At 42.7% G+C, this 58315-nt stretch overlaps 2 protein-coding genes across 2 annotated transcripts; one reads left to right on the top strand and one right to left on the bottom strand.

Moving 5' to 3' along the window:
* The first annotated feature begins 10195 nt into the window (after positions 1–10195).
* Positions 10196–11195, top strand: sft2d3 (SFT2 domain containing 3). The gene has a single exon (XM_064943088.1). It carries the CDS (start codon positions 10268–10270, stop codon positions 10940–10942), a length of 675 nt encoding a protein of 224 aa, XP_064799160.1. The 5' UTR covers positions 10196–10267; the 3' UTR covers positions 10943–11195.
* A 528-nt stretch (positions 11196–11723) lies between these two features.
* Positions 11724–52951, bottom strand: wdr33 (WD repeat domain 33). Its single transcript, XM_064943077.1, is given in 22 exon segments — positions 11724–13161; positions 13892–14092; positions 14737–14897; positions 16609–16912; positions 16915–16929; positions 21473–21533; positions 21858–22628; positions 23438–23548; positions 23692–23831; positions 24044–24130; positions 27410–27504; positions 30241–30351; positions 30667–30745; positions 31089–31243; positions 31649–31775; positions 38313–38410; positions 42411–42562; positions 42714–42809; positions 46323–46427; positions 46659–46727; positions 49594–49821; positions 52773–52951. Coding segments are annotated over 21 exon segments (3255 nt in total). The 5' UTR covers positions 49798–49821; positions 52773–52951; the 3' UTR covers positions 11724–13048.
* Between the last annotated feature and the right edge of the window lie 5364 nt (positions 52952–58315).

Genomic DNA, 58315 nt, shown 5'->3' with positions numbered 1-58315 from the left:
TTCACTCTTGACTTGTTGCACATTTTGTCATGTTTTCAGCCTGAATTTTAGAGACGAAGGTCAGTCAAAACGGAACATTTCAAGAACTTTGTAAGTTTCTTCAAGTGCAGTCACAAAAACCATCAAGCGCTGTGATGAAACTGGCTCTCATGAGGACCGCCACAGGAATGGAGTACCCTCAGTTACCTCTGCTGCAGAAGATACTGTCACGCCCTGACCTTAGAGATCCTTATTTATTCTCTATGTTTGGTTAGGTCAGGGTGTGACTCGGGTGGGAAAATCTGTTTCCTATTTCTTTGTTGTTTTTTTTGAGTGTGGTCCCCAATCAGAGGCAGCTGTCGATCGTTGTCTCTGATTGGGGATCATTTACAAGTTCTGATTTTCCGTTTGGGTTTTGTGGGGTGTTATTTTCTGTTTAGTGTCTGTGCTTTCGCTTTCGTTTTAGGATTTGTTATTTTTGTTTGAGTGTTTCCTGAAAATAAATATCATGAACAATTTCCACGCTGCGCTTTGGTCCACTCTTCCTTCCACCGACAACGAGCGTTACAGATACGTTCATTAGTTACCCACCTCAGAAATTGCAGCCTGAATAAACGCTTCACAGAGTTCAAGTAACAGACACGTCTCCATATCAACTGTTCAGAGGAGACTGTGTGAATCAGGCCTTCATAGTAGAATTGCTGCAAAGAAACCACTACTAAAGGACACCAATACGAAGAGACTTGCGTGAGCCAAGAAACACGAGCAACGGACATTAACCAGATGGAAATTTGTCCTTTGGTATGGATTTTTGCAAATGTTTTAAAAATAAAAACTGAAATATCACAGTCATCAACAAGTCAGAGCGAAATGGTAGAATGCAGATGAGGCAGACATCATTGAACGACACACCATTTCTCCATTATATTAATAATCTATTGTCAATGTATGGCCAGCTTCAGCCAAGGGAGGATTTTCACCCTTAGGATCTTCAGTGGTGGGATTTTCAAGGGATCTTCAGCTATGGGATCTTCAGTCGTAGGATCTTCAGTGGTGGGATTTTCAAGGGATCTTCAGCTATGGGATCTTCAGTGGTGGGATTTTCAAGGGATCTTCAGCTATGGGATCTTCAGTCGTAGGATCTTCAGTGGTGGGATTTTCAAGGGATCTTCAGCTATGGGATCTTCAGTCGTAGGATCTTCAGTGGTGGGATTTTCAAGGGATCTTCAGCTATGGGATCTTCAGTCGTAGGATCTTCAGTGGTGGGATTTTCAAGGGATCTTCAGCTATGGGATCTTCAGTCGTAGGATCTTCAGTGGTGGGATTTTCAGTTAAACACGTATCTACAGTTGAAGTTGGACGTTTACATACACCTTAGCCAAGTACATTTAAACTCAGTTTTTCACAATTCCTGACATGTAATCCCAGTAAACATTCCCTGTCTTAGGTCAGTTAGGATCACCACGTTATTTTAAGAATGTGAAATGTCAGAATAATAGTAGAGAGAATGATTTACTTCAGCTTTTATTTCTTGCATCACATTCCCAGTGGGTCAGAAGTTAGTTTAATTAGTATTTGGTAGCATTGTCTTTAAATGGTTTAACTTGGGTCAAACGTTCCGGGTAGTCTTCCACAAGCTATTTTGGCCCATTCCTCCTGACAGAGCTGGTGTAGCAGAGTCAAGTTTGTCAGCCTCCTTGCTCGCACACACTTTTTCAGTTCTGCCCACACATTTTCTATGGGATTGAGGCAAGGGTTTTGTGATGGCCACTCCAATACCTTTACTTTGTTGTCCTTAAGGGAGCAGTGTGTCATGTGTCATTTCCGGTCACAACTTGCAGACTTGTTAACGTGCTGCTGTGCGTTTTGTTGCTAATCTTACTTTACAACCTGACAACTTTACGGTGTTTACTTTTAATTCCCGTTTATATTTTCAGTTTTTCCCTCACTTTTTTATCATTTAACTTTTTCACTCCGGACGCTTTAGCTGGACATGGTTCGTCAGGACTTCCAACAGCCGAATCTAAGTAGTAACATTAACATGATGCCTTCTGATTGCAGTCGCTGTACGCATAATATACAGGAGAACAATCGCCTTATGGTAGCTTCAGATGCAATCGTTAGGCAAGAGTAATTTCAGTGTATGAAAGGATGAAACAGCGTCTGTGCCACCAGTAAGTACAGATAGTAGTATAAATTCTCTCGCACGGTCCCCGCAGCCGGACAACTTTCTCATGGCTTCTGGAGGGAAATACTGTGGGAATGCTCAACCGGTGTCTCTTGAGCCGGCAGAAACTTTCAACCAGTTTTCCCCATTAAGCAGCGAGTCGGAGTCAGAGGCCGAGCCTTCTCTGGTCTCTACTCCTCCCGTTACGGGGTCTGAGACGCCGAAGCTTCCCACCATTAGCTCTGACAAATTGAAAACCCTAGTCATTAGCGACTCCATTACCCGCAGTATTAGACTTAAAACTTAAATCATCCAGCGATCATACACTGTTACCAGGGGGCAGGGCTACCGATGTTAAGGCTAATCTGAAGATGGTGCTGGCTAAAGCTACACCTGGCGAGTGTAGAGAGTATAGAGATATTGATATCCACGTCGGCACCAACAATGTTTGAATGAAACAGTCAGAGATCACCAAGCGCAACATAGCTTCAGCGTGTAAATCAGCTAGAAAGATGTGTCGGCATCGAGTAATTGTCTCTGGCCTCCTCCCAGTTAGGGGGAGTGATGAGCTCTACAGCAGAGTCTCACAACTCAATCGCTGGTTGAAAACTGTTTTCTGTCCCTCCCAAAAGATAGAATTTGTAGGTAATTGGACCTCTTTCTGGGACTCACCCACAAACAGGACCAAGCCTAGCCTGTTGAGGAGTGACGGACTCCATCCTAGCTGGAGGGGTGTTCTCATCTTATCTACGAACATAGACAGGGCTCTAACTCCCCTAGCTCTACAATGAAATAGGGTGCAGGCCAGGCAGCAGGCTGTTAGCCAGCCTGCCAGTTTAGTGGAGTCTGCCACGAGCACAGTCAGAGTGTAGTCAGTTCAGCTATCCCCATTGAGACCGTGTCTGTGCCTCAACCTAGGTTGGGCAAAACTAAAATAGGGCTACTTCTGCAGTTATAGTCAATGAACTAGAAAATAAAGGAGAGCTGCACACTAATATCTAACGTTTCGACAGGCAAGCTGTCTTCATCAGGGTATAATCACAAACACTGCAGGGTGACTCGTTTATATAGTGTCAAAAGACACACAGGTGTCATAATCATGGCCAAGTGTGGCCTAATATCATTGGTTAATTCTCAAATATTAAAATGGCATAAAAAGAACCGCATACAAAAAATGGATAGTTTACGATCATAGATTAATTTAGGGGTGCGATTCTCAGACAACCTAAAGATTCCTTGATCCCGTTCCAAACTCCCTCTGCCTACCCAAGTACGTCAGAAGACAAAAATCAGTTAACCACCTAACTGAGGATCATAGATTAATTTTAGACTACACAAGCTTACAAGGGTCAGCAGAGTAGCCTCGTGGTGGAGCGTTGGACTAGTAACTGGAAGGTTGCCAGTTCAAATCCCCGAGCTGACAAGGTACAAATCTGTCGTTCTGCCCCTGAACAGGCAGTTAACCCACTGTTCCTAGGCCGTCATTGAAAATAATAATTTGTTCTTAACTGACTTGCCTAGTTAAATAAAGGTTAAAAAAATAATGAAAAACAAACAATTACAGTGTCAAAAGTCACAATAATCAAAAGAAAGGCTTCAGATCAGGGTCTTTAAATTAAAGATCTAGGCAGCCTCTCTTTTTAACAATAAATGATCAAGGTCACCCCCTCTCCTAGGGAGGGTGACATGTTCGATGCCAATATAACGCAGAGACAAAATCGAGTGGCCTGCCTCCAAGAAGTGGGCCGCAACTGGATAAGTAAAGTCTTTACACCTAATGGTGCTACGATGCTCTGAGAGACGTACTTTTAATTCACGCTTTGTTTTACCCACATCATTTTTACCACAAGGACAAGTTATAAGATAAATAACTGCCTTAGTGGAGCACGTAATAACACCTTTGATTGGGATCTGTTTCCCTGTTTGTGGGTGTTTGATGGATCTACATGTATAAATGCCATTGCATTGAGCACAGCCATTACACTTGTAATTTCCATCCAGTAGGGGTGCAAATAGACGTTGTTCAGGAATATCTTGTGGTGGTAAATCAGTGTGCCAATTGGTCTCTGAGATTTCTGCCCCGCAAGAATATGACCAAGGGAAGGTCCGAAAACACATTACTGAGATTATCATTGGATTTTAGAGTGTGCCAATGTTTGTGAACTATTCCCTTAATTTTTTCAGAGCAATTTGAATAGCGGGTAGTTAGAATGCAAGAATGCGTCTTTGTGCGAGACTGACCTTGAAAAAGGTCATGTCTCGTTTTGTTTTGGATTTTCTCAATGGCGATATTAATCTGATCATTTTTGTACCTCCTCTCCTTGAATTTTCTTTGAATCTCAGCCACATTTCTGTCAAAATCTGAATATTCTTTGCAAATTCTTTTGATTCGATAGAATTGGCTGTAGGGCAAACTATTTTTCAAGGGAAGTGGGTGACAACTGTCAGCCCTCAACAAACTGTTACAATCAGTAGGTTTCCTGTAAAGATCAGTGTATAGAAAATTATTTTCACACAAGATCAGAAGATCAATGAACTAATCACTGATCATATTCTTGATGTGATTGGCCTGACTGAAACATGGCTTAAGCCTGATGAATTTACTGTGTTAAATGAAGCCTCACCTTCTGGTTACACGAGTGACCATATCCCCCTGCGCATCCCGCAAAGGTGGAAGTGTTGCTAACATTTACGATAGCAAATTTCAAATTACAAATAAAACCCGACATTTTCGTCTTTGAGCTTCTAGTCATGAAATCTATGCAGCCTGCTCAATCATTTTTTATAGCTACTGTTTACAGGCCTCCTGGGCCATATACAGTGTTCCTCACCGAGTTCCCTGAATTCCTATCGGACCTTGTATTCATAGCAAATAATATTCAAATTTTTGGTGACTTTAATATTCACATGGAAAAGTCCACAGACCCACTCCAAATGGCTTTCGGAGCCATCATCGACTCAGTGGGTTTTGTCCAACATGTCTCTGGACCTACTCACAGTCATACTCTGGACCTAGTTTTGTCCCATGAAATAAATGTTGTGGATCTTAATGTTTTTCCTTGTAATCATGGACTATCGGACCAACATTTTATTACATTTGCAATCGCAACTCGTGTCAGTCTGTTATATCTGGAGTATTTATCCTGTCTTATCCTGTGTCCTGTGTGAATTTAAGTATGCTCTCGAATTCTCTCTTTCTTTCTTTCTTTCTTTCCCTCTCTCGGAGGACCTGAGCCCTAGGACCATGCCTCAGGACTACCTGGCATGATGACTCCTTGCTGTCCCCAGTCCACCTGGCCATGCTGCTGATCCAGTTTCAACTGTTCTGCCTGCGGCTATGGAACCCGGACCTGTTCACCGGACATGCTACCTGTCCCAGACCTGCTGTTTTCAACTGTCTAGAGAGAGCAGGAGTGGTGGAGATACACTCAATGATCGGCTATGAAAAGCCATCTGATATTTACTCCTAAGGTGCTGTTACACCCTCGACAAGTACTGTGATTATTATTATTTGACCATGTTGGTCATTTATGAACATTTTATGAACATAATCTCCACACAGTACAGCCAGAAGAGGACTGGCCACCCCTCATAGCCTGGTTCCTCTCTAGGTTTCTTCCTAGGCTTCAACACCTGCATTGTTTGCTATTTTGGGTTTTAGGCTGGGTTTCTGTACTGCACTTTGAGATATCAGCTGATCTAAGAAGGGCTATATGAATAAATTTGATTTGATTTGCTTAATGAGCCAAATCTCTTTTTCGTCCACTTTCATATTAAAAAATATCTACCTTCCTTGCAAATCATTCCTAACTATTTGCACATTCAGATCAACATTTTTTCCACGAAACTTCATCTAAGGATTACAAATGGCTTTGCTTATTTCACCCTTTACCATAACTAGATACTATTCTCAGTCTAAATTGACCAAATAATAAGGGATTGTAAAGTTACTGCCATCAGAGGTATTATGACGGTCAAAACTAGAGCTTTCAAATGTCCGATATTTTGGATTCAAGCAATAGGTTCTAGCAATAAATGTTTTATTCCCTTGCCTGTTTGCCTGTGAGCCAGTGCCACAGATGTTAGAAAATTGAGACAAGATATGTGTGTAGTAAGCCTGAGTAAGTTGATGTGTATGATATTGGATGTTATTAAGTAAGAGTGTGTACAATATCTGTATAAGAGTAAGACTATAATGTCTGATGTACAAATAAATAATAACTCCAATTTGCATGGTTAAGTGTCTATGTGTGTAACATGTAGTGCGTATAGTCTTAATATTCATGATGATAATTGTAATCCATATTGTATCACCATCATAGTTGCATCCTAATTACCTTTAACATAATTGAAAAACACATCCCAGCATTTCCACAGCAATTGACATTTCACATGATCATGAAAGAGACCTTGCATTACTATAGATACAGCTTCACTACAGTACAAATGTATCCCGTACAATATGTTATTATTTCTTTTTTTCGTAACCTGAAGTCCCTGTAGAATTTAGTACAGCCATGGTGTTATGGAGCGGTCTCATTTTGCAATGATCGGTCGGGGACCCTTGGTCTTGTCGCTCCGAGCTCCAAGTCTGTTTACTCAGTGGAAAGCCACCTTGTTTACAGTCTCTGGAGGAAGTTTCAAGGCGGATTGCATGAACTCTCTGATCGCGCCCTCTGGATTATTGGATGCATCCTCAGGAATCGCAGAAAATATTAGATTTTCACGCATGCTACGACTTTGTATGTCTATTAGCGACTCCTTCGTCAACCTGTTTTCCCTGAGTAGACAATCCATTATAGAATCGTGGATTTTTACCTTGGCTACGAGTGCCTTGTTCTCTTCTTGGAGCGTGAGAATTTCACTCGGGCTAAACTCCAAACTCCCCCTCAGCCCTGCTACCCCCTCACACAACTTTTCCAGTGTTGCATGGATTCCATGGATTAAACAGACACTTAAACTAACACGACATGTAAGTGTCGGGTTTACACAACGTGAAAGCATGATGTACACATAGATGTCATGTAGATGTTAAGGCGTTCATGGTGATATCTTTCATAATAAACTTACACAAACTGAAATGTCAGTGCCACGTTACACGACGTGAACTCTATGTCAACATGACATGAACGTGGCGTGCACGCGTCGGCAGTTTGACGCCTTAGAACAAAACTTCTCCATTGACAATCCATGTTAATTCATGACGGTATTTTACGTCGCTAGGAATATGTTAGGTGACTTAGTGAGAGGTATCAGTAGCTTCACTAGGTTGAATTCTGGCCTGAATCACTCCCAAAGTACGTGGTAAATTGCAGCATGTTGCTCCTGGCGCCCAGATGGCTCGCTTGTGGGTGTGCTGGCAGCATATAGGTTATTAAGTGGGTAAATAGTTTAATCCATTCTCTATTTCATGAATTTATTCACTGGTAAATATTATCTAAGCCAATCTGGTGACAAACAAACCTATTCAAGTAAGTAAATACTACAGTGCAGTCTAACTCAATTGAGTGGCTAACGTAGCTACCTAGCTATCTAGCCAACTTTACAAAATGTATAGCTAGCTAGCTAAGTGAATTAAATATCCCCAGCTACCTAACTTCATATTATCTAGCTATCTTGATGTATTTATCACTGTAAAAAAACAAACTCCAAATGCATTTGTAGGTAGCTAGCTAACAGCCATGGAGGAGGTGAAAAGATAGGAGCCCCAACTGTCAAAGGGACAGAGTAGGCTATTCTGGATAGGGCAGGTACTTTTCTGTAATATCAGTCCCTAGAAGTGAGGCCAGAGAAAATAGTAACACAATTCCCAATGCTGTCTAATTTAAGTATAATGTTTTCTGTTCTCAGATACCAAGAGCTGTGAAAGCCTGTCTGCACATGAAGAGGTCAAAAATGAAGAGTGATGGTTCTCAGTCCTGGTCCTGGGGACTCAAAGGGGTGCACATTTTTCTTTTTGCCTTAGCACTACAAATCAAATTGTATTTGTCACATGCGCCGAATCCAACAGTTGTAGATCTTACAGTGAAATGCTTAATTACAAGCCCTTAACCAACAATGCTTTAAGAAGTTTTAAGAAAGAAAATTGAAATGTGTTAGAACTTCTTCAGGATCGGTGGGTCCCCCACGGGACGGTTGAGCTAACGTAGGCTAATGCGATTAACATGAGGTTGTAAGTAACAAGAACATTTTCCAGGACATAGACATATCTGTAATGGACAGAAAGCTTAAATTCTTGTTAATCTAACTGCACTGTCCAATTTACAGTAGTTATTACAGTGAAATAATACCATGCTATTGTTTGAAAAGAGTGCAGTTATGAACTTGAAAAGTTATTAATAAACCAATTAGGCACATTTGGGCAGTCTTGAAACAAAATTTTGAACAGAAATGCAATGGTTCTTTGGATCAGTCTAAAATGTTGCGCATACACTGCTGCCAAATAGTGGCCAAAATCTAAATTGCAACTGGGCTGGAATAATATATTATGGCCTTTCGCTTGCATTTCAAAGATGATGGTACAATTTTTTATTTTTAAAATGTTGTTTTTTTCTTTTGTATTTTTTTTTTACCAGATCTAAGGTGTTATATTCTCCTACATTAATTTCACATTTCCACAAACTTCAAACTGTTTCCTTTCAAATGGTATCAAGAATATGCATATCCTTGCTTCAATGCCTGAGCTACTGGCAGTGAGATTTGGGTATTTCATTCGAGGGAAATTTAAAAAAAAAGGTGGATCCTTTTAAGTAAAAAATAGGATTTTTTTATTTTTAAAGTAACAAATAATTAAACAGCAGCAGTAAAACAACAAGCGAGGCTATATTCTGGGGGTACCAGTACAGAGTCAATATGTCAATATAGTCTCGCTATTGTTATTTTACTGCTGCTCTTCAATTATTTGTTACTATTATTTCTTATTCTTATCCATATTTTTTTTTAACTGCATTGTTGGTTAGGGGCTCATAAGTAAACATTTCACTGTAAGATGTACAACTGTTGTATTCGGCACATGTGACTAATACAATTTGATTTGATTTAAATGTGACCAATAAAAATTGATTTGAGAGAATTCCAAGAGTGTGCAATGCTGTCATCAAGGTGGCTACTTTCAAGAATCTCAAATACAAAAATATATATTTGATTTGTTTAACACTATATTGGTTACTAACTGATTCCATATGTGTTATTTCATAGTTTTGATATCTTCACTATTATTCAACAATGTATAAAATTGTGAAGATAAAGAAAAACCCTGGAATGAGTATGTGTGTCTAAACGTTGGTACTGTTTATGTTTAAGAAATTGCCATGGCGGTGCAATTTAGAAGTAGCACAAAAACCCGCAACTAGCGACCAATACATTTTCACCCCCGACATCGTTTTCAAAGTTGCCCAATTTCAGGAAAGCTGCAGACATGACAACCCTGAGTGTGGATTGAATTGGGACAATTGCATAATACATACCATACGGCAACTTGATTACGCAAAATGTGTGCACGCTGTGTCTCTCTGAGGGAAATGAATGGCGTTTTTGTATGTGTTTTGGATAAACACAGAGAATAAGTTATGTGGTAATAACATGCTTAGGATATCTTACACGTTTTGTTCTAAGACATCATATTCATCAGCTAACGTCACTTATTGTGAATTTTGACGTATGTATGTAATAATAAAATAAAACTAATCACAAAGCTTCATAATTCATTAAGGTCATGTTAACTGACTTATGTCAGAAAAAACGCATTGGATGTCCTAAGCCTGTGTTAACCTCAAACCTTATTTTCAGTGGGTATTGCAAAACCCTATTCTTTCCCAAAAGGGATGGCTGAACGAACCAGAGCGAACTCATTTCCGGGGTTTAGGACTACAACTATAGTGAAAAAAAGATATAGTGGTGTCTGAAGCATAATTCTAATTGTTTCGTAAATTCCTTCTTGTGTTTGAATATGAGAACAATACAAATTGACATTGATTAAAATGTAATATTTTTAATGAGTTATCCACAATGTAAACGTAAGGTCTCCTCGTCATACTAGCGTGACGTCATCATTTGTGCTGCAGGCAGAATACTCAGTCGCACATAAAGGAAATTTGTCAACATACAAGTCGACGAGAAGTTATGGCGGAATTAAATCGAAGTCTTCAAGAATATCTGGCCCAGTCTAAAGGTGGTGCCAAGACGATATCTCAGTCCAGCTCAAGTACGACCATAGATATCGAATCCACTTCGGTAGCTGGGAGCTGGTTCGGTAGCTGGTCGAGCCCGTTCTCTGGTTCCAGCAGTCGCGGCGGAGGTTCGACAGGCCAAGGGTTAGGCAGCGGCTATTCCTGGCCGTGGTCTACGGAGCCAGACCCATGTCTTCCGGGAATGAGTCGCTCGCAACGACTGGTCGCTTTCGGAGTGTGTATTGCGTTCTCAGCGTTGTGCTTTGGACTGTCCGCCCTGTACGCACCCTTGTTGCTGTTGTATGCGCGCAAATTTGCCCTTCTCTGGTCTCTCGGCTCTCTTTTCGCGATTCTGGGAGCAGCGATACTGCGGGGACCCAGCAAGCTTATAGCGAGGCCGACTCCCAGCGCGTTGGTGTATCTGTGCTCTATTGGAGGTACACTTTATGCAGCGCTCAGCCTTCACAGCACCATACTCACCGCCGTCGGAGCCATTGTCCAGGTTGCCGTAATCGTTGGGTACATCGTCTCTTTGCTGCCGGGCGGTAGCGCAGGAATTCGATTCATGGGAGGGATGGCAGTGTCTGCTATCAAAAGGACTGTCACGGGTAAAACGATGCCAATTTAACCACCACTTCAATTAACCCGAACGGACTTTTGCCCTCTTGTGAATAAGATTGAATGACTAGTTTAGAGTGCACTAGCAAAACAATGTCATAATGTGGCCCATGACAATGGTGTTAATTCCTTTTCTCTTGTAATTTACTTCTGATGGACCAACATGCCCAGTAATATATCAGAATAAGACTCAAATGGAACAGACCAGCAGAGAACTATGAAGCCTCATGTCTTTTTTTCAACTAATAAAATGTACAATCTTATCATGGAATGTATTTTCTATCCTGAACCAAGGGATAGAATATTGGCCTAGAGTGGATGAAATACTTTGTGCAGGACCAAGGGAATAGCACCAAAAGTACCAATTCTGCATGCCACGCAAGCTAAATCAAGCGTATTTCTAAAACCGTAGGCTATTTGATAGTCTGTATTCAGGTCTGGCTAGTTTCAAATGCATATTTCCTGTCTTTCCTTGAGGTTTTACTTATCCGAACTTCCTCCTTTAGGTAATCACTTATTGAGAGTATCCAAAAAGGCTATGTATGGTCTTAGGTTCTGATTCAATATAACCCTTCCTTTAGATTGGCAATATGCTTACGAGTCGTGATAATGGTGTCTCAATTAACGGTTAATGTGATGACGTGGGCTCTACGAGCCTGGTTCCATATATGTATGGTCATTGTCACTCCAAACCAGGGAGATGGCAAGACCGGTCTAGGACCAGGCTAAGGGTGTACAAGTACACTCTCCCCACCCCCCTTGTACAAAGAATGAAAGACCAGAAACGAGGGTGACATTTTGCACACATTTCTATTAGTCTCATACAAAAAAATGGACAAAAGCAATATGACAATCTCATGACAAACTGTACATTTAGAAAGAGAGGAAGGCTGCCTCGATATTCAGGGGAGCCCGGCGATGAGACAGTGATTCTTCTTCTCTCCATTATTGGACATTTAAAAATGAACTTAAATAAATGGAGCCGAGGACTTGGGGGGAATAACATATTCAACGCCCTGTTCTGTTTGTTAACTACCAGTGACAAACAGGACTTCTGAGCATCCCAAATAGCACCCTATTCCCTATATAGTGCATTACTTTTGACCATACCCCTATGGGCCATGTTAAAAAGTAGTGCTCCATATAGGGAATAGGGTGCCATTTGGGATGCACCCATATAGCCAAGGACCAAATCCTCTCCTGGAATAATGAATCTTGAAATGTGGGCATTTTCAGTGTGGCGCCACACCCTCTGAACATTTTCAGATATAAATGTAATGTACAAAGTGGACATGGTTCTCTATTCTTCCCAAAACAAACAAAAGTTGTCTGATCTGTACACTGTATTCCTATCTGCAAAGTTCAAGATCCTGGACTCTTTCTATTATGTGTGATTGGTACAGTACATGTAGAAAAGAGAAACTATGGGCAGTTCACATTATCACATGAAGTGTGTCCAGGGGTTTATTCAGGAGGGTGCAGCATTACAAAACATTCAGACAATTCTTTCTAATGCAGAATGAGGAATCCTACCAATACCTGTCTGCAATGTTCTAAACATTGCACCTCCTGAATAAACCCCAGGTTTCTTGCCTGTTATAATGCTTTGTTCAAACCACACTGACAAAAAACATTCTGTTATGTGGCCCATGTCTGAACTTGGAATAGAAACCTTGACCAATCAGTGATTGCTTCAGCTTGCAATATCCACCCTGCGACCAATCAGGATGAGTATGGCAAAGAACCATAGGGCGGAATCTGTCGTTTAAAGGATCCAAATGTAAAGATAGCAACTCGTCCATCTCGTAGTGAGAGACCTGAGGCTTTCGACACATACAGCAATAAAGGCCTTTTCCCACTCCACGAGGCCCCTATACACACAGTAAACAATCCATCCTCCAGCCTTACAATCAGGCCTGAAGAGGTGTAGTCTGAGCCCAGAGATGATCCACTGATCTGGGGGACAGGAGGTGGCGGTAGTGGTTGTGTATCTCTTTTTGGTCCCTGTCCTCTTTGCGGGGGGGTGAATAGGAGAGAAAAGGGGATGGGGAGGTAAGAGAATGGAGGTTTGGTGGGGAGCAGGTAGGTCGATTTGTAGCGAGTTGTTCCTTCAGTCCTACCGGCCACGCCCTCCTCCCCTGGGGGCCCCGCGGGGCGCCCCCCTCCAGCCCCCTCTGCCGCCGCGGGTCGAGGGGCCGTAGCCGCCTTCCTCTCTCTGGGGCGGTCGGCCTGGAGAGAGCAGAGGGAGAAGAGACTGGGGTTGGACTCCGTTCCATTTCAAAATAGGACATAAAACCACTTAACCCTAATACCAACAAAGAATGACATGCAAAGACAGATTATAGAAGTCTCAATACAAAGTATTCAGACGCCTTGACCTTTTCCACATTGTTACGTTAGTCTTATTCTAAAATAGATTTAAATAATACAAACAATCTACACCCAATACACCATAATGATAAAGCAAAAACAGGTTATACATTTTTGCAAAACTATATAAAAACAAGTTCTCATTTACAACTGCGACCTGGCCAAGATAAAGCAAAGCAGTTTGACAAACAACAACACAGAGTTACACATGGAATAAACAAACATACAGTCAATAACACAATAGAAAAGTCTATATACAGGGTGTGCAAATTAAGTAAGATTAGGGAGGTAAAGGCAATAAATAGGCCACAGTGGTGAAATAATTACAATTGAGCAATTAAACACTGAAGTGATAGATGTGCAGAAGATGAATGTGCATAACAAAATGTGGAAAATGTCAAGGGGTCTGAATACTTTCTGAATGCACTGTATACTATAAGAGAAATAAAGGCAAGGTGGGCGAGGCTAGTAGTTGAAAGTCTCCATGACATGACAAGTAATGGATACATGAATCACAGCCTTAGCATCAGTCATTGTCACACAAACACGCACACACAAATACCCTCCCTAACCCCTCTCCCCTGTATACCTGTTGTCCTGTCCTCTACCCCTGCTCCCGGGGAGTCTTGGTCTCCGGTGCCCGGGCCGTCGTGCCACGGGCGTTTGCGTGGGGGCAGCGAGGCCATGTCCATGCCCTGCAGGGAGGAGGAGCGCTCACGGCTGGCAGGGGACGGGCTGTCGTGCAGCGGGCCGTGCTCGGAGCGCTGGCCTTCTCTGTATGCCTCGTGACCTGGGAGCACACAGGCACACAATTACATGAACACAGTAATTTCCCAACAGGATCAAAATGGGGGAGATGTGGATAAAATGAACACTATTACTCACACTACGTGTGGCACTATTTATTTCATAACCTGGCGCTGAGCTGTCAAAATGAACCCCTAAAAAATGAATTCCTTAGTAGTGTCGCACTAAAAATCCTCTGGGGCTGCCATATACATTGATTAGTCCTTTCACTACCTTGAACGTATACATTACGTGGAGTGAGACTGGCTGCTAGCCATGATTTCTGTAAGGGTTAGCCTACTATGTGATTATTTCCTTATGGCTAGCGTTGGGAGCTGTTGGCCTGCCACGCAACCCTGCTTCGATAAGACAGCCCCTTTACCTTGATCTTGCCCGCCCTCCCAGGCCTCCTGACTTCTGCCTCCCTCATAGTGTGGGGGGAACTCATCAGGGGTGGGGAGCAAGCCCTGGCGTCCACCACCACCACCACCTCCTGAGGTAACAACCGAGGGATGAATGAAAGATAGGACCCATAGATTGATGGACAGATACAGACAGACGAGAAAGAGGTAGAGGGAGAACTAGATAAGGACAGAGACAGATAGATCATAAAAGAGGGACCGACAACACAAACTCAGCTGGTCTCACCTCCTCCTCTGGGTGGGCCCCCTCCTCGGGGGGGTCTCCCCCTCCCTCCGTTGTCCCAACCTCCGGCCATCTCATTTGAGGTGTCAAAGTTCTCTTCCTGCCCACCAAAGTCATCAGGGAACCCCCTCCCCCCAGGGCGACCCTGTCCAACCCCTCTGTACCTGCACAGAAAAGAGACGCCGTTTGAGTGGAGATACAGGAGGCCCGTTGAAACATCCAGCTCCACTGTCCATGCTTTACGCTTTCCTTCGAAAAAGGAGAGGTTCACACTTCAGGACACGAAGGCTATAAAACAAATCACATATGATCTCAGCAGTGTGATATGTGATACTGCAACTGCTCGTCAAAATACATGATTCAAAACAGAACCTCAGCTGCTGTCTTTTAGAGGAAACAGCCACTAAGATAACTTGGGCAAATAAAAAGCACTAGACAGCCGACAACGCACCTTTTAGATTCATTTCCCCAGACATTTGATTGCATTCAGGGTGAACCATGCACATGTCGGCTCAAGAGTAAATTACCTTTAAAAGTCTGTTATAATGCACTGCTCTACAATGCGACTTGGATTGAATCCTGGCCTTGGTATGCATAATGTCTGTGTTGTAGTTTTTACAGTGTATTTTGACAGTACGTAGTTAGTAGGAAAGTTGGTCTGCGGGTTAGTCGACGAGTTAGTAGGAAGGCTAGGTTGCCAGTTAGGACAGTTTATGAGTTAGTAGAAAAGCTGGTCGACGAGTTAGTAGGAAGGCTAGGTTGCCAGTTAGGACAGTTTGTGAGTTAGTAGAAAAGCTGGTCGGCGAGTTAGTAGGAAGGCTAGGTTGCCAGTTAGGACAGTTTGTGAGTTAGTAGAAAAGCTGGTCGGCGAGTTAGTAGGAAGGCTAGGTTGCCAGTTAGGACAGTTTGTGAGTTAGTAGAAAAGCTGGTCGGCGAGTTAGTAGGAAGGCTAGGTTGCCAGTTAGGACAGTTTGTGAGTTAGTAGAAAAGCTGGTCGGCGAGTTAGTAGGAAGGCTAGATTGCCAGTTAGGACAGTTTGTGAGTTAGTAGAAAAGCTGGTCGACGAGTTAGTAGGAAGGCTAGGTTGCCAGTTAGGACAGTTTGTGAGTTAGTAGAAAAGCTGGTCGGCGAGTTAGTAGGAAGGCTAGGTTGCCAGTTAGGACAGTTTGTGAGTTAGTAGAAAAGCTGGTCGATGAGTAAGTAGGAAGGCTAGGTTGCCAGTTAGGACAGTTTGTGAGTTAGTAGAAAAGCTGGTTGGCGAGTTAGTAGGAAAGCTAGGTTGCCAGTTAGGACAGTTTGTGAGTTAGTAGAAAAGCTGGTCGGCGAGTTAGTGGGAAGGCTAGGTTGCCAGTTAGGACAGTTTGTGAGTTAGTAGAAAAGCTGGTCGATGAGTAAGTAGGAAACCTCGGTGGTGAGTTGGTAGGTAAATTAGTCAGTGAGTTAGTAGGTGAGTTAGTAGGAAAGTTAGACCCACGTGTCGTCTGAGTCCTGGCCATGCCTTGGTGGAGGCAGTCTGTCTCTCTGCCTCTGGTCAAACTCCTCTCCTGGACTCCCATAACCACCAAACCTGACATGCACACACGCACATAAGCCCATAGTTTGAGCAACCCATAGATCCACTAATATAGTAAGTTAAGGGTCAGAGCAAAGGTAGAGGGGGTTCCCTGATGACGAAGGTTTGGGTTAAGATGAGAATGATGAAAAAGTAGGTGAGAGGTGAGATTTAAGGTGTAGAGGTACAGGTAAACACTATGAGAGCTTAGGTGGGATAAGTATAAAGATGTAGGTTAGAGAGCCGGTAGAGGTGGCGGCACGGACGTAAGTAAAGACAGACGCGAGGTTAAAGGTCACAACCGAAAAGCAAGGTAAGCTCACCTGTCGTCCCTGCGGCCTCGGAACTCTCCCCCATCACGGGGGAATCTTTCCTCAGAAGAGCCCCAGTTTCCCCCATTCCCCCCCCCTCCCCCTTGCCCCCCTCCTCTGTGGCCTCCCTGGTATTCCTGGCTGGACCCTCTCCTCCAGCTCTCCTCTCCCCGTCCGTGGAAGTCCTGGCCACCTTCATTGAAGTCGTTGGATCGGCGCCCCTGCTGAGAGTCTCCCCAGTAAGAACCAGAGCCCTGGTCAGGGCCCCCAGGGCCGCCCTGCCCCTGGCCCCCAGGTGGAGGACCCATGTGGTGGTTGGGGGCCCTCGGGTATCTCCTTGGGAGAATCGGAGACATCAAAATAGAGGGCACATACTGAAATATAAGTCAGACAAAACATATGGCTCTTTCAATGGAGAAAAGCCATTGAGAATGCTTTTTAGGACTAGGCTTAATCTGTGTCTGGGAAACCGTCCCCAAGTGTTTATGCCAGTAAGTACCAACTGTATTTTTTACTACCGTGTATGTATTTGAAAAGTAATCTTCCTTGGTCACTTCAGTAATGTTTACATACCGTTTTACCCACTTTACATGTGCATACTGTATTCTAGTCTTGCCTCTATAACTACTGCTGTACACACCTTTACTATTCATGTACTGTCTTTACGCACCATTATATGTAAACTCAGCAAAAAAAGAAACGTCCTCTCACTGTTATTTTCAGCAAACTTAACATGTGTAAATATGTGTATGAACATAACAAGATTCAACAACTGAGACATAAACTGAAATAGTTCCACAGACATGTGACTAACAGAAATGGAATAATGTGTCCCTGAACAAAGGGGGGGTCAAAATCAAAAGTAACAGTCAGTATCTGGTGTGACCACCAGCTACATTAAGTACTGCCGTGCATCTCCTCCTCATGAACTGCACCAGATTAGACAGTTCTGGCTGTGAGATGTTACCCCAATAGGCAACGATGAGTTTGTGCCCATAGGCAACGATGAGTTTGTGCCCATAGGCAACGGTGAGTATGTGCCCATAGGCAACGGTGAGTTTATGCCTATAGGCAACGGTGAGTTTATGCCTATAGGCAACGGTGAGTTTATGCCCATAGGCGACGTTGTTGCCGGTGATGTCTGGTGAGGACCTGCCTTACAACAGGCCTACAAGCCCTCAGTCCAGGCTCTCTCAGCCTATTGCAGACAGTCTGAGCACTGATGGAGGGATTGTGTGTTCCTGGTGTAACTCGGGCAGTTGTTGCCATCCTGTACCTGTCCCGCAGGTGTGATGTTCGGATGTACCGATCCTGTGCAGGTGTTGTTACACGTGGTCTGCCACTGTCTCCCTGTAGCGCTGTATTAGGCGTCTCACAGTACTGACATTGCAATTTATTGCCCTGGCCACATCTGCAGTCCTCATGCCTTCACGCAGATGAGCAGGGACTCTGGGCATCTTTCGTTTGGTGTTTTTCAGAGTCAGTAGAAAGGCCCCTTTAGTGTCCTATGTTTTCATAACTGTGACCTTAATTGCCTACCGTCTGTAAGCTGGTAGTGTCTTAACGACCGTTCCACAGGTGCATGTTCATTAATTGTTTATGGTTCATTGAACAAGCATGGGAAACCTGCCTAGAAGGCCAGTATCCTGGAGTTGCCTCTTCACTGTTGACATTGAGACTGGTGTTTTGCGGGTACTATTTAATGAAGCTGCCAGTTGAGGACTAGTGAGGTGTTTCTCAAACTAGACACTCCAATGTACTTGTCCTCTTGCTCTGTTGTGGACCGGGGCCTCCCACTCTTTCTATTCTGGTTAGAGCCAGTTTGCGCTGTTCTGTGAAGGGAGTAGTACACAGTGTTGTTTCCAGCTACAATAGTCATTTACAACATTAACAATGTCTACACTGTCTTTCTGATCAATTTGATGTTATTTTAAATGGACAAAAAAAATAGAAAATTACATTTCTAAGTGACCCCAAACTTTTGAACGGTGGTGTATATATATATACACATATTCACACACACGCCACATACTTCTGCCTCTACTCTTCTGTGAAAGCTTTCCACATTGCTGCGGGGACGTGCTTCCATTCAAGACCATTAGTGAGGTTGGGCAATAATGTTGGGCAATTAGGCCTGGCTCGCAGTCAGCATTCCAATTCATCCCCAAAGGTGTTTGATGGGAGTTGAGGTCAGGGCTCTGTGCAGGCCATTCAAGTTCTTCCACACCGATCTCGACAAACCATTTCTGTATGGACCTCACTTTTTTCAATGGGGCATTGTCATGCTGAAACAGGAAAGGGCCTTCCCCAAAACTGTCATTGCATGCTAATTTCCCTTCACTGAAACTAAGGGGCCTAGTTCGAACCATGAAAAAACACCCCCAGAACATTATTCTTCCACCAACAAACTTTAAAGTTGGAACTATGCATTGGGGCAGGTAGCGTTCTCCTGATATCTGCCAAACCCAGATTTGTCCGTGGGACCGTCAGATGGTGAAGCGTGATTCATCACTCCAGAAAGCATTTCCACTGCTCCAGAGCCGACGCTTGGCATTGTGCATCGTGATCTTAGGCTTGGCCATGGAAACCCATTTCATGAAGCTCACAAAGAACAGTTCTTGTGCTGATGTTGCTTCCAGGGGCAGTTTGGAAATTGGTAGTGAGTGTTGCAACTGAGGAGAGGCAATTTTTACATGCTACAGCACACGGTGTTCCTGTTTTGTCAGCTTGTGTGACTAGACCACTTCACGGCTGAACCATTGTTGCGCCTAAACGTTTCCACTTCACAATAACAGTACTTACACTTGACCCGGGCAGCTCTAGCAGGTCAGAAATTTGACATACTGACTGGTGGCAAATTGACGCTGGCCCGGTGAATGTCACTGAGCTCTTCGGTACGGGCCATTCTACTGCCAATGTTTTTCTATGGAGATTGCATGGCTGTGAACTGGATTTTATAAACCTGCCAGCAACGGGTGTGGCTGAAATAGCCAAATCCATTAATTTCAAGGGTTGTCCAAATACCTTTGGCCATGTAGTGTATTTTGTTCCGGTCTCTGACATTGCGCGTTCTGATATTTCTTCATTTCAGATGTTTTTTTCTGGATTATGTGTATAGTGCCTTGCGAAAGTATTCGGCCCCCTTGAACTTTGCGACCTTTTGCCACATTTCAGGCTTCAAACATAAAGATATAAAACTGTATTTTTTTTTGTGAAGAATCAACAACAAGTGGGACACAATCATGAAGTGGAACAACATTTATTGGATATTTCAAACTTTTTTAACAAATCAAAAACTGAAAAATTGGGCGTGCAAAATTATTCAGCCCCTTTACTTTCAGTGCAGCAAACTCTCTCCAGAAGTTCAGTGAGGATCTCTGAATGATCCAATGTTGACCTAAATGACTAATGATGATAAATACAATCCACCTGTGTGTAATCAAGTCTCCGTATAAATGCACCTGCACTGTGATAGTCTCAGAGGTCCGTTAAAAGCGCAGAGAGCATCATGAAGAACAAGGAACACACCAGGCAGGTCTGAGATACTGTTGTGAAGACGTTTAAAGCGGTTTGGATACAAAAATATTTCCCAAGCTTTAAACATCCCAAGGAGCACTGTGCAAGCGATAATATTGAAATGGAAGGAGTATCAGACCACTGCAAATCTACCAAGACCTGGCCGTCCCTCTAAACTTTCAGCTCATACAAGGAGAAGACTGATCAGAGATGCAGCCAAGAGGCCCATGATCACTCTGGATGAACTGCAGAGATCTACAGCTGAGGTGGGAGACTCTGTCCATAAGACAACAATCAGTCGTATTTTGCACAAACCTTTATTGAAGAGTGGCAAGAAGTAAGCCATTTCTTAAAGATATCCATAAAAAGTGTCGTTTAAAGTTTGCCACAAGCCACCTGGGAGACATACCAAACATGTGGAAGAAGGTGCTCTGGACAGATGAAACTTTTTGGCAACAATGCAAAACGTTATGTTTGGCGTAAAAGCAACGCAGCTCATCACCCTGACCACACCATCCCCACTGTCAAACATGGTGGTGGCAGCATCATGGTTTGGGCCTGCTTTTCTTCAGCAGGGACAGGGAAGATGGTTATAATTGATGGGAAGATGGATGGAGCCAAATACAGGACCATTCTGGAAGAAAACCTGATGGAGTCTGCAAAAGACCTGAGACTGGGACGGAGATTTGTCTTCCAACAAGACAATGATCCAAAACATAAAGCAAAATCTACAATGGAATGGTTCAAAAATAAACATATCCAGGTGTTAGAATGGCCAAGTCAAAGTCCAGACCTGAATCCAATCGAGAATCTGTGGAAAGAACTGAAAACTGCTGTTCACAAATGCTCTCCATCCAACCTCACTGAGCTCGAGCTGTTTTGCAAGGAGGAATGGGAAAAAATTTCAGTCTCTCGATGTGCAAAACTGATAGAGACATACCCCAAGCGACTTACAGCTGTAATCGCAGCAAAAGGTGGCGCTACAAAGTATTAACTTAAGGGGGCTGAATAATTTTGCACGCCCAATTTTTCAGTTTTTGATTTGTTAAAAAAGTTTGAAATATCCAATAAATGTCGTTCCACTTCATGATTGTGTCCCACTTGTTGTTGATTCTTCACAAAAAAATAGTTGTATATCTTTATGTTTGAAGCCTGAAATGTGGCAAAAGTTCTCAAAGTTCAAGGGGGCCGAATACTTTCGCAAGGCACTGTATATAGTTAATTTTTTTACTGCTAGGTATTACTGCACTGTTGAAGATAGAAACACAAGCATTTCACTGCAACTGCGATAACATCTGCAAATCTGTGTAAGCGACCAAAAAACGTTATCTTAGACTCGTGAGAATTTGTGTTCACCTACCTTTGCCATTGGGTCCTTGCTGTCCCATCCCATGCATCATGGGGCCAGTGTTTTGTCCAACCTGTGTGAAGTGGTGTTTTTAGGATTTGAGACTTTTTGTAAACAACACAAAGAGGCGTTTCAGTAAGCATTGAATTTAACCATCTTGGATCATTTCATGTTGCACACTAACAGCCCCACTGCTTAAATATTGAATTTGAACTCAATGTAGCTAGCAAGTTGGCTAACCAACAAGACAATGTTGCTACAATTTCCACCACTGAACTACCCACCCCAGATTAACCTCTTTAGATTCAACAAAAGCTCTTGCCACATTCTTATGAAATGAGCCTACCTTCACATTTCTGACATTTATTTTGTTTTAAAGCTAGTTTGACAATCTCACCTGGTGCTGCATGTAGGATGGAGGCCCCTGCATGTTGCCTGGTGGGCCCTGCATATTGCCTGGGGGTCCTTGCATGTTTCCAGGAGGTCCCTGCATGTTCCCGGGGGGTCCCTGCATGTTACCCGGTGGGGGCCCGTGCATCCCACCTGGGGGTGGCCCCTGCATGTTGCCCATCCCATGCATGCCCCCCATGCCTGGCATGTTGCCGTGTGTCCTGGGAGGGTTCTGCATGGGAGGCCCCATTCCCACCCCGCCCTGCATGGGTCCCTGTGGGCCCATCATATTCCCCTGAGGGGGCATCATGCCCCCCTGTGGTGGAGGCCCCTGGCCTCGAGGAGGGGGCCCCATCATTCCTCCCGGTGGGGGGCCCTGCATGTTTCCGGGGGGGCCCTGCATCCCTCTGGGTCCGGGAGGCATGCCGTGAGGCCCCTGGGGGCCCATGTTTCTGTGGGGGCCGGGGTGCCTCTGCATGCCTTGGGGCCCATGGAGGTCAGGGGGACCCATCATGCCCTGAGGAGGCCCCTGGTGGTGCTGGGACCCTGGAGGGGGGCCCATCTGGCCCGGACGCATGAACGGAGCCTGCATGACGCCAGGGCCCATGGGGGGCCCCATGTTGTGGGGCATCTGCTGAGGGGGCATGGACTGGGGGAAGCCCTGAGGAGGTGGGGGCATGGTTCCTCCCTGGCCAGGGAAAGGTGGCATGGGTCCTTGTGGACCTCCTGGGGGAGGCATGTTCCCGTCCATCTGATTCATACGGTCCATCTTCATTTGCTGGGGAAAATGATTCATACCTGATTCAGCGTATCATTTAAAAGGATAGTTCACGTTAAATCTATATCTGAGAAAAATTACACTTCCCTTCAGTTGTGTCTCTCTGAAGGACCATGTTGAAATAACCCATAATAATCTATTCTATTATTATTTCTAATAATCTATTATTTTCGTCAGATTTCATGAATGTAAACAGCCGAGGTGGAACATCCTCAAGAACACCAGCGTCGATACTCGCAAGAACCTGTCCATGTTTTCTTTCCCACGAGAATGTTATTTTTGCAATGAAATTTAAAAAATGTAATGCTCTGATACTTCCTATGCTCACGGGTCAGTTTTGTTCACATCTGAAAAGCAATACAGGTTTAAGAGCCTGCAGATGCTCTGTGCTGTGGCTACGTGAGGACATAATTCCAGTTCCAAATTCTAGCAATTAATTCAGCACGTAAAAAAATCCCTGCTACCTCCAACTATCAGACTTAGTTTGAAGTATTTTTTAGGGAGTTTCGGCTTGTAGTGCAGCTCTGCTAACATCGGTCCGGCCGTTTCCGTTCATGAAATCTGACAATGGTAGCCTGAAGTAAATAATGGATTATTGTGGATTTTGTCACCATGGCCCTTCAGACACAACTCAAGTTAAGGCCCAAATATAGACTTTGCATGAACTATCCTTTTAATCTGAAACAAATGCCTGTAGCTGCACTGCAGGGCTAGGTTTGTTGACCTTTGACCTAAAATGCATTTCTCTTGCACATTTTTGTCACTGACAATTTTATCACATTTTTTTGTTGTTTCAGAGGACCTCTCACCTCTAGCATCATCGGGTTGGTGTTTGTCTTCCCATCCATTTTCTTCTCATCCATCCTTTCTTTCTTCTCTCCTCCCGGTGGCACGAGAGGCACCTTATTGTCTGCCCAGGCCTGAAGGAAGGAAAGGCGGAGGAGACAAAGGAAGGGAGAAAGAGTGAGAAATGTCAGAGCAAATACTCAAATTTACTCACAACAGACCCGCCGTGCTTCTTAGTCTTGATTCACTTTGTATGCAAGAAGCAAGAAAAAGTTACCTGTTGGAATTGGGCAGGGATGGGTTTGGCGTAGGGGACCTTCTTCTGTGGCACCTTCTTCTGGTCTTTCTGTAAAATCTCCTCAATCCCCCAATCCAGACCTGGGATGCTCATCTCCTCCTCGGCTGCAGTCTCTTTATCTTGAGAAAACAACATTACCCATAGTCCACCAATCTACCACTCCAACCTTGCTGGAAATGTATAGACTGTGTAAATCACAGCCCATTGCTGCAACCTTATTAGAGCTAATTCAACTGCAAAATTAAACCTCAACCCCCCCACCCCCAAACCATCTCTTTGACTTAGATGAGACAAAGATTTGTTTGAGAAGTGTTAATGTGTGTGTCCTCACCGCTTGCCTCTTGTTCCATGGCAGCTTTGAGCTGATCGGGGATCCCCATGCCAGGAATGGCAGCTAAGCTGTTTGGCTCCATGTCATCTGGAAAACAAACAGACCCAGAACCACAAGTCAAATGGTGACATCATGTAACCTTGACCGGACACGTGTCTGGCTGCAGTTAAAAAAACATATTTTCTACAGTACTTCAAACACCCACTATAGAAAACATTCTTTCAGGTGATCAACGTGTGTTTACCAAATTCTGCCAAATATTTCTGTTTTTAACTAGATAGTTCAGTTCTTCAGTTTGTTATTGAGGGTGAATACAAGGCTTTCCAATTGATAGCTATACATTTCTTTGCAGCAATAAGACCTAGCTTACAGAACTTTGGAGACACAATGAAATGACAGCACATACTGTACATTATCCCAAAATGACCATGCAATAGAGTTCCTTTTTGCATCTCCAACAGAGATGTGACATTTCTGGGTGCATTACATGCATTCTGGCAGGAGTGCATGAAATGTCCTATGAATGATCTTAAATTGCAGTAGTTAATGCCTTATGAGCAGGTATGAGCATTTTCACATATTGTGGGGCAAAAAAGTATTTAGTCAGCCACAAATTGTGCAAGTTCTCCCACTTAAAAAGTTGAGGCCTGTAATTTTCATCATAGGTACACTTCAATTATGACAGACAAAATGAGAGAAAAACATCCAGAAAATCACATTGTAGGATTTTTAATGAATTTATTTGCAAATTATGGTGGAAAATAAGTATTTGGTCACCTACAAAAAAGCAAGATTTCTGGCTCTCACAGACCTGTAACTTCTTCTTTAAGAGGCTCCTCTGTCCTCCACTCGTTACCTGTATTAATGGCACCGGTTTGAACTTGTTATCAGTATAAAAGACACCTGTCCACAACCTCAAACAGTCATACTCCAAACTCCACTATGGCCAAGACCAAAGAGCTGTCAAAGGACACCAGAAACAAAATTGTAGACCTGCACCAGGCTGGGAAGACTGAATTTGCAATAGGTAAGCAGCTTGGTTTGAAGAAATCAACTGTGGGAGCAATTATTAGGAAATGGAAGACATACAAGACCACTGATAATCTCCCTCGATCTGGGGCTCCATGCAAGATCTCACCCCGTGGGGTCAAAATGATCACAATAACAGTGAGCAAAAATCCCAGAACCACACGGGGGGACCTAGTGAATGACCTGCAGAGAGCTGGGACCAAAGTAACAAAGCCTACCATCAGTAACACACTATGCCGCCAGGGACTCAAATCCTGCAGTGCCAGACGTGTCCCCCTGCTTAAGCCAGTACATAACTTTTTGGTAAAAACTCAACTCGTCGTGTTTGGAGGACAAAGAATGCCGAGTTGCATCCAAAGAACACCATACATATTGTGAAGCATGGGGGTTGAAACATCATGCTTTGGGGCTGTTTTTCTGCAAAGGGACCAGGACGACTGATCCTTGTAAAGGAAAGAATGAATGGGGCCATGTATCGTGAGATTGAGTGAAAACCTCCTTCCATCAGCAAGGGCATTGAAGATGAAACGTGGCTGGGTCTTTCAGCATAACAATGATCCGTGTTGCCCAGCAACAGCCCCAAAACATCACTGCTCTAGAGGAGATCTGCATGGAGGAATGGGCCAAAATACCAGCAACAGTGTGTGAAAACCTTGTGAAGACTTACAGAAAACGTTTGACCTCTGTCATTGCCAACAAAGAGTATATAACAAAGTATTGAGATAAAAGTTTGACCAAATACTTATTTTCCACCATAATTTGCAAATAAATTCATCCTACAATGTCATTTTCTGGAGAAAAAAACAATCTCATTTTGTCTGTCATAGTTGAAGTGTACCTATGATGAAAATTACAGGCCTCTCTCATCTTTTTAAGTGGAAGAACTTGTACAATTGGTGGCTGACTAAATACTTTTTTGCCCCACTGTATCTGTGACCAATTGGTGCTCCTCAGTTTCCCATTTTTTCCTTCCAGGTTCTGAACCATCAGGTAGAGTTTCAATCAACCCTTGATATAACTTGGCAATCAACTTCTTTGGCGTAGCAGCGTCTTTCAGGATCGTTTCTATGTTAGATGCCTTCAGTTCATCCAGATTCTGTTGAAGCGATTGTACTTAAAGAAATTGGCCTTGGATAAACCAACTCTTTCTTTCTTGTAATTGATTGAATGACAGTAGAGATCCATCATAGCATGTTCAAAAGTCATGATGCCACTTTGGTGCCAGGACTTAAAGGTGTTGTCATTAAACACTAGAGGTAAGGTGGGGTTATTCCAAATAGGGTTGCCTGGCGATATTGGTTCTTTTCACCTCATTAACTCTCCCAAACACAAATGGAATTGAGAATCATTGGATTGTCTGTTTCTTTCTTCCATGCCTTGGACCCGAAGTCGTGAATCTATTTTAGATCATAAGGTATAACATTTATGGCTTAGATAATCCTCCATGCACAAGGATAATCTGCTGTCCATAGCCTAGTGAACACAGTTGTGCAGCCCAGTAATCGAGTACCACAGTTTGAGTCATAATACCCATAAAACCTAGCGGTCAAACAAGGAAATTGTTCCAATAATTTTCCTACCATACTTTTTTCCATAGGGGATTTTAGAAACACTTAAAACAAGGGCTGTGTTTACTGTTGGCTTACCCTGGTGTGACGTTTTGATAACCGTGTAAATCTCTCTTGGACAAGGTGACTTTTATCAATATATTTGCCTGTATTCACCCCCAAAAAACAAACGCTAATTAGCTGCTAATGTGGCCATCAAAGAACTACAAATGCCATGATGATCTGGCATTTGACTGCCGAATCGAGACAAAGGTAAAAATGTCTGGATTAACTATCTAACGTTAGCGAAATTGTAATAAATAAACTGGTGAAATTGAATTAAATTGACAATTCTGTGAACTGTCTTATGCAAGTTTTAAATTGACACAACGGTTAGCAAAGATGTCTGCTAGAGATGACGTGCAGGAGCTTGCAGGGATTTGTAGTCTTGCATGTTGTCTACTTTGATGCTAATTAGCATTTTGGAATCAGAGTAAATAGAGCCAAACATATTGATAAAAGTCACCTTGTCCTATAGAGATTTACATGGTTATCAAAACATTATGCCAGGGCAAGCCTACACTAAATACATTCCTAATTTTAAGTGATTCTAAAATCCCCTACAGGCTAAATTAATTGTGGAAAAAAGATTGGAACCATTTCCCTGTTTGACCGCTAGGTTTTCTGGGTATTATAACACCTCCACTGTGGGGCTCTATACACAGACAAATTCAAATTCAAACACACACACACACTTACACCTCACACAAAATATTCCTACACATCATACCGTATTCCACTCCATCCTCTGACATCCCAGGTAACAAATTCAGATTGTATCTGTCCCTCATCTTGTCCCCTGGCCGATTCCTCGTCCAGAATTTACTGAAAGGGATATAAATCACGCAGGAAACACTTCAAAGCACACCAGGACAGACATCCAAAATAACAATAATTTATTTATATTATATTTATTTATTTATATTATATATATATTATATTTAATTTATTTATATAATATTATATACTCATGTGTGAATTGGAAATGTGTTTTTTTTGCATATCCCAACTACCCTGAGACACCCTTGGAGAGTGGGGTCCGAGCAGGGTCTGCCATTATGAACGGCGACCCTGGAGCAATTAGGATTAAGTGCCTTGTACAAGGGCAAGGGCACAGACAATTTTTCACCTGGTCGGCTCGTGATTTCAAACTAGAGGCCTTAGGTTAATGGCCCCACACTATCTGCTGCACCTCGCGACACATTCAGTATGCGGCCAATGTGGAAATCAAACCCAAAACCTACCAACAGAGCAAATTAGCAAACCATGGGACAATGGAAATATGGGAGAAAGGTCTATCAATAGGGGTGTGCAAGACAAGATAATTCAAGAGCCATGTAGGCTCCGATATGATGCAGGAACGATACGTTTTAGTTCAAAATGATTAGTTGAGATTCGATGCACTAACATTTGTTGCATTTCGACATGAGTTTTCCATTCTAAATTAAGGCCTACCTCTCGCTGGACAGGGAAGCTGTGCACCATGCGTAGAAATGTTACAACGGATAATGAGGGTGGCTCGGCATGTGAAATGACTTGTAGATCCATTACTGTCATACACAGTTACACATGGGAGAGGGCGCCCCAGGTCAGTCAGAAAAGACTTCAATCATTTTTGGAAGGGAAAAGGGAAGTAACGCAAGTAAAAAACATTAGTGAACCGGTGGTTCGTAAAGTTCATTGGTTTCCTGGCCGATACATGCCACATTTGCATCAGTTAAGAGTCCCACGGACCAACGTGCTCGTATCTTAAACCGGATTCCGATTTAGATCAGTGAATTGTTACACTCTTTCAACCCTATGAACAATTCCATTTATTTAGTCTTGCTTCCCTGTCGGAACAAAAATATAAATTTACATTCCTGTTAGTGAGCATTTCTCCTTAACAAGGATAATCCATCCACCTGACAGGTGTGGCATATCAAGAAGCTGATTAAACAGCATGATCATTACACAGGGGCACCTTGTGCTGGGAACAATAAAAGGCCACTAAAATGGGCAGTTGTCACAACACAATGCCACAGATGTCTCAAGTTTTGAGGGAGCGTGCAATTGGCCTGCTGACTACAGGAATGTCCACCGGAGCTGTTGCCAGATAATCTAATGTTCATTTCTCGACTATAAGCCACCTCCATGTCGTTTTGAGAATTTCGCAGTATGTCCAACCAGAATCACAACTGCAGACCAAGTGTATGGCGTCATGTGGGTGAGCGGTTTTCTGATGTCAACGTTGTGGTGGCAGTGGGGTTACAGTATGGGCAGACATAAGCTACAGACAACGAACAAAATTGCATTTTATCAATGGCAATTTGAATGCACAAAAATAACGTGACGAGATCCTGAGGTCATTGTAATGCCATTCATTTGCCAGGCATCACCTAATTTTTCAGCGTGATAATGTACGGCCCCATGATGCAAAGATCTGTACACAATTCCTGGAAGCTGAACACTTCCTAGTTATTCCATGGCTTCCAGACTCAGACATGTCACCCATTGAGAATGTTTTGGATGCTCTGGATCGACAGTACCACAGTGTGTTCCAGTTCTCGCCAATATCCAGCAACTTCGCACAGCCATTGAAGTAGAGTTGGACAACATTCCAAAAATCAACAGCCTGATCAAATGTACGCCAAGGCGATGTGTCGCGCCTCATGAGGCAAATGGTGGTTACACCATTTGTTGCGTTGATATTTTTGTTCCATATACACTCTGGTATGGGTGGAGAGTTCATGTACAACCATTGTTGTGATTCTCTATGTCTTGTGTATACAGTGCATTCGGAAAGTATTCAGACCCCTTGAGTTTCCATACTTTATTATGTTACAGCCTCACTCAAAAATGTATTACATTGTCCCCCCCCTCCTTTACTCAGTAATTTGTTGAAGCACCTTTGGCAACGATTACATGCTTGAATCTTCTTGGGTATGACACTACAAGCTTGGCACACCTGTATTTGGGGAGAATCTCCCATTCTTCTCTGCAGCTCCTCTCAAACTTTGTCAAGTTTGATGGGGAACATCGCTGCACAGATATTTTCAGGTCTCTCCAGAGATGTTCGATCGGGTTCAAGTCCGGGGTCTGGCCATTGTGTTCTTGGGGACCTTCAATGCTGCAGACATTCTTTGGTACCCTTCCCCAGATCTGTGCCTCGACACAATCCTGTCTCGGAGCTCTATGGACAATTCCTTCGACCACATGGCTTGGTTTTTGTTCAGACATGCACTGTCAACTGTGGGACCGTATATAGACAGGTGTGTGCCTTTGCAAATCATGTCCAATCAAACATCTCAAGGATGATTAATAGAAACAGGATGCATCTGAGCTCAAATTTCAAGGGACTGAATACTTATGTAAATAAGGTATCTATTTACTATTTTTAATACATTAGCAGAAATGTATAAAAAACTGCTTTCGCTTTGTCATTATGGGGTATTGAGTGTAGATTGAGGAAACTGTTGTATTTAATCAATTTTATAATAAGGCTCTAATGTAACAAAACGTGGAAAACGTCAACGGGACTGAATACTTTCCAAATGCACTGTGTGCAACTTGTAAGCTTACCTGGTGTGGTCGTTGGATCCCGAGCAGAGGATGTGCCCGAGCGGGTGCCACGCCAGGCTCCAGATCATGCCCTCATGGGCCATCTCCATTCCGCCCACCTCCTTCTCCACACTGACAAAGCACAGTAGGAATAAATGATAAGAGCAGGATGTGACATGAAACGGTCATAATTGGTAATGAACCTAGTCCTTTGTAACAAGTCTAATGTCATGACTATAGGTTGTGTAGGAATTATTCACTTTGAGGTATCCAGACTACATTTATGAGCATTGCCTCTTACACACGATTAATGCTTGCAATCAAACTTTTTTTTTTACGTTGTTCGTTGAAATGACAGTCTGGCAAAGGAATCAAGCCTCTGGCAAGTGATTGGTAGAGGAACTGAGATCCTGTGTGTCGATTTGAGGCTTGAGCTGTCACTCTTACCCTACGTTCCAGAAGAGGAGGGATCCATCTGAGCCTCCGCTGGCGAACAGGCCTTCGTGGACAGGGTGCCACGCTACAGCTGGAGACAGGAGACAAAGGGTTAACACACATATTTCACTAACATAAGTTTAATGTCTCAAACTCAGGATCACCATAAAAATAGTCTTGAGTCTGTCAACTCAAGGAGTTTCTCCTGCACCAGTAAAAACGATAGAGGACGTATTCACACCCTTGACAGAGCACAGCAGAAACAATCCATAGAAACACTCATGATATTCATCCACATACACACACACGCATACACAGGGTAAATAAACTAAGCAACATTTGGCATAACATTCCTCTAACTACAGCAGAGGCCATTTGCTGAACTAGGTCCAAAACGGAATAGGCCAAGTCAAGTCAGTCAAGCCAAAGCATACCTGTGGCCTCTTTCTTGTGGCCCCGGAACACCTGCAGCTCCTCCTTGAGGTTGCGGATGTCGAAGAGCTTACACAGGTGGTCGCGGGACGCTGTCAGCAGCCAGTTACCGTTCAGGTTCCATTTCACCTCCATCACCGTGTTCTTATGGGCGTGACTGACGGAGAGGTAGGGTGAAAGATGGGAGTAAGGCACTGACACTTTGTACACACTACTAAGCAGAGCCGAGCTGTGCAGGCTTGGTTGTGCATCAGGTTGCTGCCTGAACCGTGTGGAAAGGACGACTATCAGAGCCAGCACAGTACATATCAGCTTGGCACGGTACTGTAAAAAGGGTATAAGTTTTTTTCTATCCTCCAAGTTGCCTCAAGCATTTTAAAAATGATTGAACTATTTTACCAACAGTCATCTACTGAGAAACTACATAGTAACAACAATTTTAACAAGAAAGCACAAATTGTTACGGAGAAGTAACACATTGTTAGATAATTTCTCAGGCGGCTCTGGGTTTTGGGGATGGGGTGCTTCATGACGCTTTCCGATGCCTTTGGGTAAAACTCACAGTGTGGCCAAACTCTGTCCGGTCTTGGGATCCCAGAATTTTATTGGCTGCTGGCTATCTTTGCTCCCTGAAACCACCAGGCCTTTAGTGGGATGCCAGTCCACACACTTCACGTCAGCTCCATGACCTGTTGAGGAAGAACACCTTTAGTATCTATAGGTGTGTGTCAGAGGCAAAAGGACAGGACAAATATACAATCGTTCACTTGTATGTAAGAGGTGGTGCGGTCTACAGGTGTGTGTGACAAAGACGGTGTGTTTAGGGGGGGGGGTCACTCAATTCCACCCTCACTCACTGTGGGGTGAGTAAACATACAACTTGGGCAATATACTTGTACCAATGCACATACATTATTATTAAAATAGTAGATGTGGAGGCAGACCAAATCCAAAGTAATTACACATACCGGAAGATTGCAAAGTGTGTGTGTGTGTGTGTGTGTGTGTGTATGCCAAGAGAGAGCAAAAGAGGTAAACAAATGTAATTGAGACACCAACAAGGTTTAACAATGTGTACATTTGTGTGATAGGAGATACATGAGTGTACAAACCATTGGTGATAACATGACTGGTTGACCTTGTAAAAATTTGGAACAAATTAACTAAGCCAATTCCTCTGGGTGTTAGGCACTCAACAATTTTATTTTTGATTCTACAAGTAGTAAGTAAGTCCTTCTTCAGGTCTACATAAGCACTACATGACACCAAATAAACGTTGCCTTTGTTTTACCTGACATTGCTATAAGCAGTTTAACATTCTACAAACAAATATGTTGGGATTTATGACAGTTCACATCAAGTGATTGTGAGCAGTGCATTCTTGCGTGTAACCCCTTCGGCCTAAATATTTACATGAAAGCACACACAGGGGTTCCATTTCAAGAATATGTGCACAGGTAGATATATGCTTGTCTGGCTTTAAATGGGTGCAGATTGACTGTGTGTGTGTATATCATCTACACACCAGAGATTGGATACCCTGCGATTCAGCATCCTCACAGTCTAAGACACATCGTAGATAATCATGGCTTGACACATTCCAACTAGCTTAGATTGATAGCTTTTAAAAACATGTTCAACTTAACTCAAAATTATACAAATACAAGGTACATTGAAAATAATGTCCTCAGTCTGCTGGGTCCTTCATACAGGTGTTAATGTTTGAATCAACTCCATCTCACATAACACAAATGCCTTGTGGTTCCCTTACTAAACCAGACAAGATCAGGGGGAGGGGAGGGGGGTACTTACTACATTAACTTAGTTAAAAGCTGCTAATTTTGCCTTTTGACTATATAGTAAAATAGTGCTAAATTAATTTTTTACCTAGAAGTGCAGCAAGGCATTTCCGCTGTAAAAGCACATTATTTGAATAAGAACATAAGACAAATGGGTAAATTGATAGCTACATCACCAATCAATGTATTAAGTGGAAACAAAACTGAGAGTAGTGAAATAAACTCAGCAAAAAAAAAAACGGCCCTTTTTCAGGACTCTGTCTTTCAAAGATAATTCGTAAAATCCAAATAACTTCACAGATCTTCATTGTAAAGGGTTTAAACACTGTTTCCCATGCTTGTTCAAAGAACCATAAACAATTAATGAACATGCACCTGTGGAACGGTCGTTAAGACACCAACAGCTATCAGACGGTAGGCAATTAAAGACACAGTTATAAAAACTTAGGACACTAAAGAGGCCTTTCTACTGACACTGAAAAATACCAAAAGAAAGATGTCCAGGGTCCCTGCTCATCTGCGTGAACGTGCCTTAGGCATGCTGCAAGGAGACATGAGGACTGCAGATGTGGCCAGGGCAATAAATTGCAATGTTTATACTGTGAGCCGCCTAAGACAGCGCGACAGGGAGACAGGACGGACAGCTGATCATCCTTGCAGTGGCAGACCATGTGTAACAACACCTGCACAGGATCGGTACATCTGAACATCACACCTGTGGGACAGGTACAGGATGGCAACAACTGCCCAAGTTACACCAGGAACGCACAATCCCTCCATCAGTACTCAGACTGTCCGCAATAGGCTGAGAGAGGCTGGACTGAGGGCTTGTAGGCCTGTTGTAAGGCAGGTCCTCACCGGCAACAACGTCGCCTATGAGCACAAACCCACCCTCGCTGGACCAGACAGGACTGAAAAAAAGTGCTCTTCACTGTCGAGTTATGGTTTTGTCTCACTAGGGGTTTTGTCTCACACAAGTTTATCGTCTAAGGAATGAGCTGTACTTTGGAGCAGGATCGATTTCGAGGTGGCGAGTCAGTCATGGTCTGGGGCGGTGTGACACAGCATCATCAGACTGAGCTTGTTGTCATTGCAGACAATCTCAACGCTGTGCATTACAGGGAAGACATCCTCCTCCCTCATGTGGTACCCTTCCTGCAGGCTCATCCTGACATGACCCTCCAGCATGACAACGCCACCAGCCATACTGCTCGTTCTGTGCGCGATTTCTGGCAAGACAGGAATGTCAGTGTTCTGCCATGGCCAGCGAAGAGCCCAGATCTCAATCCCATTGAGCACGTCTGGGACCTGCTGGATCGGAGGGTGAGGGCTAGGGCCATTCCTCCCAGAAATGTCCGGGAACTTGCAGGTGCCTTGGTGGAAGAGTGGGGTAACATCTCACAGCAAGAACTGGCAAATCTGGTGCAGTCCATGAGGAGGAGATGCACTGCAGTACTTAATGCAGCTGGTGGCCACACCAAATACTGACTTACTTTTGATTTTGACCACCCCTTTGTTCAGGGACACATTATTCCATTTCTGTTAGTCACATGTCTGTGGAACTATTTCAGTTTATGTCTCAGTTGTTGAATCTTATGTTCATACAAATATTTACACATTTTAAGTTTGCTGAAAATAAACGCAGTTGACAGAGAGAGGACGTTTCTTTTTTTGCTTAGTGTATATAAACTAAAAGTCAATTCACTCAAGATTTGCACAAATCTTTGAGTGTATCTCTAGTTATGGTACACAAGGCTTCTCAATACCCAGAAATCAAAACAACCGTTGTCAACCAACGGTAATGCATTAGGTTATATTCAGAATTTCAGGGTGTCTAGAGGAAAAAGAAACGGCAAACTTGTTAAGTAAAACTCTGCATTTATTCTTGTTAAGTAAAAGTAAATCTCTGCATTTATTCTTGTTAAGTAAAAGTAAAACTCTGCATTTATTCTTCAATGAGCACAGAAAAGTTTAGTTTATTGAAAGGCTAAAAAAACAAAAGCAAGACTAACTGTTTTCAAGTAGGCTAAGTGATAATTTATGCATTATTCTTCAATGAGCACAGTAAAAATGATTTTGTTACAAAATATATAAAGCAAGCAGAACCAAAGTCGGACGACAAGTAAACTTGCACACACGGTACAGAATCTGTGAATAAAGCCAATTGCAGATTAGGCCTAAACTTTCTGCATGGCCTGTGAATAGTTAACGTACACAAATTGTCAGACTGCAACTGTGAACATATTAGCATAATACTAAATCAAGATGTTTGCTTTATTCATACTTGGCTGAAAGCATTTTATTCAATTCGCACAAGGATGCAAACATGCACTACAATGAATTACCACCAATCCCTTCGCTAGTCTGAGTATCTGTCTAACATTCCACTCACTCCTTGTACTCTGTGTCATGTGCCAAAGACAAACTACACAGAGTGGAATGTAATAGCTGAACAGAGACCAGCAACAAGGCTATCCCTTCCCAGCAATTATTAAAAGAAAGCAACGCATGTTATCAAGGAGGAATGTTTTTTCCTGACTAGGGTGTTTCTGCAACAAAGACTTGATGTGACTGTGAATCATGCTGAACCATCGTGATCCTGACACACGACAGAAAACACACCAGAGCATGTACTCTTATGATGGGACACTGAAACCAGTTCCTGTGGATATAGTATGCTAATAGATCCTGCTCAGCCTACATGCATTCGGAAAGTATTTTCCACATGTTATGATACAGCCTTATTCTAAACTGCATTAAATGTTGTTTTTCCCGCTCATCAATCTACACACAATAATGACAATGCAAACACAGGTCTCAAGAAATGTTTGCAAATTTATACAAAATAAAAAACTGAAATATCACATTTACATAAGTATTCAGACCTTTTACTCAGTACTGTGTTGAATCACCTTTTGGCAGTGATTACAGCCTTGAATCTTCTGAGGTATGACGGTACAAGCTTCTCCCATTTTTCGCTGCAGATCAGGTTGGATAGGGAGCGTCGCTGCACAGCTATATTTAGATCTCTCCAGAGATGTTCGATTGGGTTCAAGTCCGGGCCACTCAAGGACATTAAGACTTGTCCCGGAAGCCACTCCTGCGTTGTCTTGGCTGTGTGCTTACGGTCATTGTATAGTTAGAAGGTGAACCTTTGCCCCAGTCCGAGGTCCTGGACGCTCTGGAGCAGGTTTTCATTAAGGATCTCTGTAGTTTGCTCTGTTCCACTTTCCCTCAATCCTGACTAGTCTCCCAGTCCCTGCTGCTGAAAAACATCCCCACAACAAGATACTGCCACCACCATGCTTCACCTTAGGGATAATGCCAGGTCTCTTCCAGAAGTGACGTTTGGCATTGATGCCAAAGAGTTCAATCTTGGTTTCATCAAACCAGAGAATCTTGTTTGGCAAACTCCAAGCGGGCTGTCATGTGCCTTTTACTGAGGAGTGGCTTCTGTCTAGCTACGCTACCATAAAGGCCTGATTGTTGGAGTGCTGCAGAGATGGTTGTCCTTCTAGAAGTTTCTCCCAATCTCCACAGAGGAACTCAAGAGCTCTGTCGGAGTGACCATCGGTGGTTCTTGGTCACCCCCCTTGACCACGAAAGGGCATTCTCCCCAGATTGCGCAGTTTGACCGGGCGGCTCTTGGAAGTCTTGGTGGTTCCAAACTTCTTCCATTTAATGAATGATGAAGGCCACTGTGTTCTTAGGGAACTTCAATGCTGGAGACATTTTTTGGTATCCTTCCCCAGACCTGTGCCTCGACACAATCCCGTCTCGGAGCTCTACGGACAATTCCTTCGACCTCATGGCTTGGTTTTTGATCTGACATGCACTGTCAACTGTGGGACTTTATATAGACAGGTGTGTGCCTTTCCAAAACACGTCCAATGAATTTAATTTACCACAGGTGGTACTTCCAATGAAGTTGTAGAAACATCCCAAGGATGATCAATGGAAACAAAATGCACCTGAGCTCAATTTCAAGTCTTATAGCAAAGGGTCTGAATACTTATGTAAGGTCTGTTTATTTTTATAAATTTGCAAACATTTCTAAAAACCTATTTTCGCTTTGTTATTATGGGGTATTATGTGGAGATTGTTGGGAAAAAATATTGAATCCATTTTAGAATAAGGCTGCAGCGTAACAAAATGTGGAAAAAGTCAAGGAGCCTGAATACTTTCCGAATGCACTGTATTAGTGCATGAAATGGTGTTGAAAGATGAACAATAAAGGGGAAGTTCAGTATTGTACAACTTCATGTAAGATAGTTGCTCATGAAAGTAGTTGATGGACCAGTACAAAATGTAAACAGCAACTACAAACTTCAGCCATCGTTATCTAAAAATGTAAATGGGAGTGGTTACATGCGGTTCCCGGGGGGAAATTTTTTCAAATCACCTTAAAGTAACATCAAATTATTAAGCTATTTGGCAATTCCCTTTTTAACGGGTGCGACTTGCCCCATTACTCCCATTGATTTTTAGCTGACTGTGGCAAAAGGTAGCTCAAGTTTGTGGTAGCTGTTAAAAATTAACCATGGATTACAGTTTCTCCTGGCCCATAGACTACTTAAGGGGAAGAACCATTAAACATGAAGAAATATTAAGGAAAACATTAAGAAACCATCTAACATTAAGGTGCAAAATATGAACTTCCATTTTAAAACAGTGAATCATTTTGTAATTCTGATATTAAAAGGAGATGACCGCGCAACATAAGCAGTATTGAGACCAAAGATGATCAGTTATGCTTTTCCCTAGATGACCACTACTGTACAACAAAATAAAAACAAACAATAACTTTTTAGGTAATATAGACATTAAGTCAGTAGTACGCTGCTTAAAACTGATTAATGGCAAACTCAGGCATCCGTCTAACATGTCTAGCTAGCTAGATAAAAAGAAGCCGCTGTTATTTACTGCAGATAGTGGTGTGAACTGTAACTGCAGCTTATCTAACGCCGTAAGTATGGTGCATCAAAAATAATAAACATTAAATAAATATGCTAATGATAGCATGCTAAGCGTCAATGCTTCTGTACTGCAGAGCCCAAAGTATTTCATTCATTCAATAACTATTGGAATAACTGTTACTAACCAACTTCACAACGTAACATTCATTACGTACGTCATATAAGTTTGGAAATTGAACTAGCTTTAGCCTTTATAGCTATATTATATAAAATACAAGTAATGCCATTAAAAGTCAATGCTCATGCAACGTGCCTAGTTGGTGTTGGTCTAGGCCTACCTATACAATCACCAAGGTTTGTGTTCATGGATGGTTCAGACTTATGATTACAGTAAAGGTACAAGTCACTGAAAAGTGTCTGCAGGAGTATCTTTTCGGAGGGGGGGTGTGTCAGTGTTCAGTGACGTGTATCAATTAGGTACAGCTGTATGTGTATTCAACAGAAAACATACCTCTGAGAATTCTCTCCTCGTGACAGCGTAGAAAGTCCCAGATGCGTACGGTTCCGTCATCAGAGCAAGTGGCAAATTTATTATCCGTAGGAGAGAAACTGAAGACAGAGTGAGGCAGGAAGAGAATCAACAATGCAGGAAGACACAGTTGGGCTCCCAGGGTTTACAATAGGGTCAAATCCTAGTACAACTTAGTACAGTACAACCACTTAGGGGGGCATCTCCTGGGCACAACAGCAGCCTCTCCCATCAAGCTGTGCAGTGGCATTTAACAAAATTCACAAAACTTGGCCGGACCAGTAATGCAAACTCAAGCCAAATACTATTTCATTCAACAGTCTTTCCCCACAACTAACACGCTGAGTCAATAACACAAGAACGTACCTATCCAAAATGAAACACCTACACTATATATACACAAAAGTATGTGGACACCCCTTCAAAAGAGTGGATTTGGCTATTTCAGCCACTCTCGTGGCTGACTGGTGTATAAAATCGAGCACACAGCCATGCAATTTCCATAGACAAACATTGGCAGTAGAATGGCCTTAATTAAGAGCTCAGTGACTTAACGTGGCACCGTCATAAGATGCCACCCTTCCAACAAGTCAGTTCATCATATTTCTGCCCTACGAGAGCTGTCCCGGTCAACTGTAAGTGCTGTTATTGTGAAGTGGAAACGTCTAGGAGCAACAACGGATCAGCCGCAAAGTGGTAGACCACACAAGCTCACAGAACAGGAAAGCCAAGCGCTGAAGCGCGTAAAAATCTTCTGTCCTCGGTTGCAACACTCACTACCGACTTCCAAACGGCCTCTGGAACCAACGTCTGCACAAGAACTGCTCAACGAGAACTTCATGAAATGGGTTTCCATGGCAGAGCAGCCGCACACAAGCCTAAGAGCACCATGCGCATTGCCAAGGGTCGGCTGGAGAGGTGTAAAAGCTTGCCGCTAATGGACTTTGGAGCCTTGGAAACGCCTTCTCTGGAGTGATAATCACGCTTCGCCATCTGGCAGTCCGACGGACGAATCTGGGTTTGGCAGATGCCAGGAGAACGCTACCTTCCCCAATGCATAGTGCCAACTGTAAAGTTTGGTGGAGGAAGAATAATGGTCTGGGGCTGTTTTTCATGGTTCCTTAGTTCCAGTGAAGGGAAATCTTAAAGCTACAGCATACAATGACATTCTAGACAATTTTGTGCTTCCAACTTTGTGGCAACAGTTTGGGGGATGGCCCTTTCCCGCTTCAGCATGACAATGCCCTCGTGCACAAAGCAAGGTCCATACAGAAATGGTTTGTTGAGATCGGTGTGGAAGAACTTGACTGGCCTGCACAGAGCCCTGACCCCATCCCCATCAAACACCTTTGGGATGAACTGGAATGCCGACTGAGAGCCAGGCCTAATCGCCCAACTTCAGTGCCCGACCTCATTAATGCTCTTGTGGCTGAATGGATGTCGGTCCCCGCAGCAATGTTCCAACATCTCGTGGAAAGCCTTCCCAGAAGAGTGGAGGCTGTTATAGCAGCAAAGGGGGAACTCCATATTAATGCTAGATTTTGGAATGAGATGTTCGATGAGCAGGTGTCCACATACATATGTATAACAATAAAAATGAAAAAACCCAATCAGGTCTAAACTGTAACCCAAAAGCAAGCTTCACACTAGACGTAAACCCAAGTTCAATGAATCTTTCTCAGTTTGCACAAGCATTACCATCTATACTCCACCACAAATTACCAATACCTACAATAAGTGCATTTGTCTTGGCCTTACACTAAAGCAACAGTAAGCAAGCCAGCTAAAAATCGAAGTTCTGTTGAAATTCAAAATTAAATCTAAACCTGCCCTTCTTATCAACATGCACAATATCTGCAAGTGATTCATGATCTTCAACAACTCTTAGTCCCATTGCGGTCCTACCCACCTCTATTCCCTTCAGTCCTACCCACCTCTATTCCCTTCAGTGTTTACAGACGGAGGTGATCTAAAAAGTGAAGCCAATATGGCGAAAGCTCCGCCTTGCCCTCCACTAGACCTTGTGAAAAGGCCATAATGCATGAACTAATCAGATTTGTGCACACAAACAAGTAGAAGCTAGGGGAAAATGTAACTCGGATGTCTAGTGTGAGATTATAGAGCAGTAGTATTTGACCAACTGAACTTCTGTAGAGATATGTCCCAGGTGGTCTGTTTTGTGGATCAAGCAAAATACACTTTACAAAATGATGGAAATGATAAGCAGTGGCACCATATTACTTCCAGATTTGCTTAGGCCTAGGTCTGAAAACAGACAAACTGATTTATTTTTACAGCGTCATGAGGTAGTGCATTCCTGTTAGTCAATCAGATAATATGGCTCCATCTGTAGTTGGAGCAACAGTTGTAACATGGTGATGAACTAACATACTAGAGCCCCCCTGACCACCCAGCCTATAGGCCCGAACTTGACTCATACCAACAGCAAAGACAGCCTACACCTGACAAAACAGACACCTGAGGAACGTATTGACTAGTTCCCTAATTGCAATCTTCAGTTTGAGCATAGCCATCAATGCTTGTATGATGGCAGTGCCCTTATCCTCCGGTTACAATTTTCTCAGGGCTATGGCCACAGCCCTGAGACGCTTTATTTTCAATTGGTCCTGGAGATTCAATGCACGTTAAAAACATTAACAACAAGACAGTAAAAGTGTCTCACAAACATTAACAGTCAAAGAAAATAAGTTGTGGCATTGAGAAATGATGTATTCAAAAGGTGAAGCTTTAAGTTGTTTTAGGTCAGAGATAAACCCAGCATAAAACCCTATTCATGATCTTTATTGAATATTTTCGTAAAGCTCCATGAAGGCAACCACCACCAAAGGTAGAAATATACACAATGGCAACGTTTTATTCAATAAATCCCTCTAACTCCACTGCCCCATTCAATGTAGATCTTAGAGCTGCAATATGTAACTTTTTGGCTGACCCAACCAAATGCACAGAGAAAAGTGTGTCATAGATCAATCACTCATTGAAAGCAAGTCTAAGAAGCTGTATATTTGTTCTATGTGCACTATTTCTATACTTCCCGTTCTTAAGTTTTGTTTTTGCATCTTTTACTTTCGGTTCTGTACACAAGCTTCAAACAGCTGAAAATGCAATATTTCACAGCGGTTTAGATGGTACAATGATTCTCTACACTATACTTGCTTGTTTTGTCACAACCTGACAATTAGGCGACCTGTTCGAATTTTAGCAACGAAAGAGCGATTTCTGCATAGTGCATCTTTAACTTTAGAATATACCAGGGTTATTGGGGTGGTGGGAAGGTGGGTGGTCGAAGCGACCTTGTGGGTAGCATAGGAATTATAAGTGAAGGGTGATAGCCAACTGCTCTAACCCCAGAGGAAATTTGGTTGCGTGTTCAACAGAAATAAAGTCTTTATTCAAGAAGCTATGGGGTCACTTGTGGATGTGGGTTTTGTTACTGGGATAAATTAAATGGGAGACAACATGGGAGTGGCAATATTGGTGGATTCAAAAAGGTGGGAATTGTAGATATGCATTTGCCTACATCTCAAAAAACTTCAAACCAACCATGGGACTGCGGTAAAGTGTGTGTATGGAGAGACCCTATGTGTGTCCATAAGAGGGACTGCGGTAAAGTGTGTGTATGGAGAGACCCTATGTGTGTCCATAAGAGGGATAATGCTGTCCCCTTGTGGAAGTGCACCACATTCAAAACTCCCTATGCAGCAACGTCAAGTGCAACCTCTCCACTTTATTCGGTATTAGTCTGTCCCCCTGGGCTCATCTATGTAAACCAGTAGTCTTTTAACGTGCGCCAATACCTTCTGAATATAGATATAGATCAACACTTTATTTAACAACACCGTGAAAATCAACCTTTTCTGTACATAGTAGTTATGTATAGAAAAAATCAAGATACACAACTCATCGTGAGCCACAGGCAATGATGATGGCAATAAGAAAAGATCAGTGCAGTGTTGCGACAGCACAGACGTACATTTATCAATCATTTTCAGGGGAAACAGCAATAACAACAGTAATAGGCTGGGGTTAACTACAGAAAATGGTAGATTGTGTATAGACCTGGCCTCTCTAATCGCCTCCTTGTGAGCCTGGAACATCTTGACGTTGTTCATGTTGGACTGCCAGTACTTGACGTAGCCGCCGTGGTCAGCCGTCAGCATCCACATGTCGTTGTGAGACCAGGTCATGGCCCGCACAGGGCTGTCATGGGCCTGAGGGGAGCAGAGAGAGACGTAGTCAGAGAGAGCACTAGGACCAAAAACACAGGGCTGGAGACACATTTTTAGAAGACAGTGGATATACAGCTGACATTAAGGTTAAGTTAATTGTAAAGTGTTGCAAGGGGGAGGATTCAATGTTCACCTGTAAGATGGTCTCAAAGTTGAAGGTGAGTCCGTTCCACAAGGTGAACTCCCCACTGGAGGCTCCTGTGACAAGACGCCTCCCCTCAGGAGTCCACTATGAACGAGGGAGAGGGATGGAGGAGACATGGAGGAATAGTTTCAGCAATTAAAGGGGAAGGGAACAAAAAATAGGCAAGAAAAGGAAGAGAGACTGAACTTAGTATTCACATTCTGAAGTGCCCATTTATATTCTGCAGAAAACTAATTTCCTGGTGGGCCAAGTGTGTGGCTTTTGGCTTATCCCTTGTACTTGATTGATCAACTAAGTGCAAGAGCTATGTTTCCATAAACTAATCCAATGATTTTTGTCGACATTTAAAAAGTTTGCATAGAAAATAGATGCAACAAATGGCTGCTACGTTGCATTTCCATTGAACTGTTGTCGATAAAAACAGCTGGACGTAATGACAAAAAAAGTCAGCTAAAACCTTGTCGAATAAAAATGTGGTGGTTGAAGTGTTTCCAAAATTGTGCATTAGTGACTGCCCTCCCACCTAACTGTTTCATGTCTCAGGTAGCCCACAAAAGTCAGCATGGATACAATGCAAGAATGTACTAATATTTGCCATATTCTAATAATTCTCATGTGCCAACGTATCGCCACGGTCCGTGCCATGGTGTAACTTGCCCTTCCTGGGACACAACTGAGACAGGCGACAAGTACATTAGAGTGTCTAGTTTGAGAAACAGACGCCTCACAAGTCCTCAACTAGCAGCTTCATTAAATAGTATCCGCAAAACACCAGGATCAATGTCAACATTGAAGAGGCGACTCCGGGATGCTGACCTTCTAGGCAGAGTTTCTCTGTCCAGTGTCTGTGTTCTTTTGCCCATCTTTTTCTTTTTATTGGCCAGTCTGAGATACGCCTCTTCACTGTTGACGTTCAGACTGGTGTTTTGCGGGTACTACTTAATGAAGCTGCCAGTTGATGACTTGTGAGGAGTGTGTTTCTAAAACTAGACATTCTAATGTACTTGTCCTCTTGTGCACCGGGGCCTCACACTCCTCTTTCTATTCTGGTTAGAGACCGTTTGCGCTGTTCTGTGAAGGGAGTAATACACAGCGTTGTACAAGATCTTCAGTTTCTCTGGAATTTCTCGCATGGAATAGCCTTCCATTCGCAGAACAAAAATAGACTGACGAGTTTCAGAAGAAAGATCCTTTGTTTCTGGCCATTTTGAGCCTGTAATCAAACCCACAAATGCTGATGCTCCAGATACTCAACTAGTCTAAATAAGGACAGTTTTATTGCTTCTTTAATCAGAACAGTTTTCAGCTGTGCTAACACATTTGCAAAAGGGTTTTCTAATGATCAATTAGCCTTTCAAAATGATAAACGTGGATTAGCTAAAACAACGTGCCATTGGAACACAGAAGTGATGGTTACTGATAATGGGCCTCTGTACACCTATGTAGATATTTCACTAAAACACCTGCAGTTTCCAGCTACAATAATCATTTACAACATTAACAATGTCCACACTGTATTTCTGAGAAATGTAATGTTATTTTAAATGGAAAAATGTTGCTTTTCCTTCAAAAACAAGGACATTTCTAAATGACCCCCAACTTTGAAACGGTGGTGTATGTTTTAGCACGATGTTCCAAATGCTTGTATCGCAAGAATCAAGGTATTTTTCTTCTCTCTTTTTAGTCTCGTTTCCTTTGATCCATCTGTGCTGTGTGCAACTTTCCCCCCCTCGCACAGACACCAAGCCCCTCCCCCTGCCACTCACTAAAAAAGGGACGAAAGATCACTTCTTCCTCTCTGACAACAAGCCGTTTCAACTCGCTAATGCATTTAAGGTATTTCCCAACATGTAATAAGAGGAGAACTTAACCTTTGTAACGATACCCTTAAACATAAAGGATTAGCTGGCTACTCACTAGCGGAAAGGCACACACCTGTCTATGTAAGATCCCACAGTTGACAGTGAATGTCAGGCCAGGAGGAGGTCAGAGGAATTGTCCATAGCGCTCCGAGACAGGTTTGTGTCGAGGCACAGATCTGGGGAAGGGTACCAAAAAATGTCTGCAGCATTGAAGGTCCCCAAGAACAAAGTGGCCTCAAATGGTGTTTCTCTGTAGAGATGGGAGAACCTTCCAGAAGGACCACCATCTCTGCAGCACTCCACCAATCAGGCCTTTATGGGAGAGTGGCCAGACAGAAGCCCCTCCTCAGTAAAAGGCACATGACAGCCTGCTTGGAGTTTGCCAAAAGGCAACAGAAGGACTCTCAGACCATGAAAAACAAGATTCTCTGGTCTGATGAAACCAAGATTGAACTCTTTGATCTGAATGCCATGTGTCGCGCCTGGAAGAAACCTAGCACCATCACTACGGTGAAGCATGGTGGTGGCAGCATCACGCTGTGGGGATTTTTTTTAATTGTCAGGGACTGGGAGACTAGTCAAGATCGAGGAAAAGATGAACGGAGTGAAAACCTCTTCAGGACTTCAGACTGGAGTGAAGGTTGACCTTCCAACAGGAAAATGACCCTACACAGGAGTGGATTCGGCACAAGTCTTTGAATGTTCTTGAGTGGCCCAGCCAGAGCATGAACCCGATCGAACATCTCTGGAGAGACCTGAAAATAGCTGTGCAGAGACACATCCCATCCAACCGGACAAAGCTTGAGAGGACCTGCAGAGAAGAGTTGGGAGAATCTCCCCAAATATAAGTGTGACAAGCTCTTAGCGTCATACCCAAGAAGATTCGAGGCTATAGTCATTGCCAAAGGTGCTTCAACACAGTACTGAGTAAAGAGTCTGAATACTTATGTAAACACGATATCATTTTTTTTTCTTCTAAAAACCTGTTCTTGCTTAGTCATTATGGGTATTGTGTGTAGATTGATGAAAAAATATATACATTAATCAATTTTAGAAAAGGATGTGACGTAACAAAATGTGGAAAAAGGCAAGGCGACTGAATACTTCTCCGAACATGTATATCATGAATTGAAATAATAATAATAATGTAATAAAAGCTTTTTAGACCTTATAGCCCAGCCCTAATTCGGAGGGGAAACTTGCATCCAGCCAACCAGAAAAGCAAGGCGAAGATATTCAGGCATTCTTGAAAGTCAGAACAATCCTTCTCCAGCAAATAAACATTTTTATAGTTGGGGGAAAAAAATAGATTTAGCAAGCAGCATTTAATTTAAAATGTGGACTGGAGCTATATAGATACGCCTACCTTCAAATACCTTCAAAACTATTCGGCAATCATTTATTTTTTTTAAACACAGTTTCCATCATTTGTCGCAGTAAAAAAAGTTTAACAAAATAAAATCCATCCGCTGATCAGAAGAACTTTGTCCATCTTAGGAACATTTCTGCTATAGCTGCCGTTTCCATTACACACGTCACAATATTTTTTGCGTCATTGCTGTCTATGGAAACCTGCCTAATGTTTAGTTAGGAACTCCCTTCACCTGGTTGTCTCTGTCTTAATTGAACATAAAATGAACAGAAATAAAAACCAGATGACACACAGCCCTCCAGGAATTGAGTGACACCCCTGTAATATGGGCTTCACATGGTCTCAGAGGGAAAATAAACTTACCCTTATGACAAAGACAGGGCACTTCACTTTGTTCGTGGAAGTTCGGACAAACTTTGTGGTAACTGCATTCATGGGGTTACTCAAGATGCCCACAGGAGGAACCAGCTACAAGAGCCAGAGGAATAAAGGGAGATGACTGAGAAAAACACACACATTTCAGCATATTGTCTACAAATGGGTACAACATTTATCAGATCTAGCCAGGAACAAGGACTTGCTAACACCCTGACACAGATTCATTGATAGCATATTTTCTTCTTAGATTACAGACACCAGAAGGTCAAAATCACAGTTTTAACTGTAAATCATATAAGCCTAGTATCTGTCCATACTTACATCATTGTAGCATCCTGCATCTGGTTGGATGGCACGGAAATCTCTGTGGTCTCGCTGCCACAAACGATTCTGCAGTCAAGAAAAAGAGAGCATTTAAGGAACCATGAAAAAAATGGACAAAGGTCTTTGCATTTAAACACATTTTAGCCAAATACATACAGTTCAATCGGAAAGTATTCAGTCCCCTTTACTTTTTTCACATTGTTATAGCCTTATTCTACAATGGATTAAATAAAACATTTTCCTCAATCTACACACAACACAGCATAATGACAAAGCGAAAACAGGTTTAGACATTTTTGCAAATGCATTAAAAATAGAAATACTTTCCATAAGTATTCAGACCCTTTGCTATAAGACTCAAAATTGAGCTCAGGTGCATCCTGTTTCCATTGATCGTCCTTGAGCTGTTTCTACAACTTGGAGTCCACCTGTGGTCAAGTCAATTGATTGGACATGATTTGAGTGGTGCAAGCGGCTCCCAAGAGGCGCAGCAGTCTAAGGCACTGCATCTCCGTGCAAGAGGCTTCAGTACAATCCCTGGTTCGAATCCAGGCTGTATCGCATCTGGCTGTGATTGGGAGTCCCATAGGGCGGCACACAATTGGCTCAGCATCGTCCGGGTCAGGGTAGGCCGTCATTGAAAATAAGACTTTGTTCCCATCTGACTTGCCTAGTTAAATAAAGGTTACATTTAAAACCGAGCCAGGATGTCGAAGGTAGATCTCCGAGACATGATTGTGTCTTGGCACAGATCTGTGGAAGGAAAATGTCTGCAGCATTGATGGTCCCCAAGAACACAGGGGCATCTATCATTCTTAAAAAGATGAGGTTTGTAACCACCAAGACTCTTCCTAGAGCTGGCCGCCCAGCCGAACTGAGCAATCAGGTGAGAAGGGCCTTCGTCAGGGAGATGACCAAGAACCGAATGGTCACTGACAGAGCTCCAGAGTTTCTCTGTGGAAATGGGAGAACCTTCCAGAAGGACAACCATCTCTGCAGCAGTCCAAAAATCAGGCCTTTATGGGAAAGTGGCCAGACGGAAGCCCCTCAGTAGAAGGCATATGACAACCTGCTTGGAGTTTTCCAAAGGGCACCTATAGGACTCTCAGATCATGGTCTGATGAGACCAAGATTGAACACTTTGGCCTGAATGCCAAGTGACACGTCTAGAGGAAACCTGGCACCATCCCTACGGTGAAGCATGGTGGTGGCAGCATCATGCTGTTTGGATGTTTTTCAGCGGCAGAGACTGGGAGACTAGTCAGGTTTGAGGGAAAGATGAACAAAGCAAATTACAGAGAGATCCTTGATGAAAACCTGCTCCAGAGCACTCAGCACAGCCTGGGGCGATGGTTCACCTTCCAACAGGACACCGACCCTAAGCACACAGCCAAGACAATGCAGGAGTAGCTCGGGACAAGGCTCAATGTCCTTGAGTGGCCAGGCCAGAGCCCAGACTTGAACCCGATCGACCATTTCAGAAGACAGCTGTGCAGCAACGCTCCCCATCCAACCTGACAGAGCTTGAGAGGATCTGCAGAGAAGTGGGAGAAGCTCCCCAAATACAGGTGTGCCAAGCCTGTAGCGTCATAGCAAAGAAGACTCGAGGCTGTAATCGCTGCCAAAGGTGCTTCAACAAAGTACTGAGTAAAGGGCCTCAATACCTATGTAAATTATACTTTTTATTGTTATTATAAATTAGCAGATTTTTTTTTTTTTTTTTTTACAAAAACAGTTTTTGCTTTGTCATTATGGGGTATTGTGTGAAAATTGGTTAGGGGGATTCTTTCAAATCGATTTTAGAATAAGGCTGTAACGTAACAAAAAGTGGAAAAGGTCTAGGGCTCTGAATACTTTCCGAATGCACTGTACATACGTGGGAGTGAGTGCTCAAGTACAGCTCTCCACGTTCATTGTCATGTCTGTGTGTGGAAATTAGAAACTGGCCGTGTCTAAATACCCGTACTTGCATTCTACATAGAAGTAATGTTGGGTATGGGCAAAAATTAAGCTTTTAGAACATTTTGAAAATGTAGTGTCCTTTAAATGCCAGGATGTCATACTCATTTTGGCTTTTCATATAGTAAGATTTGCTGCACACTATTGAGGAAGAGAAACATCAATGAAGACAGTTGTCAGCTGGTCAGCGCATGCGCAGAGTACGCGTCCTGGTAATCCGTCTGGCCCTGCGGCCTTGTGAATGTCGACCTGGTTAAAGGTCTTACTCACATCGGCTATGGACAGCGTGATCACTTAGTCCCCTGGAACAGGTGGTGCTCTCATGCACGGTTTCATGTTTGCCTCGAAGCAAGCATAGAAAGAATTCAGCTCGTCTGGGTCGCGTCACTGGGCAGCTTCTGGCTGGGTTGTAATTTGTGAGTTTGCCAGCCCTGCCACATCCAACGAGCGTCAGAGAAGTTGTAGTAGGAATCGATCTTTCATAATATTTGTCAAACATTACCAGCGTGTATTTATGTAATTAAAAGTCTTATTAAAGTTAGGCTACATTTTCTGTCGCCTCCCTCGTGTCAGCATCGGTTTGGACATGACGCTGTAAGCCAATATCACCTGCATACTACCTACTCTTTGACATGCAGGCTTTTTTTTATGTACATAAAGGCCTACATAAAAAAAAAACAGATTATTCCAATGTTGGCCTTTGATCAGAATAAATAGTTTGATAGTGATTTGTGTATTTATTTTATTTCTTGGATGATTTTTATTTTACTTGTCTTGGAAAATAGGACAAATGTTAATGTTGAGCCCTGAGCTGCTATCCAATGCAGCGCCATTACTCTGTGCACAAAGTCCAGTTTCTCTAGAAACACGCCTGTACTTTGGTAGCTGGAAAAATGTTGTTCATTGAGTGGGTCACAAGAGAACTCAAAAGTTTGGTCACAAAATAACTGATGCTTCAGGTCACGTCCATTACCTCCAGGTGTCTAATGACCGAGGGGTTGTAGTCGATGGTCTTGCGGTTGACAGCCTTACGCATGCGCTTGCCATCAAAGGTGAGCTGCTGCATGGCCTGCTGCTGGGCGAAGTCGGGGCGCTTGTAGAAGAGCTGCCGTGGTGCCTGGTGCTGGAACCGCGGCATGTGGAAGAACCGTGGCGGGGAGCTGGTGTCCGTCGCCATGGTCAATCTGCTGCTCCTTTAAACCTGGGAAGAGATGGAAGATGGGGGCGGAGGTGAGAGGCAATTGATCGGTTGGTTGAAAAGTAATGTGTCATGAGTACAGAGAAAATGCTAAACAACACAATATTCTCACAAAACACTTGGGCAGTGCTTCTTCAAAATATAGCGTACTAAATCCATTTTGAAAGGGCATCAAAGCCATCTCATCACGTCTAACAGGTTTGTGCAGCCATTATTTAGGAGATGAATTATACTGTAACTACAGATGACAAATTCGGCTTCGGCCCATGTAACTGATTGGGCATGGAATTTGCAACATTCCTCTACCAAGAAGCTTTATCACCACCAACATCCACAATTTTCAGAACAGTCAACTTATAAGTAGACGCTGTCTAATTGCAGAGTTCTGTCTTTTCAAGAAACAAGACATGACACCTCCCCTGACTGGACAGGCACAGCTGAAACTGCGAACATATACCACAAGTGGGAAGTGATCAGAGTTTTAGACAAATCTAGGATCAGCCGATCCAACCCCAAATTCTAACAACCTTAAAGTAGGCATATTTATTAGGGCCGGGATGATACCAATTAGTATCGTGGCAAGAAAACAAACAAAGCAGATATGAACTTATTTAGGAAATCAGGCCTAATGTTGGAAACAAACATTATGTTGTCATCCAGTCACATTTATTTAATTTTCCAAGCTATAGCACAATATTTCACATACAGCAGGTTCTTAAAGAATCAAAGAGTTTGGTGTGCTTCGTGTTTTCACTTTTGTCATGGAAAAAAACAAATGTTGCGATACTGGTACCTTCACAGGCCTACTATTCAGGTCAATAAAAACATCTGACCCTGGACTAGCAGTGACTGATGTAAATCAGTTCAGATGAGTTTGGTGAGCTTGCAAATATGGGCAAGTCTAAATAAATGAGTGTCAAAAGGGGTGTTGTTGCAACAGGTTTCCAGACTTTTGTTGCCCGTCTCTCATAACAAGAGGGATTGGAAACAAACAAAAAAAACATGGCTTCAGTCATACCATCTTGCAAGCATCAATTATAGGTCACATTTAAATGTTGTTCTGTCATACTATCGTAAACAAGCTTATTAATCTGTATATTGAACCTATGGTGAACCTAGGTGTACAGCAAGCCTGCCATGAACACAATTCAAACTAGGAATGCAACAGTCAGTCTACGCTACTTCACTGATGTATGCCGCATGTAAGCAGTACCTAAGTGAGCTTTGAGCACCCCACTTTCCACACAAACTCAATTTAGGCAAATTAGCCTATGTATAGGCCTACTAGAGCAACAACATTCAGTACTGTACACACATTTGCAGAAAACATCTCAATGACACCAAAGAAAACACTCCCGGCTGCCTTCTGCCTTTTATCCACAGCATAGGCATAAGGCTGGGTTTACATAAAGGTAAATGACCAGAAACATCAAAACACAAACATATCCTACAACTAGAAGTGATACTAATATGTTTATGATCAGAGTGGGACCACTTATAATAATTGGGGAATATTCCAACATGCACTGGTCCCACACTGTAGCCAACTCCTTTATCAATGTCATACATGTTATGTCATACCTGTTTAGCATGAAACGTGTTTGGCATGACAATGAATGAACACAGTTGCCTAAAGAACAAACAAAATGTATCACAAGGCTAATCAAAGTACATTTCATTACACTTTCACATGTAAATAACCAAATGAACAGACATTTTACATAATGTGGTAATAAAAACAGAACCCACTGGCAGTAATACCCTTTATCAAACGTTAAGCTCAGAAACTTCACAAAATGACTCATATCAAATAGGCTAGTTGACAAAATTGTCTCATGTCCTTCTTTTCAATACATCAACATTTTCCCAACATGTGTCCATAATAAAATCCACTTTATTTTGTGCATAAGGACAGTCCATTATAACCAGGACACTAGTGAGGAAATAAGCAGTGATTCGGTGTGCAATTGTTCCTTGTTGGATTTGTATAATTGACAACTTCCACGTATGTCCAAAAGTAAGCGATAAAGCGGTTTAATTGACAAGCATAACTACCTTGTGAGGGCAACATATGCAACTATTCAAACAACTTTATTTGTACCCCTAGCCCGGGTCCAAAATATAGCTTACTGCGATGTGTCCAAAGCCAGCATGGTTGGGAGGTAGCTCGCTAGCTAACGTCAACTGGAATCTGCTTCTGGGCTAATTGATTAGCTAACTAAAATTACCCGAAAAGTTATTACGTCCAGAGTCAGAGATGTAGCTAACTACCAGTAGTTAACTAAGGTTGGTTAGCTATTGGTTACTAAGACAGCTAGCTAAATGTATAAGCTAGCTGGCTACTGTTTCAGTTTTAAGAGTCTGAATTTCTTGCCGCGGTAACGTTTTCTAGCTAGCAGCACACGAGGTTTCTATGCTAGTTAGCTAACCAGCTAATGCTAGCAAGCGCACAGTAGATCCTGGCAACCAGTGATCGGCTGATTAGCTAAGTTAACGTGAAGTTACACTGGCTGGTTTGGTTGTTATACAAGTTGTTGACCAACTGCAATAGTCAAGACCCCAATAGTATTTTATTTGGGGGAAACTAAGCCTAAAGTTAGCCAACTAGTTAAATTGATGTCAACAAGCCATTAACGTTACTAGTCTTGGAAATGGACGAGGTGGTGGCTAGCCAGCTAACGTTAACGCTTGCTAGCTAATTCTTAGCTAACACGCTAACGTAGGTCAATATGAATAACAAAGAAAAACGTTAGTTAGCTGCCAAACTATTAAGGGATTAGTTTACGGTGTATGGATGGATAGTAAGCTATTTCAAGGTTTGTGTCTAACACGAAAATAGACATCACAATCCGTTCCTCTTCAAATTGATGTTTTGTTCCTGACTTGACAACGTAATTAAATGGCGCCCGGTGGAAGTCGTCTTTACAACAACAACGCGATGCTTAGAAACTCACCAACAATATCCAATGCAGAGTTATCTAGCTATGGATAACTAGATTCTTCTCAGATATACTCTTTTTGAGAATCATAAGCGCCTCAAAGTTTATTGAAAATGTATCGGTTTGTCACTTCTCGTGTTTAGCCACCTACGCCGGCCTCCATTTCGGCGCTTTCTCCTCGTTCAGCTTCTATTTTTTTTCAACACTACTGACTACATTACGTCTGTGGTGGGAGTTTCAAACGTCATCACGTAATTAGAGTACTGGTACTACGACTACTACTACCACTACAACTAATAATAATAATAATAACAAGAGGATTCGATCATCTGGACCAGGCGCCCGGGTAGGCGTCTATTGCACCCTTACAAAAAAGATTGCAGTTCTAAAATCTGCAGTAACTGCAGTCAACTGTGATATTTTGGACGCATTAATCGCAGAATAACTGCAGTTGAACCGCAGTTATACTGCAAAATTACTGAAGTAAAGAAAATATTATTTTGGACGCAGCATACTGCAGTTATAATGCACTCTAACTGCAGTTATAATGCACTCTAACTGCAGTTATACTGCACTCTAACTGCAGTTATACTGCACTCTAACTGCAGTTATAATGCACTCTAACTGCAGTTATAATGCACTCTAACTGCAGTTATACTGCACTCTAACTGCAGTTATACTGCACTATAACTGCAGTTATAATGTACTCTAACTGCAGTTATAATGCACTCTAACTGCAGTTATACTGCACTCTAACTGCAGTTATACTGCACTTTAACTGCAGTTATAATGCACTCTAACTGCAGTTATAATGCACTCTAACTGCAGTTATAATGCACTCTAACTGCAGTTATAATGCACTCTAACTGCAGTTATAATGCACTCTAACTGCAGTTATACTGCACACTAACTGCAGTTATAATGCACTCTAACTGCACTCTAACTGCAGTTATAATGCACTCTAACTGCAGTTAAACTGCACTCTTATTGCAATCGTTTTTCTCAATGGTGGAAAGTTGATTCCATTTTTTTTCCCAATATGACTGACTACATTAAGCCTGCAGTTAAAGATTCCTAATGTCATCACATAATTAGGGTACTGTTATTACTACTAGCTATTACTGTCACGAGTCCGACCGAGGGTGGCTCCCCTTCCCGTTCGGGTGGCGCTCGGCGGTCGTCGTCACCGGCCTATTAGCTGCCACTGATTTTCTTTCCTCCCCCTCCTTCTATGTTTATTGTTAGCAACTGTTAGTTAATGATTAGTTGGGCTTTATTAGACAGCCGGCCCGCCTGTTTCTTTGTGCAGGATTACTTATTGTAACCTTTGTGTATGTAGTAGACGAACGTGTTGTTCCTGGTCATGTATTCTGCTGTACTGTTCTCGTAACCCTTGTTTGGGGCATTTGTTTTTGAGCACCTAGTGTTTCGTGAGTGCATTAAATAGCGCAGTAGTGAACTCTCTGTTTCCTGCGTCTGAATCCACACCCACGACACCCGGAGCGTTACAACTACTAAAAATAATAAGGGCAATTTGTAAGTCGCTCTGGATAAGAGCGTCTGCCAAATGACTTAAATGTAAATGTAAATTCAATTAATCTGGACCGGGCGCCCAAGTAGGCGTCTGTTGCACCTGCGCCCTTACAAAAAAATATTGTCGTTTTGAAACTGCGGTCGAATCAAATATTATTTGTCACATACACAAGGTTAGCAGGTTTTATTGCGAGTGTAGCAAAATGCTTGTGCTTCTAGTTCCGACAGTGCAGCAATATCTAACAAGTAATATCTAACAATTCCACAACAAATACGTAATACACACAAATCTAAGTAAAGGAATGGAATAAGAATATATAAATATATGGATGAACAATGACAGAGTGGCATAGGCTAAGATGCAATAGGTAGTATGGAATACAGTATATACAGTGCCTTGCGAAAGTATTCGGCCCCCTTGAACTTTGTGACCTTTTGCCACATTTCAGGCTTCAAACATAAAGATATAAAACTGTATTTTTTTGTGAAGAATCAACAACAAGTGGGACACAATCATGAAGTGGAACGACATTTATTGGATATTTCAAACTTTTTTAACAAATCAAAAACTGAAACATTGGGCGTGCAAAAATATTCAGCCCCTTTACTTTCAGTGAAGCAAACTCTCTCCAGAAGTTCAGTGAGGATCTCTGAATGATCCAATGTTGACCTAAATGACTAATGGTGATAAATACAATCCACCTGTGTGTAATCAACTCTCCGTATAAATGCACCTGCCCTGTGATAGTCTCAGAGGTCCGTTAAAAGTGCAGAGAGCATCTTGAAGAACAAGGAACACACCAGGCAGGTCCGAGATACTGTTGTGAAGAAGTTTAAAGCCGGATTTGGATACAAAAAGATTTCCCAAGCTTTAAACATCCCAAGGAGCACTGTGCAAGCGATAATATTGAAATGGAAGGAGTATCAGACCACTGCAAATCTACCAAGACCTGGCCGTCCCTCTAAACTTTCAGCTCATACAAGGAGAAGACTGATCAGAGATGCAGCCAAGAGGCCCATGATCACTCTGGATGAACTGCAGAGATCTACAGCTGAGGTGGGAGACTCTGTCCATAGGACAACAATCAGTCGTATATTGCACAAATCTGGCCTCTATGGAAGTGGCAAGAAGAAAGCCATTTCTTAAAGATATCCATAAAAAGTGTTGTTTAAAGTTTGCCACAAGCCACCTGGGAGACACACCAAACATGTGGAAGAAGGTGCTCTGGTCAGATGAAACCAAAATTGAACTTTTTGGCAACAATGCAAAACGTTATGTTTGGCGTAAAAGCAACACAGCTCATCACAATGAACACACCATCCCCACTGTCAAACATGGTGGTGGCAGCATCATGGTTTGGGCCTGCTTTTCTTCAGCGGGGACAGGGAAGATGGTTAAAATTGATGCGAAGATGGATGGAGCCAAATACAGGACCATTCTGGAAGAAAACATGATGGAGTCTGCAAAAGACCTGAGACTGGGACGGAGATTTGTCTTCCAACAAGACATTGATCCAAAACATAAAGAAAAATCTACAATGGAATGGTTCAAAAATAAACATATCCAGGTGTTAGAATGGCCAAGTCAAAGTCCAGACCTGAATCCAATCGAGAATCTGTGGAAAGAACTGAAAACTGCTGTTCAACAATGCTCTCCATCCAACCTCACTGAGCTCGAGCTGTTTTGCAAGGAGGAATGGGAAAAATGTCAGTCTCTCGATGTGTAAAACTGATAGAGACATATCCCAAGCGACTTACAGCTGTAATCACAGCAAAAGGTGGCGCTACAAAGTATTAACTTAAGGGGGCTGAATAATTTTGCACGCCCAATTTTTCAGTTTTTGATTTGTTAAAAAAGTATACAATGTATATACAATGTATATAGACTCCCCTTTTTTTTCTACTGTGTTATTGACTTGTTAATTGTTTACTCCATGTGTAACTCTGTGTTGTCTGTTCACACTGCTATGCTTTATCTTGGCCAGGTCGCAGTTGCAAATGAGAACTTGTTCTCAATTAGCCTACCTGGTTAAATAAAGGTGAAATAAAATACAAATATTTTTAAAAATTGCCTACCGTCTGTAATCTGTTTGTGTCTTAACGACCGTTCCACAGGTGCATGTTCATTAATTGTTTATGATTCAATGAACAAGCATGGGAATCAGTGTTTAAACCCTTTACAATGAAGATCTGTGAAGTTATTTGGATTTTTACTAATTATCTTTGAAAGGCAGGGTCCTGAAAAAGGGATATTTATTTTTTATGTCTGCATTATTAAAGTGACTGGTGTTCCATTTATTAAAGTGGCCAGTGATTTCAAGTCTGTATGTAGGCAGCAGCCTCTCTGTGCTAGTGATGGCTGTTTATCAGTCTGATGGCCTTGAGATAGAAGCTGTTTTTCAGTCTCTCGGTCCCAGCTTTGATGCACCTGTACTGACCTCCCCTTCTGGATGGTAGCGGGGTGAACAGGCACTAGCTCAGGTGGTTGTTGTCCGTGATGGTCTTTTTGGCATTCCTGTGACATCGGGTGCTGTAGGTGTCCTGGAGGGCAGGTAGTTTGTTCCCGATTAAGCGTTGGCAAGCCAAATCTCTTCAGCCTCAGGAGGTTGAAGAGGCGCTGTTGCGCCTTCTTCACCACACTGTCACCACACTCTCTTTGAAGATAGAATTTTACAGTGCTTGGTTACTAGCCTCTTCATTCATCTCTTTCTCTCTCTCTCGCTCCCTCGCTCTCAGCTAAATATACCTACAGACAACTGAGATCAGTGCTTCTCTTTTCCTCTCTCTCTCGCCACATGTGTTGGCCCATCAGACTCTTCGTGCATTTGGGTGGAAGTGTCTGGGAACTAAATTAAATCAAACACAACTGAGAACACACATTAACTTCATAGAACAGTGAAAACACTTGTCTCTCACAGGAAACAGTTTTATGTGTAGGGCAGACTAAAACAACTGACGCACATGCAGATATATAGAGGTTGAGATGTGCGTGTCCTAGTGAAAGAAGAGGAAGGTTATGTTTTTCGGGACGTTCTTCCTCAGAGGGCAGGCTAGAGCCCTCACACACTAACCCCTTCAGAGAGGACAGAGGATACAACACAGTCCTCCTTCTCACTTCAGACAGACAGACAGACAGACAGACAGACAGACAGACAGACAGACAGACATAGAAAGACAGACAGACAGATAAATACTGTAAGCTATGGATGGGCTGGAGTAGGCATCAGGCAATTGCTGAGTCAGTCAGAGTTTCACCTCCAAAGTCTAGTGATGATGAAGCAGGAGGATAGGATGGTGGTGACACAGCAAACAGGACAGCTGCACAGACTGGCACCAAGTCTGTGTGTGTCCATGTCTCTGAATCAATGTGATTCTGATTAGTTCATAGGATATCAGTGAATTTATGATTGTGGAATACTGGTGTGTTTATGGTCATAATGAATTGCATTACTCATGTGTTTTCCATCACACATAACCAGCTTCAAATGTGTGCTTTTTTGTATAGTTCATATCCCCCACTGTGAATTTATACTCTTTTAATATATATAATTCAATCTCCTCTCTGATCTACTCTTCAGATGTGAGTGTGTTGTGCATATGTGTGGGTGCACACTGCATGACCACTACACTAAAAAAAGTGATCACCTACTCTATTAAATCTACCCCCAGCTCATCACATAGAATATGAATCACTGTGGATCCTTTGAACGTGAACTAAACTGGTGTTAGGACCCAGGGAGTGCCTGACCGTGGACCTGCCTACCCCCTACAATAAATATAGCTTGCTATTAGGACAGAGTCAGATGGCCAGAGCTGACCGACATGACAACCCCCACATGCCATAGCCTGAAGGAGAGACAGTTTCCCTATGAAGAGTGTGTGTTGCAGTGAGAGAGCAAGTGCGTAGACGGTTTTAGTGAGTGTATGTATGTTTGTGGAATTGATGAATGTCACTGGAAGTGTGATTGGATGTGTTTATATTGTCATTGGGGGGTGCACGAGAAAAGTGTAAATCTACTTGTGTG

The sequence above is a fragment of the Oncorhynchus masou genome, chromosome 3 (assembly GCF_036934945.1).
Source record: "Oncorhynchus masou masou isolate Uvic2021 chromosome 3, UVic_Omas_1.1, whole genome shotgun sequence".
Taxonomy (NCBI): domain Eukaryota; kingdom Metazoa; phylum Chordata; class Actinopteri; order Salmoniformes; family Salmonidae; genus Oncorhynchus; species Oncorhynchus masou.
Note: the sequence above shows the minus strand (reverse complement) of the source record. Positions and strands in the feature narration are given on the sequence as shown.

Bases quoted from the DNA above. Each gene is read 5' to 3' on its own strand.
- sft2d3 (XM_064943088.1), top strand. From the start codon at position 10,268: ATGGCGGAATTAAATCGAAGTCTTCAAGAATATCTGGCCCAGTCTAAA.